The following is a 72,089-nucleotide window of genomic DNA, read 5'->3' as shown; positions in this document are numbered from 1 at the left end:
ATTGGTTTGGGACAGCAATGACCATCTTCTGTTCAGATTTTAGGACACGCTTTGATACAAAACAGATTTGTTCAAATATGTGTGAAATCTTATGGGACTTGACTGCTAAGGTCATCAGTCCGTAAGCTTACACACTACTTAACCTAAATTATCCTGAGGACAAAGGCACACACCCATGCCCGAAGGAGGACTCGAACCTCCGCCGGGACCAGCCGCACAGTCCATGACTGCAGCGCCTGAGACCGCTCGGCTAATCCCCCGCGGCAAAAACAGATTTGATGATGGTCATTGCTGACCGAAACCGGTAGTCGGAGAATTTACAAGTTTGTGACCATAGACGCGAAATAAAAGAAATTTATTTTACATTTTCGGGTCACTGTTCCATTCGCGACCATGTCGCAGCATGTGAAACTTCGATTTTCATCGACATCTACTTCTCTGCTCCACCTCTCGGTATGTGACGGAGGTTACTTTGAGTACCACTGTCATCACCCGCCAACCCCAACCTCGAACATCTTTACGGTTCCAGGTGGGGCGAATGGTGCGAGGGAGGAATAATTCTTGGCAAGTCTCCTTGGGTGCTCGAATGACTCTGCTCTTGTCTTCGTGGCCTTCTCGCGAGGTATATGTTGTAGGTAGCAATTTATTGGTTGACTCTCCTAGAAGCATACGCTCTCGGAATTTTAACAGAAAAACCACATCGTAATGAACGCCTCTCCTGTATCATCTGCCGCGGGACTCGTGTAATCGTCTCCATTACGCTTTCGCGCTTGCTAAACAAATCTGTAACAAAACGCGCTGCTCTTCTTAGGAACTTCTCTACTTCGTATGCTAATCCTGACTGCGAAGGGCACGAGTAGTATTCCAGTACTGGTAGAAATAGGGTTTTATGATATGTGGTACCAACTTTGTGGGTGGGATACACGTCCTGACGACATGGGTCTGCCGTCCCAACAATTAGCTCTAAGAGGTTCTTTCACTTGAAATCGCACCGTACGAATTCTCTGATATTTAATGGATGACATTCCTTCCAGACACTGTTCTGCAACCGTGTACAACCAGTGGAAAGAGTCACATCCATTAAATATCGGTTGAAGACTTCGTTTTACAACACATGTAGAGCACAAATTGGCCGTCTAGCGTGTCAACTAAAACTGCGGCCGCCGACAGGTGAACGTTGCCCAATCGGTCGGTCTAACCCAGTTGGTACGCTTGTTAAAGTGGTTTCCTTATGTGTGAAACAAAAGCATGAAAGTTTTCACACTTGTGGAGGGTTCTGTTAAGATAATTTGTCTATAGAAAACGGAAACTATATCCAATCAAAGCTTGATAATATATATTGGTACAAAAACTGAAAAATACAAACAGTGCAGATATTTGTATAGTTGGCCACTTCACACAACATAGTAATTCAGTAGCTTTTGACCACAGTATCAATAACTTAAGACAGGAAACATAGTAGTAAGTCTTTTTGATGATATGAAACGCAACTATTACATACCCATATTGTGGGTAGAGCAAATGCAACGTTTCTGTTAATTGCTAAGGTACCGAAAACTTTCAGTTTGCAAAAGAAATTGTCCATGAAGACTTCAGGCCATCTGCGTTGCAACACGGCACGATTGGGAAAAATCAATATTGTAGATAGTAGAGGATTTGTAAAATATAAACTGAAGTAGAATGGGCACAAGATTGTCTCGTTCACCGGTGAGTACTGCACAAAGGCTTAAAAATCTGAAACAGTAAAATGTTGAACGAAGCCGATACTCTGCCAAAATTGCTAAAAAATTTCAGTAATCGAGTTTTACGGACGTCCTAGTTACCAAAGTATATTGACGTGTCGTTTATCGTTCACCTTTTCTCATACGCTTGATGCTTTCAACAATGCAAAGACGACTCACGTTTGACGCATGCGCTATTTTACTGAGAAACCTAAGACGCGTAAAGTCGTATGACTTGCTGTTCTTGGTTGGAGATGCGTTCGTTTTTAATTTGATCGCAGCTACACGAGATCTAAGTACTTAGAAAGTACAGGTTTTTAGTGCCTTTTGTTTCGTATTTTTTGCTACGTTTTCTTGAGAAATAAAGAAATCACGCCCAATTTCAAGTAGGACTAGAGGCATTGCTCTATAACACTACACATCTTCGTTCGCTTGTAGCCAATTGTCTATGAAATATTATAAATTTCAAAATTCCTCGGCTGTTACCGACACTGATTTATTGATCTTAAAATCAGAGATTTCATTTAAAGAAACAGTATCATGGAACCTACAAAAGCTGTTGTAGAGTTTATTTATTTACAATTAACTAGTTTCAATCAAATGATCGTGTTCAAGTTATGGACCAACACTACATCACATTAAAGAAGGGCTCCTTGGCGTCGATTACAAATTATTTTTACTTGCAGCGTCTTTCACATACAGTATACATTCACCTATTCAAAGTTATTTTCCTGTAGAAGCTTCTTGCATCTGTCTCATACAATTTTTCATAAGTCACTAAATGCAAAAATCGACATTGTATTGCTGTATCCAGCAAACTGTCTTGCCAAAGTCGTATCATTAACACAATACCGAACACTGCGACTTTCGATTTTTGTGCTTAGTGACGAAAAATGTGTTAAATACATGAATGAAACTTCTACCTGAAAGTGACCGTGAAGATGAAAATATTTTGCTGAAATGATATTTCATACAAGACAAAATGCGACAAAAGGTAATGGTGAAGAAACGTGAACCACTAGCTGGAGTAAACACAACGAGCTCCTTGCTGGCTGAAATTAACGCGACTAATGACGGATGCAACCTACCGCGTGTATTCCATCAGTACTGCGTGTAAACATAGCAAACGCTTGACATGTTTCAGTATATACACACACAACTAGTAAAGTAACACTTACAAGCAATGGAACATATACCCTTAAATGTAGGAAAACGCAAAGATAGCAAGATGCTGAATATTATGCGGATAAATCAGAAAATTTACAGAAAATAAATGACGTAAAAAAGAAAGCACGTCACTACATCGAATCGGTTCATACCTTTGTTATTTAAATTTGGACCCAAAGAAATTGATAGAGCAAGACGAGAGAGATCACTTGAACCAGATAAACTGTTTGTGGCGAGAACGACTTTTAATAGCTATAATATTCAATGTAAATCACTTAAGTGTGCTAGACAGAGTTGCTTTGTTCCATGTCTACGAACTCCACATTGTAATCTAATGGAGCAGTCTATACTAGATACTTGTAAAGGTAGCTTGTACTCATTGACATGCCAGAAAGAGAGTAAAAATTTTAGTAGCTATGTGGCAGGTCAGTTTTGCGGTTTACGGCGAGGAACTAATGTGCTTGGTATCAATAAAAAACTATTTACCAATATTACCAGAAGCTAATTTGCATCGGTATACACTTTGTTTCAGTGGACATTACAATCCTTTATAAGCTTTCCAATGAATATAGAGTTTCATCCACACAGAAACCTTTTGCTCAAGTAAATTACATGGTATTAAACGCGTAAGCACACAATACAAAATTAAAAATATTTCCATTGATGGTATTTACAGAACGTACGTAGAAGGGAACCCTGACGTGCACTACTGGAATTTTCTCATGGATGTGATAGAAGGAACAGAAATTGGAGTCGGTTTGTGATAGTACCTTCGCAATCTTTCATTAGCAATTTCCAGACTACAAATTTTAGTTGCTTCGAAATTTTAAACAGGATCAGATCTGCCAAGTGTTCCGTTTCTTTTGACATCCGTGTATACGGACTTCTACAACGTCCACAATAATAAGTAAATTTAAAGAGAGTTACGGGGTCGAGTTAAGATTATTTGTGCAGTTACGCGACATAAATGGAAAGAAACACAGTTGCTTATCAAATAGCCTATAATTTATGTTAATAAATTCTTGGTTTTTTTGTGAAGAACCATTGTAATTTTCTTGGGAGGCACACAAGAACAACGAATCGTAGTTGTGTTTATTATGTGATTGCATTTACTGTCAGGAGTAGATGGTGCTTAAAAAAAAAAAGCACTAAGAATGTTTACCAAATGATGGTATCAGTGCCCGACTATGATGCAATATTTTTTAAAATATTAGTGTCCCGTTATTAGCAATATTTAATGCAGCGATGTGTCATAGTTGTCCAATAATTTGGATAATTAATTACGGATCCTCTGCGTTTGTCAGCTGATTTTTGAGGGTCTTTTCAGGGTCTTTCGGTGTTAAGAGATTTTAATTCATGCTACAGTCGTATGCGTATTCAGTTTTTGATGTCAGTAGCTCGCTAAAATTATAACTTCTTCAGTGTTTCTGTAGTCTGGTGCCAACTCGACGCCTTTACGAATCTACAGCCACCATATCGAAATACCCTCACAGATTGCGCCCGTCGTTACACAGAAATTCTTCATGTAAATGAGCACATCCTGCTTCAGCTCGTTTGGTATATTATTATATTTGTTACAAACTAACTAAAGTGGTAACCATCGTCGTCCGCAGAAATTTATCCAGGGGTAGGCGGATAAGAGACTAAAATTCCCATTTTTGATACAAATACGTTGTTCAGCTTCGAAGGGTGTCCACGCTTGCCAACCCTTCAGGTTTAGGCGGGAGACATGATTTTCCACCTTCTCTTCCGCCTCCATATTATTTCACTATTTTTTCCGATTTTTACTAATTATCGTCAAACCTAAGACATTTGTTTCGAAAATCCGCCATTTGTCTTTTTTGCGAATGATCTGAATTCTTTTGTGATTAGTTGATTTTAACCGAAATACCTATCGAAGTTTGTAGAGCCAGGAGGCCGTGCATATTATATATGGATAGTTATGTTCTCTTTCTGCTTTTCCATTTATATTTTTATAGACATTAGTTCTGTCGCGTCATAGACAAAGACTCAGACCAGTTATCTTGGGTTTATACAAAAATAGCCCACGGTTTTTTCATCATTCATATCTCCTGGTTATTCCCGATTTTTTTAAAACTGAATCTCCTGCTTCATAGTTTTGAAGGTTGCCAGGTATGTGTGTCACGTCATGGGAACTAAATTTTGTAGGTGATGAAAAAATTACTATCCACCCAAAATATGGTTGAAAAAACTCTGTTCTCCAGATTCCAGGCCGGGGCAGTATCAACCCTTCCTCCCCCCCCCCCACCCTCCCCTCACCACCCCTCCCTCCTCTTCTTTGCGGACATCTAGCGCATCTATGTCCTCCGGTAAGGCCCACGTAAGATATCCGCTCAGCCTCTGCCTACACGCGTGGTCTTCACTGGGGCTTTTTTTTACATCCTGGGTAAGAAGTATGGAAGAACTTGTGGACAATGCTTCAAGTTTTTAGGTGCGTAGCTGGAGCAAACAGTTTTTACATGCTGACAAAATTTCTGGCACACCACAGTTCTTATTCTCGCGACCTCGCTGATGCACTGGACAACGCAAAAAAATGTTCAAATGTGTGTGAAATCTTATGGGACTTAACTGCTAAGGTCATCAGTCCCTAAGCTTACACACTACTTAACCTAAATTATCCTAAGGACAAACACACGCACCCATGCCCGAGGGAGGACTCAGACCTCCGCCGGGATCAGCCGCACAGTCCATGACTGCAGCGCCCAGACCGCTCGGCTAATCCCGCTCGGCTGGACAACGCAGATAATACACTTTGCGCTTGATACTTTAAAAGTATTCCAAGTCAATCGAATACAGGAAATAAACGCAGACAGATCGTATTTTAGTTTATGTACATGTTACCCCTACTCATCCCCAGCTGTATTTCTAGGGATAACGTGGGTATTCTACTACTACAGTACTTTCTATGAATGAGTCTTGCGTAAACCAAATTTAGTTGAAATTGCTTCAGGCGTTCCTGGGTTGTACTTTTGTCACTCCTTTGCACTCCCACTCTCAACCATAGGGATGTGTTACTGACAGCAACTTTTATTTCCTGATGGGACGTGATAAGTGAGCCAAGTTTGGGAGAAACTGCTTCCGGTGTTAGAGAGAGATTCTGATCGTCACTGTTTCTGCACCCTCCACAAACCCCTAGGGGTGCAACATCTTTGGTTCTGTATCAGTGAACGTAGTGGCCACGAGAACTACTAATTCGAAAGTAATGTCTTCTGTTCTCGATTGTCTTTACATTTCACGGTTTCTCAGCCACACCGCTAGGGATGTTAGGAGTATGTTACCGCCACAATTCATTTAGACATAAGTCTTTTACATCAGAAATCTTAGATATACAAGGCATATGGAAAGAACCGATACAAATAAATGAAGGAGTAAGACAAAGCTGCCGGCCGGTGTGGCCGAGCTGATCTAGGCGCTGCAGTCTGGAACCGCGTGACCGCTACGGTCGCAGGTTCGAATCCTGCCTCGGGCGTGGATGTGTGTGATGTCCTTAGGTTAGTTAGGTTTAAGTAGTTCTAAATTCTAGGGGACTGATGACCTCAGATGTGAAGTCCCATATTGCTCAGAGCCATTTGAACCATTTTTTAAGACAAGGCTATAGTTTATCCCATTCAATATTTACATTGACGATGCAGTTTGCAGATGTGAATGGAATTCAGGATGAAGAATGTGGTACACTTAAATAAATCAGGAAAGCTATACTCATTCTTATGTGCTGCTGAACAAACAAGATAAAGACATGATTTACGAAAAAGAATTTCTCAACTAAATAAAATATGTACAAAATAAAATATAGGGTGTGGCTCTTCGATCCGGACAAATGAAACTTTTTAGAAAGCAAAGTTATTAAAACAAAATAAAAATGAAAATCCTTTTACATATAAGCAGTTGTGTCTTTTAAGTGTAACATTGCTCCATATAACCCGCTTCAGCCACAATGACCGCGTCCAATCTTGCCCTGAAGCAATCGCATGCACTCCCTAAAACAGCGCTGTCCATACCCCCGAATGCTGCTTCGAAAGCCGTGCGTAGAGATGCGACATTATGGTGCCTTGTCTTATTGGTAACTCTTTAGACTACGCTGCAAACATAGTAGTCGAAGGGTTTCAAATCCGGGCTATTCGGGGGCCAGAACTCCTTTGATCAGAACATGTCAACATTATTAGAGAGCCAGTTTTGGACTAAATGGCCCGCATGAGCCGGTGCACAGTCTTATTGAAAGGCATATAGTCTCCCAGAGGCTAAAGTTGCCATCCACGGTTTCATGACATTTGTCAAAACTTTGCAGATAAACTTTTGTGACAGTTTGTCCCTTTTCAAAGAAATGTGGCGGCATGATATCACACTCACTGTGCACAACCCCTACGACGAGAACCCCAGACTTCTCCAAAGCACTGTACTTGACAACAATATCGTTAACAATTGATCTCGGATACCCGAAGAATCGAACTATTTCAGTGGGCAAACGCCCAGCGCAAAGATTTTCGACAGTCACGGCTCTTCACTTGTACTCCGCACTTGTTCGTAAGCTCTCGGCCACTTTGAGGTTCTGACTGTTTACTAAATGCCTATGGCTTTCAATAACGACAAAAGCGACCTCTGGCGGAACTACGATATGGCGGGAAATTCAAATTGAAATTTGTCCGAATTTAAGCGCCGCACCCTGTATGAAAATATCATCTAAGAAACGTAGATCGATGGCATTAAATTGAACAAATTAAATATTTTATCTTGGATATAAAATATCACAAGAATACGAAGAAGATATGCAGACTAAGCTGAAAAAATTTGGAAGTATCTGTTGAACAATCAATAGAACTTTAAAGCATGAAACACGGGAAGTAATCTTGGGTATTGAATAAAGGAAAACTAAAACATACATAATGAATAGAAATGAGATTTCTTACAGGATTGAAGGGATGTAAAAGAAAAGACAGTACGAAATGAAGGTATTCGAAAGGGGTTGAAAATTTGGTATTTGGAAAAAAAAAACTGGATGGAAAGAAAAAGAAATGTCATCAACATCTACGAAGAAAGGATCCACACAGACTACCCCGTCAGATAAAGAACTTTAAAGCAAAAGGGCAAATAGATCATCGCACACCGAGAAAAAGCGGGAACGGTAACAGACCACAATTAGTCTAACATGGAAAGTAGAGAAGATGTAGTATATTTTTACAAAAAATGTTGGTTGAATGTGCTCCAGACTTTCCTGAGTTATGCTTCCATGTCACCCCCTTTTCACCAGCACCCCAATTTTAAGGGAGGTGTTAATAAATGTAATAGTTACCAGAACCAAGGTGAATTACATTGCCTTTCTCCCGGCAGACACGAGAAAGTAAAATAAATTATTTCACATGTTTGGTCCTTTTGAAAGGGACCTATACCTTTTCAGATGCTAACTGTTCAACGTTAGCTAGTCGCTCCATTCTACAGGTACCCAAAGTGTGTGGTGGGAACCAACAAATACCTGTTGATAACGGAGTGCAGCAGGTTTGCCAAGACAAGGCGTTCAACAGGTTCCAAGCAATGGGAGGACTATTAAAAAGAAAACGTTACAATGTTTTGAAGCTGGAGGGAGTCGAGGGGTGGAATAACAAGCTGATCGGCATGAACCATGCTTTTGCACGAAAATTCGCCATTTTCCTTGCGTTGAGGACTAAAAAGTCTCACCGTCAAAATGTTTCTGCCGGTTCTAGTAGCGCGAGAGCTTCCGTGCTTTGCTGGCAGTTCCCCCATTCTTAAACCCCGCCGAAGAGGCTGCCGGCACAAAAGTGATCCCAGTTTCGGCAGGCCTTCAATAAACTGCGCCGGGAGAGCACCCCGATTCAAGGAGGCACAAGGGACGTGCCCCCAGCTACCCCCATTGTCAACGCCAGAGGCCTCGTTCGCTCGTTACACCTTTTATGCTGGAAGAAATGGCGAATTCGGGGCTGGTAAATGCAGGGGAGGACGGCGGTGGAACGAGCGGGAACCTGGTGGTGGCCTTAAGACGCGGGTGTCAGATTGCCGACAGCCGGAAGAATGGCGTCAGGGTCAACGTAGGAAGCAAGGGCAGGTTGCCCAAAGCTGTTAGCAGCAGCTAACATCACCAGTGTCGCCCGAAAGTGTTTGTAATTTAACACAGGTAAAATTGTCCTCAGTCTTAAGTTGGTTGGAACATCTTAGTATTTCACTACGCACAGTCGTATTGACGGCGAATGCCCTTATTTTCCTCCTACCTTTGAACTGATTTACCTTGCCAATTATAGGAGCGCTTGAAGGTTAACATGGACACTGAACATGGCACTTTTGTCCCAGTCACAAGGCATTTCGGGAGGCGCCTTTTAGTTGATCAATCAATGTTGAAACACATATGAAATGCACAGAAGCAGAGGCACAACAGCTCCCTGGAAATGATTCCTGGAGTTTGCATTTAGAAGAATTAGATGCATTTGTTGCTTTATTATATGTTCGTGGTGCACTAGGTGCAAGATGTATTGAAGTAGATGAGTTGTGGTCAAAAAAGTGGGGAGCCCCATTATTCACTGACACAATGAGCAGAAACAGGTTTCGAGAAATTTTGAAAGATCTGCGTTTTGATGAAAAAAATACACTGTCGGAACGTTTTAAAAGTGACAAATTTGCACTTACATCAACTACTTGGAACCATTTTATAGAAAACTGTCAGTTGAATTACATACCTGGATCAATTGTCACTGAGGACGAACAACTTTTCCCCAGCAGAATCAGGTGTCCGTATTTGCAATATATGCCGAATAAGCCTGATAAATTCGGAATCAAATTCTGGCTTCTAGCGGATGTAGTAACAAAATATCTTTGTGATGGGTTCCCTTATGTAGGAAAGAACGAACAGAGGGCACGTAATGGGAAACTTCCGGAACAAGTAGTAATGAAGTTGGTAGCTCCATATCGCAATAAGGGGCGAAATGTGACTACTGACAATTTTTTCACTACGGTCACACTTGGGGAGAGACTGGAAAAAGAGAAAACTAGTCTTGTCGGCACTATCAACCGTGCAAGAAAAGAAATCCCGAACACTATAAAAAAATGAAAAATCCTCTTTATACGTCCGTTCTCTTGAAAAGGGCAGGTGGTATTCTGACTGTTTGCCAAGGGAAAAAGAACAAAAATGCTCTTCTTTATAGGACCATGCACACAGATGTTGAAATACAAAATAGTTCGAAACACCTTCCCGAAACAGCGAACTTCTACAATAGCACAAAATTTGCTGTAGATGTCTTGGACCAGATGACGAGGAAATATTCTGCCCGCTCTGGTACTCGTCGATGGCCTGTACACGTATTTCACAGTATCCTTGATTTAGCAGCCATCAACGAATGGATCATTTTCAAGCTAGTGACAGGGATCAAAATAAGTAGGAGGAATTTCATCCTAAATGTAGCAGAAGAATTACGTAGAGCCTATATGGAAACCAGAAATCAGGAAAGGATGCCAAGGGATGGAAAAGAAAAGGAAGAAAAGGACGATGGTGATGAAGAAAGAGAAGCGGAAATTCCTGCATAAGTAAGAAAACTATGCCAAACGAGGAAATGCAGAAACAAGACAAATGAAGTGTGCAGTAAATGCAAGAGATATGTTTGTGGGCCGTGTAAATATAAAGTAATAAAGACAGTAGTTCGTAATGCTTGTAAGAAGGATTAGGTACTATACATGGCCATATTTTATGATTGGTCTTTCTGTTAACATATTCATGGGTACTAGGTTTCTCTAGTAAGATTAAATTCTATTAATTTTAAAATTACTGCAATATGATTAGTATGGTTGCAGATAAATATTGTGAACTATGTTCTTTAATATTAGTAATATTATGTTCCCATTGTAGTTGTAAAATACAATGATACTGTTATTAAACGTAATTAAAGTGATACATTGTTATCAAGGTCATTAATATTTACATTAAACAGCACAGCATGTACATACAGAGAAAGTGGTCAGTTTGACCACATCGGCGGTTCTAAGTATAGTACTATTTCCGGCGGTTCTAGTGTTAAAACACAGGTAAAATTGTCCTCAGTCTTAAGCTGGTTTGAACATCTTAGTATTTCACTAGGCACAGTCGTATTGACAGTGATAGGCCCTTATTTTCCTCCTACCTTTGAACCGATTTACCTCGCCAATTGTAGGAGCGCCTGAAGGTTAGCGTGGACGCTGAACACGGCACTTTTGTCCCAGACGCAAAGCATTTCGGGAAGCGAAAAATGAGGTAAATGCCAGGAAAAGATTGTAAGACTATGTTTCACGTAAAATTAAGTAATTGACATAATAAATACACTTAAATATCGCAACCATCGAAGGCCAACAGCTGCTTATGTGGTAAAACAATGAAACTGCATAATTCACGATATAGATTACTTGCCAGAAAAATATGCAAGCTTGCGGTCTTTAGAGACACGTACAACGTCCTGTGGAGGATCTGAGAAGGATCACAAATATCAAGTATTCACAATTTGCTTTTCGGTGCAGTTCATCAGCAAAAATGAAACTAGTTTTCTGAGTTGCTCACTTTGGTGGTTCACGTTATCTACTTCATGTAGAGTATCACTTAGTGTCAAATGGTTCAAATGGCTCTGAGCACTATGGGACTCAACATCTTAGGTCATAAGTCCCCTAGAACTTAGAACTACTTAAACCTAACTAACCTAAGGACATCACACACACCCATGCCCGAGGCAGGATTCGAACCTGCGACCGTAGCAGTCCTGCGGTTCCGGACTGCAGCGCCAGAACCGCTAGACCACCGCGGCCGGCCACTTAGTGTCAAAGCGGTATTAGTGGGCCAAGTCAGGCACAGACGTATTTTCACTGTACCAGACAAAGTGAAACACGCATTTTGCTTCCTCTTTTGCTGGCGATTGAAGTGTTTCCTTCCCTGAAACAGCATTGCTAAAGTTAAAACCATAAATTGCAGATATGCGATGTGTAATAACACCTAAAGTAGAACCAAATAGACGTTGCTTGGTTATAGTTTTAGGGCGCAAAACTGCTACGGTCATTAGTGCAAATAGACGTTGCATACTGTTACATGTCGTATGTGTTCTTCAATGTGTGTTAAGTGTTACGCTGTCACTTTCAGCAACGCAAAGATATATGTGCCTGAGATGTGACTATATTTACTTCAAGTATGGAGGCAACTGCAATAACGTACATGTGATGAGTAAGATAAGCGTATGCTATCTCAAATAGGATCATTCCTAGTGTTCAACCCAAGCTTCGGGATGAGGATAGCTTAAATTTATTATTACAATATCGATGGATTGAACTCAATGAAAATGTGCAGAAACAGAACAGAGAGTCTACAATGGCTAGAATAAAAAATATTTCATTCAGATGTTAATGAATAGAAACATATTGAAAATTACAAATGTATCAATGACTTATCCAATGTAAAATATCCCAACAGTTTCATCCATCATAAGCGATGTTTTTGTAAAGCATGCAATTGTGTCAATAATGTTTTAAATAACAAAGCACTACGGCACTTACGTTTTTAAATGCGTAGCACGACGTGTGTCAGAAATTTATACTCATTTTCAGGTGCTGTAACAGTTTCTATAAGTATTGGGTGTGACGTCTGTGGGTGTGTGTTTTTTGCTTCACTTTCCCTGCAGTCGTCTTTTTGTCGTATTGTGTTACTGCAGTTTCCTTCAAACTGCAGAAAGTCACGCACATGGAACACAAGATCCACGCTGAGTATTTTCGTTAAATCGTGTTTGGACTGCATCAGAACATACGAATACTGGACCCGGAACTTGCTAGGATGAGAATAGAACGCAGTAATTACAATGCTCCAGGCTTCAATTTTCTGTTACGTATGAAAAACCTTCGTCAAAGCTTTTGAAAATTTGTTGTCTTTGACTGCTCTTACTGAGCATATGTTTTCGCTAAGTTTGTTTCTGTGGATATAAATGTCTACTCTGCATACAGAGAGATCTAGTTTCCTCTATTCAATGTATGTAGTATCCTGAAGTTGCTTTAAACACTGCCAAAATTATGTTGGTTCAAATGGCTCTGAGCACTATGGGACTCAACTGCTGTGGTCATCAGTCCCCTAGAACTGAGAACTACTTAAACCTAACTAACCTAAGGACGTCACACACATCCATGCCCGAGGCAGGATTCGAACCTGCGACCGTAGCAGTCGCGCGGTTCCGGACTGCGCGCCTAGAACCGCTACACCACCGCGGCCGGCCCCAAAATTATGTGCTGCCTATTTTGTGCTGGAGACTGTTGCAGATTTGTGTATCGCGTCGTATTATATTTAACTTCAGGTATGCTTTAGGACGAAAATTTCTTTGTTATTAGAATATGGGCACACTATGTGACGTAATTTTCTTCGTTTGGAATGCAATTCTTACTTTATATCGTTTGGAGATGTACCCTCAATAATACTGTCATCTCTTCGAACTTACATCTGACGCTTAATGTAATGAACGTACATCTAATTTGTAGCGTCTATGTATGCTTTCATTAAATGCTGAAACTTGTTAATGTGAAATCAGGCTATACGTGTCAAAGCGTTAATGTGCCCAGCCTCTGAAAAGAGATGAGGTTGTTCTCAAGAAAGGACATACAGCATTGATAAGTTGAAACATGACTCTTTCGTGGTCGTAGCTTTTATTCGTCAAGCGAAATCTTAGTATCGACTGCAGCTGGAAATTGTGCAATCTCCTCGATATGCGGCGCGCGAGACAAACTTCGCTACGTTTCGTTCTCTTCATTTACTGATAGACACACAGCAATCTCCTGCACTACTACTGCATTAAATCAGTCTAAATAAGAGTAACCAACACAAAAAAATGGTTCAAATGGCTCTGAGCACTATGGGATTTAACTTCTGAGGTCATCAGTCACCTAGAACTTAGAACTACTTAAACCTAACAAACCTAAGGACATCACCCACATCCATACCCGAGGCAGGATTCGAACCTGCGACCGTAGCGGTCGCGCGGTTCAGACTGTAGCTCCTAGAACCGCTCGGTCACTCAGGCCCGCCAGTCACCAACACAACTTTTACCCCTGGGATAGGGTGAAAGTTACAACTACTCCAAAAGTCAATGATAAGTCCTGTCACTTTCTGAATACTCTCAAGATGATTAAGATATAAGACGACTGCAGAGGAATGTGTACACCGCTAACAGTTCGTATGCCGCCTCCAACTAGCTCCTAGCAACTTTCGCCGATAACTTTTACAACAGTAAATCGGTGATAGAGTTCAACGGCAATAGGCTAACAGACGCACATACACATTTCCCAGATAATTTCAGTTAAACCTCGCCAAGTGCGCTTCGCTCAGTGAGTACTAGCTTCTGCTAGATACTTTGTCGTGTCGCTGTGGTGAAGGTTAAACAGGTCTAAACGATTTACCTCTACAATTCTGTAAGTGGCTTCAGAAATGTCTTGGCAAAGATGAGTTAGTTTGGCTGTCAGTTAAAGAGAAACTTTAAACTAAAAGCTGGAATGTTTTTAACTGATTGAACGCGGCCGAAATAGAAGATTCCAGAGGTACAAACCAAGATATAAAACAAGGTTTATGTCATAAATTAAAACACCTGAGGAAATGTTACACTCAAGTCCTTATTCTCTGTAGTCAAACCAGGACTAAAAGTTTTACTCGAGAACGTGAATCTGAACAGTTGCGTGTTAACGCAGAATCTTTGTTGTCCTAAGACAGTAAACCAGATGAGAAGTAAAGTATAACGTCTCACTCTTAAAGAGACCGTGTAGTCTCAACTTATAACAAAATTACGAGCTCTTTACAGAGACCACTAAGTCTCCATACACAAATTTATTATGTGACCAGACACAAAATGCTGTAAATTTTATACGTGTCACATAAGGCTTTAATATCGAAGGTGTGTAGTCGTAGTCGAGGCTGCAGGAGAGGTCTCCGCTGTATTATGAAATCAGTTCGGATGCTAGATGTGAATTGCCCTGAATGCTACTTTGGACTGCTTTTATACAGGAATGAGGGTCTCTTTCCCAGACGTCACCAAACATTTGACGGCTGCAACCGCGTGTTCCGTATAGACATCGAATTGTTACTCCAACTCTTGGACGATTTAGTGCAGGAAGTACGATGTTTACGCCCTGGCGCTTGGCCATGATTAGTGCGACCAGCTAGGTCGACTCACGTCTCCCTGCCGCTGTGGAAACCTAGTTTGCTGCGTGCCTCTATACTTCCATTTTACAGTCTTTTGATTACCAGATAACGATGATTATGTTGCAAAATTATGCATACTAGTTCCAGAAAGCGACAACTTAGTCCCACGACCTATCTTGCAGTCTGTCTCTACCGGATGTCTCCAGGCTCGCGTAGAACACCGAAAGTGACGCTGCAAGAAATCTACGCCCGCCTACTGAATAGCACTTTCAAATTATCTGTTTTCCATGCTTTAAGAAATAACTTGCTAGCTCAAAGTATCATCTGCTCGCAGTGCGGCGTAGCTGCAGGGTCAGAGGTGTCTTGCCACGATTCGCGCGGCTCCCCTCGTCGGAGGTTCGAGTCCTCGGGCATAGGTGTGTTGTCCTTAGCATAAGTTAGTTTAAGTTAGATAAAGTAGTGTGTAAACCTAGGGACCGATGACCTCAGCAGTTTGGTCCCATAGGTGCTTACCAAAAATTCCAATAATCTGCTCCCGAAACAGAAATAAGACGACGTTCACCACAGAGGGTGCCCCACTTGTACACCCCACGAGGGCTGCCGTATTATTCTCAAATTTCACCCTTTCCAATCCGCTCCACTAAATTATGCAACTCTTAGAGATTTCAATCAGCAGGAATCAGGAACAGATGGTAGTCATCCTCGTTGACCACTTCCTGCTCCCGGCAATAGCGTTTCTGTAAGGTCCTGCTTTCCTGCCGTTACCTTCTGTTTTTTAATGGGTATTTGTAAACACTGGCCATTATCAGAACTCTCGCATTTCGACTAGTCCTGCCGGCTTCGCGACCTGTGACGTTAACGTGATGTTTCCGACCACAAACATTTTAGCCGCGGCTTTTCCGAACGCCAAGGGAAAGCGCAAAAGTGGGGGACTGTTCGAACGCAATTTTTTTTCTCATTTTCCGATTGGTCGCGAAATGTAAACCACAGCGGAAATCAAAACTGTTTTATTTGCAACATTTAGCTACAACTTCCAACTACTTCTCTACATAGTCGCCGCTCCGACTTTTCTGTAGCTTCGTCACAGAAGTCAGTCACCTGCCTTTTCACCAATTCCCTACGCTGATATGCAGCTCGGTATCTGTGCGAAAATGCTGTCCTCGTAGTCAGCGGTTCAGTTCATGTAATCGAAGAGATGAAAATCAGGGGAAGCTAAGACCATACTGTGTGCTGAGTGATGAAGCACTTCCCCTCAAAAATGCTACAGGAACGTACTTGCTGCATCTGTAGTGTGTGGCCGAGCATTGTCAGGAAGAAGGAAATGCTCGACAGTTGCGTTATGTGGTTTGCATGAAATCAGGCGGAACCCCTCAGCAAGCACTTCACACTTGGCGGGAGACACTATTGTTCTCAGCGTCTTTACGTGCTTACTGTGCGCTCAGAACTTATAAGTGCGGCGTGACGCGATCGACAGGCATAGTAGAGACGCTATGTAACTCATCAGTGCAAAGCTTCATCGGATTTTCACCGTGGTTTTATTTTCGTGACTTATCAGATGTTAAAGGAAAAAAGAGCTTTCATACAAGGGTGCAAAAGTGGCTGGAGTTAGCTGCGTCTTTTCCGACCTTTTTGAAGTAAGAACATTCCTTCACATTTTCTCCAATTAAAAAACGAATGATTAAATTGCTGTGAGTGAAACGAGCAACTATGGTCTTTGTATTCTCGCTCGTCACAAACATTTGGCTTTTTAATTTTTTTTTCGAGTTTTGTTGCAATTTCCGAGGCTGTGGTTATGCGGGAACCTTAGCATTCTGTCTTCAGGCCAAAGTGGCCCATCGAGACCATCCGACCGCCGTGTCATCTTCAGTTGAGGACGCGGATAGGAGGGGTGTGTGGTCAGCACACCGCTCTCCCGATCGTTTTCTATGACCGGAGCCGCTACTATTCGGTCGAGTAGCTCCTCAATTTGCATCACGACGCTGAGTGCACCCCGAAAAACGGCAACAGCGCACGGTGGCCCGGATGGTCACTCATCCAAGTGGCGCCCACGCCCGACAGCGCTTAACTTCGGACATCTGACGGGAACTGGTGTATCCATTGCGTCAAGGTCGTTGCCAAGAACCTTAGGGCACAGTTTAAATTGTTACGAGAGAAACGAACAGCCACAACTGTCATCACTCTCTTGCCGCATACCGTATCAAAGGACACAGGAGTTCATGGAGGCGCCTAGTAAACCAGTATCCTCTTAGGATGATGAGAAATGTCAGCCAATCATTCCCAGGCTCAACATAACCTCCGTTCCCCACCTACCGGAAAGTGGCCAAGGTGACCACAACAGCGATTCGATGAGCACTCGGACGCGGCCGCGAAATGGTGGTTTTACAAAGTGAATCGACGACGAATTTGTCCACCCCCGGTATCTGAATGGTCAGCGTGACGGATTGTCAATCCTCTAGGCCCGGGTTCGACTACCGCCTGGGTCGGGGAATTTTCTCTGCCCAGAGACTGGGTGTTGCGCTGTCCTCATAATCGTCCTCATCGACTGCAGGTCGCCAAAGTGGCGTCATATTGAAAGACCGGCACCCGGCGAACGGTCTTCCCGAAGGGGGACCTTAGCCTTACGAATAAATAAAAATAAACGACAAATTTCACGCTACCTCGAATTTCCAATAACAACGGGGATATTTATGTTGCAAGTGTGGGAACCACAGACTTGGTCACTAGTTCAATATGGTATTTATTTGCACGATATGTTATGCTAACGGCTTTTACCGTACAACCAAAGATCTGGCGAAATGTCACCTGTTGACGAAACAGCTCTAAAACAAATTCTACACAAGAATAAATCATAAATGTTTGCTGTTTATAGTAAATTCAAAAAAAATATGGCTCTGAGCACTATGGGACTTAACATCTGTGGTCATCAGTCCCCTAGAACTTAGAACTACTTAAACCCAACTAACCTAAGGACATCACACACATCCATGCCCGAGGTAGGATTCGAACCTGCGACCGTAGCAGTCGCGCGGTTCCGGACTGAGCGCCTAGAACCGCTAGACCACCGCCGCCGGCCTTTTAGTAAATTATCCTCGAGTTTTACCAAAGAATAATACTCAGTAATATGTAAAGTAGAGAATATAAATTACTTATAACGGACACTAGACTGTCAGTAGTATTGGGCAACAATATTGTACAATACGCTGACCAGCCAAAACATTATGACCACCGACCTACTATCGATATAAATCCGTCCAGGCGAGAGCTGAGTCACCTGGCGAGGAATGACAGTTCATTACTCGTCCACGGGGCAATTAGTATCGGTGAGTGTGGTGTCCGTGCGTAAAATGGGGATGGCGCGCGATCTACCACAGTTTGACCGAGGGCAGGTTGTGATGGTCCGGAGGCTCGGTACGAACATTTCGGAAACGGCACGACTTGTCAGGTGTTGGAGGAGTGCTGTGGTGAATGTCTTCAACATGTGACGAAACCAAGGTGAAACCACGCCCAGATGTCGTGGGGTTGGGCGGCCACCCCTCATTACAGATATCGGTCGTCGTAGGCTGGACAGACTGGTAACACAGGACAGGCGGCGACCTGTGGCGGAACTAACATCAGTCTTTAAGGCAGTGCAGCGTACAAGTGTCTGAACACACAGTGTACCCATCAGCGTTAACGGTGAGCCCCTGCAGCCGACGACCAATACGTTCGCCAATGTTAGAACCACGAAATCGGCAACTACGACTTAAATGTGCACGTGAACATCTACACTGGACTTTGGCGCATTGGCAGAGAGGTGCATGGTCTGATACCTTCATCATGCCGATGGGAGGACGCGAATCCGCCCTCTTCCGGAGGAACAGCTCCTTGACACGTGTACTATAGGACGGAGAAAAGCTGACGGTCGCTCCATTATTTTCTGGGGAACATTAACGTAGACATTCATGGGTCCAGTGGAGCTCGTACAAGGAGCCATGACGGACAAGGAGTATCGTACACTGGTTGCAAACCACGAACACCCTTACATGACGATCATGTTTTCCTACGGAAGTGGGCTCTTTCAACAAGATAATGCGCCATGTCACAAGGCCACGAAGTGGTTCGAGGAATGCAGTGGCGAGTTGCAAGTGATGTGCTGGCCTCCCAACTCACCAGATCTGTACCCGATCGAAAACATTGGGATGTAATTGAACATGATGTCATAGCCTCCCTCTCTGGAATTTACGGGAAATAGGTGATTTACATGAGCAAATGGGATGCCAACTCCCTCCAGCTACCTACCAAGGCCTCATTGCTTCCGTGTCACGAGTTGCCGTTGTTATCCGTGCCAAAGTCGGGCATGAAGGATATTAGGTAGATGGTCCTAATGTTGTGGTTGATCATTCTATACTGACCGTTGACCCCAGGCAGTGATGTATTGCAGACTTAGTCAAATCTTGCAGGTGCACAAATGCCGGATATGGACCTCAGCTTTCTTTATTCGGCTCTTACTCGCGGAAAGAAAGAGAAACCGTAGGTGTATCAGGGAGTGGTATAAGAAGAGAGGAAGATGGACACATCAAAATTTCTCAAGGGACTGGATGATAAGGGGTCAAAATAATTATCGCAATATTTTGTGGATGGTCGTTCGTTCACTTGATGTACTTGTGCAAATGATCTCTCGTATGACTAAGAAAAGGACCCTCGGTTGCGAGACGCTGTCCGTACAACTCAGCTGCTTTACGTTGTCTGGCTTCGTAAGTGCAATATGACTACCGATAAGCCCAAATGTGATGGAAAAGTTCACAGCTATCGCAGAAAGCTCAAAACATTACATAATGGCAAGGAATTTAATGCTGAGATTATAGCTATATTTGGATTACTTGGGATTTCTTGACCTTGCAAAAAGCTGAATGCCTTAGAAGTGGCAGTAGCTATTCATATCCAGTTCTGACTTTCGTTGCACTTCGCATAATTACCTTTCAATGAATTGAACTTCTTGAGCATTTGCAGCTTATCTGTTTGTTGATATATTTCCCTATTTCGATAACTTGTAGTATTGGTCGATTTCCTCCTGATGATTACTACAGTCGTTTGATTTTACTCACCTCAAGGCTGGCAAACCCTTATAGACTTCCAGTAGTTCTAAAATGAGAGAGACTCCGAAGCCATTTCCACAGTCTGGTTTGCACAACACAACAAATCGACTAAATAAAGTGTTTGGCATGCACCTACACGGGAATGAGCCGAAAAAGACCATACAGTACAAACAGATGGACAACAAAAATCTTCTTTCTTCTTTTAGTGTTCAACCTTGAGGTTGGTTTGCAGCAGATCGCTATTCCTCTCTTCTATCTACCTTCCTCTTCATTTCCACGTATGTGTTACTTCCACTGTCATTCATGATTTGTTGCATGTATGATATCCTTGGTCGCCCCCTCCGATTCCTTCCCTCAATAGCTCCTTCTGCTATTGTTCCAATGATGTTGTTGTGTCATAGGATGTGCCCTGCAAGTTTGTCTTCTTGTTTGGATATGCCTCCACAGAGATTTGGTTTCCTGTACTCTTCTAAGCACCACTTCATTTGTTACTTTGTGTCTCCAGCTGATCATCATCCTTCTATAGCACCATGTCTCCAGGGCCTCTAGAAGTCTTCTCTCTTCTCTTCCAATTGTCCAAGTTTCACATCCATTTAATGCTACACTCCAAACGAAACCTTTGATAAGTTTCCTTATTTTCAGACTGATGTTGCTGATGAGTAAGTTCCTTCTCCGATTATATGCAATTTTGGCCTTTTGTATTCTGCTCGCAATTTCTTTCCGGCTTCTAGTATCCCTTGTGATTTTGCTTCCCAGGTAATTAAATTCCTCTTATCACTTCCAGCTCCTCTCTTTCAATTCTTATTCACAGAGGTTCATATTCTGCTTCTGTACTGCATATCATCGCTTTAGTCTTTTTGTTGTTTATTCTCATTCCATACTGATTGCACAGAATTTTTTCCATTGTTCTGAGACCTTTCTTTAGATCTACTTTGGTCTCCGTGACTATAGCAATATCATCTGCATAACATAGCATGTCTGTCTTCTGCCCATTAATTTTGATCCCCACCTCAGTAGTTTCTCGAACTTGATCTATAGCTTCCTGGATGTAAGCACTGATTATAATAGGAGAGAGAGCACATTCTTGTCTTACCCCTTTTCTAATATTTGCTTCTTGTTCCTGGTGACAGTTCCTAATCACTGCCACCTCATTCTTATAGAAACTGAGTATCACACGGATATCTTTATACTTTATTCCACTTTTTCTCAGTACTCTGAACATCTCTTGCCAGATAATAAAAATCTAATTCCGGTAAATACGTCACTAAATAGAACAATAGCGTGTCTGGCTCTGAGCACTATGGGACTCAACTGCTGAGGTCATTAGTCCCCTAGAACTTAGAACTAGTTAAACCTAACTAACCTAAGGACATCACAAACATCCATGCCCGAGGCAGGATTCGAACCTGCGACCGTAGCGATCTTGCGGTTCCAGACTGCAGCGCCTTTAACCGCACGGCCACTTCGGCCGGCCAATAGCGTGTCTGTAAATTAGTTCTACTAAAGTAACTTTTAATTGTGAACGTAAATAACTTCCAGAAATGGGTGATAGAACACTGAATGCAATGTGTCTTAAAGTTTTATTCCCGCTTAACAGTCTTCGTTCCCGAAATTCCCTCTAGGTGGCATGGAGCCGCATAACAGTGCAGAGCGTGCAGAGTATTGTTTATGGTTTCTTGAATCCAAATCCGCTGCTACAATTCATAGGCTATTCAGAATTAAATATCGCAAGCCAACACCTTAAAGGCAAATAGCTGTTAATTGATACAATCGTTAGAGATTCTTGGGCTGATGGCTTGCGATATTTTGTCCTGAATTGTCTCTGTAGCTGCAGAGTTGAACTCAGGAAAGCATAAGCAACGCTATGCATGATCTGCACCAAAATGCGATTCCTTGACAAGTGTTGGAATAACTCACTCGCGCATGCCCCCTAGCGGGATCGTCAGGAACTAACAGCTTTAGGCGGGAATAAAATTTGTAGATTTACGGCATTCACTGCTGTATCAAACGTTCCTGTAAGTTATTTACCCTTTTCATAAAAAAAGGCTACTTTTTATAACTAATTTATAAACACATCGTATACTGAGCAAACTTTAATTTGATTTATGGGTGGTCAATAATACTGCGCAGTGCGAAATACGTATTGCACAAATACACTACTGGCTACACCAAGAAGAAATGCAGTTGATAAACGGGTATTCATTGGACAAATATATTATACTAAAACTGACATGTGATTACATTTTCACGCAATTTGGGTGCATAGATCCTGAGAAATCAGTACCCAGAACCACCACCTCTGGCCGTAATAACGGCCTTGATACGCCTGGGCATTGAGTCAAACAGAGCTTGGATGCCGTGTACAGGTACAGCTGCCCATGCTGCTTAAACACGATACCAGAGTTCATCAGGAGTAGTGACTGGCGTATTGTTATGAGCTAGTTACTCGGCCACCATTGGCCAGACGTTTTCAGTTGCTGAGAGATCTGGAGAATGTGCTGGCCAGGGCAGCAGTCGAACATTTTCTGTATCCAGAAAGGCCCGTACATGACCTGCAAAATGCGGTCGTGCATTATCCTGCTGAGATGTAGGGTTTCGCAGGGATCGAATGAGGGGTAGAGCCACGGGTCGTAACACATCTGAAATGTAACGTCCATTGTTCAAAGTGCCGTCAATGCGAACAAGTGACCGAGACGTGTAACCAATGGCACCCCATACCATCACGCCGGGTGATACACCAGTATGGCGATGACGAATACACGCTTCCAATGTGCGTTCACCGCGATGTCGCCAAACATGGATGCGACCATCATGATGCTGTAAACAGAACCTGGATTCATCCGAAAAAATGACGTTTTGCCATTCGTGCACCCAGGTTCGTCGTTGAGTACTCCATCGCAGACCCTCCTGTCTGTAATCCAGCGTCAAGGGTAATCGCAGCTATGGTCTCCGAGCTGATGATAGTCCATGCTGCTGCAAACGTTGTCGAACTGTTCGTGCAGATGGTTGTTGTCTTGCAAACGTCCCCATCTGTTGACTCAGGGATCGCAACATGGCTGCACGATCCGTTACAGCCATGCGGATAAGATGCCTGTCATCTCGACTGCTAGTGATACGAGGCCGTTGGGATCCAGCACGGCGTTCCGTATTACCCTCCTGAAACCACCAATTCCATATTCTGCTAACAGTCATTGGATCTCGACCAACGCGAGCAGCAACGTAGCGATACGATAAACCTCAATCGCGATAGGCTACAATCTGACCTTTATTAAAGTCGGAAACGTGATGGTACGCATTTCTCCTCCATACACGAGGCATCACAACAACGTTTCACCAGGCAACGCCGGTCAACTGCTGTTTGTTTATGAAAAATCGGTTGGAAACTTTCCTCATGTCAGCACGTTGTAGGTGTCGCTACCAGCGTCAACCTTGTGTGAATGCTCTGAAAGCTAATCATTTGTATATCACAGCATCTTCTTCCTGTCGGTTAAATTTCGCGTCTGTAGCACGTCATCTTGGTGGTGTAGCAATTTTAATGGCCAGTAGTGTGTTATTGATAGTCTAGGGAATTACAGAATGTTTGATAACGCATTAGCTACTTCCATGAACCATTCATTACACGTCTTCGCAAATGTTCGAACGAGGAAGGCAGGTCAAGAACACAAGCGATTGCAGAAACTGTAGCGCGCGCAGACAAGGCCGATTGAAAAGAACAAGGTGGTTTATTAAGAATTCAGCGAACGAGGTTGCGCCTGCTAAAGCAAACAAGGGAAGACGAGGGGCGGTTTTCGGAGAACTGTCGGGTACAAGGAATGCGTTCCCATTCAAGGCGGGGCTGAGCGGTCTTGTGGGATGGGAAAGGCGGGAGGGGAGAGGTGGCTGGCAGTCACTTGTTACCGGCCCCGGGCCGGGCCAGGTAGACGCCGCGGACGAGGAGAAAGCCAAGCCGCCACTGGTGGAAGATCACACGCCGCCGTGCCGTGCCGTGCAGGGCCAAGCCGCGGGCCGATTGCTAGAAGCGTCTTCACACGAGAGGAGCTACACACAACCGCGGCGAGGTGATCTGCGCCCCGGGCAGAACTGCCGTAAACCTATGAAACTACCTTTCTGCAAATTTTACAGTTTAATCAGACTGGACAGTTTAATAACAATGGGCCATAGCCAGACCGACTGTACATTGAAACTAGGCAGATCAGTTGTTGGGTTAAACATTCAACACATTGCTTTCAAGACTCGCAATGCTTTAGCACACATCAGTTTCATTCACGCTAAAATAAAAAAACAGGTCCCTAATCTGCATCTGCAAGGATCCTTCAGTAAGTACTGAAGAAACATATTCTTTTTTTTCTGGAAGCAAGTTGGTTTTCTTCTACACTCTTGCTCATAAATTAAGGATAACTGTAGAATGTGGTGCCACATAAAGTGGCACTACACAAAACTGGTCCTAATAGCATAGCCACATGGGGAACACACACGACACAATTCTGTAAGTCCACGGTATTGGTGATAAGTTGAGAAAACAGTCTCGACACACATGTGCTACAAAACGCCACTGTTTCCTGCGCATCTACCCCCACATCAATATGGGATATGATCACCATGCACACGTACACAGGCCGCACAACGGGTTGGCGTGCTCTGGATCAGGTGGTCGATCAGCTGCTGGAGTATAGCCTCGCATTCTTGCGCCAGTGCCTGCCGGAGCTCCTGAAGTGTCCTAGGGTTTGAAGACGTGTAGCCGGCCGCGTTGGCCGTGCGGTTCTGACGCTGCAGTCCGGAACCGCGGGACTGCTACGGTCGCAGGTTCGAATCCTGCCTCGGGCATGGGTGTGTGTGATGTCCTTAGGTTAGTTAGGTTTAAGTAGTTCTACGTTCTAGGGGACTTAGGACCTAAGATACTGAGTCCCATAGTGCTCAGAGCCATTTGAACCATTTTTTGAAGACGTGTAGCGATATGTCGACCGAGAGCATCCCAGACGTGCTCGATGGGGTGTAGGTCTGGAGAACGGGCAGGCCACTCCATTCGCCTGGTATCTTCCGTTTCAAGGTACTCACCACGATGGCAGCCCGGTGGGGCTGTGCGTTATCATCCAGCAGGAGGAACGTGGGACCGACCGCACACCTGAAAAGGCGGACATACTGGTGCAAAATGACGTCCTTATACACCTGACATGTTACACTTACTCTGTCAAGGAAGGGGTGTACGTGCACCAATCATAATCCCAACCCACACCATGGTATCAGATTCCTGCTTCACCTCAGATGAAAACCCGGCAAGAAGCACTGTTCAGACTGTACCTGGACTCGTCCGTGAACATAATGTGGGACCACTGTTCCAATGACCATGTACTGTGTTCTTGACACCAGGCTTTACGGGCTCTCCTGTGACCAGGGGTCACTGGTATGCAACTTACAGGTCTCAGGGCGAATAACCCATGTCTCTTCAGTCGTCTGTAGACTGTGTGTCTGGAGAGAACTGTTCTAGTGGCTGCGGTAAGGTCCCGAGCAAGGCTACCTGCAGTACTCCGTGGCAGTCTGCGGTCACTAATGGTGAGATATCGGACTTCTTGTGGTGTTGTACACTGTGGACGTCCCATACTGTAGCCCCTGGACACGTTTCCTGTCTGCTGAAATCGTTGCCATAATCTTGAGATCACACTTTGTGGCAGACGGAGAGCCCGTGCTACGATCTGCTGTGTTTGACCAGCCTCCAGTCGCCCTAGTATTCTACCCCTCATAACGTCATCAATATGTTTTCTTTGAGCCATTTTGAACAGACAGTGACCATTAGCACGTCTGAAAACGTCTGCACACTTACTCACTGCACCGTACTCTGACATGCAGCAGCACACCTCTGCGTATGTGGACTGCTGCCAGCGCCACCGTCCGACGACTGCAGGTCAAATGCACCGCATGGTCATATCCCGAGGTGATTTAAACCCGCAAACCGTTCACCAGAGCGTTGTTTCACTATGTATCAGCATTATCCTTATGACCATGAGTGTAGATTCCAGTACACTATATTATTTCCCAGTATTGTGTCTACAAAAGCCTGTTTTTTGACAATATACGTTCAATGCGACGGTCTTAAGCCATTTTGCTTGGAGAGCCCGTATGTACACCCACCAGCGCAGCTCCGTGAAAACGGCTTCAAGAAGGAGCCGACCCGCGCGCCAGTGGATTGAGCGGGCTGCACCACAGCTTCAGGAAGACAGTTCAGCGTCCCCTACCTATTGCCAGTCGGGCCCCAGTTGGATCGCAGGCTTTGAGAGCATCAGTACTACGTGAAAGAAAGACTATACTTAGCCTGCGGCCTGCGAGCAGTAATAGTGAAAAGCACTTGCACATCAGAGGCTCAACAAGTTAAGCAATGGTTCTGTTCTTTGTATAAATGAAGTGTTATACAGGATGATTCAAAAAGAATACCACAACTTTAGGAATTTAAAATTCTGCAACGACAAAAGGCAGAGCTAAGCACTATCTGTCTGCGAATTAAGGGAGCTATAAAGTTTCATTTAGTTGTAAATTTGTTCGCTTGAGGCGCTGTTGACTAGGCGTCAGCGTCAGTTGATGCTAAGATGGCGACCGCTCAACAGAAAGATTTTTGTGTTATTGAGTACGGCAGAAGTGAGTCGACGACAGTTGTTCAGCGTGCATTTCGAACGAAGTATGGTGTAAAACCTCCTGATATGTGGTGTATTAAACGTTGATATAAACAGTTTACAGAGAATGGGTGTTTGTGCAAAGGGAAAAGTTCTGGACGGCCGAGAACGAGTGATGAAAATGTAGCACGCATCCAGCAAGCATTTGTTCGCAGCCAAGGAAAATCGACTCGCAGAGCTAGCAGAGAGCTGAAAATTCCACAATCAACTGTATGGGGAGTCCTACGAAAAAGGTTAGTTATGAAACCTGAACGTCAACTACCCGAGGCGACGGATCGGCCGCCAGGCAGCCCGTGACAGAGCACTTCATCACTGGCCTCCAAGAAGCCCTGATCTTACCCCCTGCGATTTTTTCTTATGGGGGTATGTTAAGGATATGGTGTTTCGGCCACCTCTCCCAGCCACCATTGATGATTTGAAACGAGAAATAACAGCAGCTATCCAAACTGTTACGCCTGATATGCTACAGAGAGTGTGGAACGAGTTGGAGTATCGGGTTGATATTGCTAGAGTGTCTTGAGGGGGCCATATTGAACATCTCTGAACTTGTTTTTGAGTGAAAAAAACCTTTTTAAATACTCTTTGTAATGATGTATAACAGAAGGTTATATTATGTTTCTTTCATTAAATACACATTTTTAAAGTTGTGGTATTCCTTTTGAATCACCCTGTATTCATCAGCATGTGAGATGTACAAATCATTTTAAATTTCTGATACTGGCCATAGGAAATTCTCTCATCTTTTTCTCGGTGCTGATTCCCACAGTAGACAACATCTGGCAACGAAGTTTACATACCCAACGCTGACTTCGGTCTTCACAGCTCCGTCACAGCGCGTTACTAATATTTCTCTTTTTTCTTTCAGTGCGCATTGATTCTAATTGTCTACTTTGTTGCGGCGCACCTCTCATTAAAATGGCCTCTAACCGCCTCCTGCACCACCTACGCCTAAGCCTCCAGCTGCTGCAGGGTTAGATCTAAAGCAGCTTACTCAGTTTCAGAATTAACAAATGTCGCGGGTGATGACAGTCCAGCAACTCATTAGGGCACAAGCCGCTGCTGCATAAAATCTACCACAACGTCAGTCACATCGACGGCACTGCCTCTGTGCACTCCACCGTTCCGAGTTTTCGATGACCTTTTGAATGGAATGGGTACTGAGCTCAGTTCAACGCACATTGTGTTACACATCAAGTGCAAGGTACTGCGAAACTTCGTTATTTCTTGTCAGTGGCCACACAGGACTTTACTGCCTTGCTACTACATTAACTACATTGAATTGTCCACAAAAAGTCCTGTTCATTTTTTTGTATGGCTATTAGCTAGCGCAAAGCGAGCGAGAGGATCGAAAATCTTGTGCGAACTATTTGAAAGCGTTGTGGGTTGCATAAAAGCCGTATGGTAGGGGCAGCTGAGCAACCTTGTATATTATGAACACACTCCATTTCAGTACGCCTGTAGCTACTTTTATGTACGAAGTTTTCTCTCTGTTGAGATTGGCATGCTTTGTTTGTCTGCTGCCAACCCTTAAAACCATTCACACCGCTGGTCTGATGTTCTATTCACTCTTATTTGGTTCAATAGACGACAGTGCGGAACTGTATCAAAAGCCTTCTCAAAACCTCGCTGTTTGATCCCCTTTTCAGAGTCATACAACCCATCTTCTCTATTTATCTAGCAGACTGTACCAAATGAAACTGGATAGCAATGAAAGTATCCCTGGAGGGGCACATCAGTTACATACATACACCTGTCGTATACGTATACCTTACCTCCTTCACGATCACTTTTCGCTCCAGTCCTTAGCTGACAGATACCAGCAAAAATCAGAAGCCTTTGGTAAAGTAGCGTATTTGCTTCAGTACTCACTCGCCGCCACTTAAGATTCTTCTGCAGCACGGTGACGCAGCAGCAAGACCTCCACTGTTGAAGCTGACCGAACGCACTGTTGCTCCACATGCCACTTTAGCTGTGGTTTCACCGCCAGACACCACACATGCTAGGTGGTAGCCTTTAAATCGGCCGCGGTCCGTTAGTATACGTCGGACCCGCGTGTCGCCACTATCAGTGATTGCACACCGAGCGCCGCCACACGGCAGGTCTAGAGAGACTTCTTACAAGGGAACATCCCCATCGCACCCCCCTCAGATTTAGTTATAAGTTGGCACAGTGGATGGGCCTTGAAAAACTGAACACAGATCAATCGAGAAAACCGGAAGAAGTTGTGTGGAACTGTGAAAAAAAAAGCAAAATATACAAACTGAATAGTCCATGTGCAACATAAACAATACAAGGGCAATGCCAGATAAGGAGTGCCGTGGTCCCGTGGTTAGCGTGAACAGCTGTGGAACGAGAGGTCCTTGGTTCAAGTCTTCTCTCGAGTGAAAATTTTACTTTCTTTATTTTCGCAAAGTTACGATATGTCCGTTCGTTCATTGACGTCTCTGTTCACTGTAACACGTTTAGAGTCTGTGTTTTGCGACCGCACCGCAAAACCGTGCGATTAGTAGACGAAAGGACGTGCCTCTCCAATGGGAACCAAAACATTTGATCGCAAGGTCATAGGTCAACCGATTCCTCCACAAGAAAACACGTCTGATATATTCTATACGACACTGGTGACGGCATGTGCGTCACATGACAGGAATATGTTGTCGACCCACCTAACTTGTACACTTGGCAAATGGGTAAAAATATTCTTCTACCTTTCCCGATTTAGGTTTTCTTGTCGATGTGATAATCACTCCCAAAAAAGTGATCGCATCGGACGGACAGATAATAATTGTCTGAAAACAAAAGGTTAAAACTTTTCGCTCGAGGGAAGACTTGAACCAAGGACCTTTCGTTCCGCAGCTGCTCACGCTAACCACATGACCACGGCGCTCCTGAGCTCACGTTATTCTTAATGTTGCCTATCTTCTTATGGACTACTCAGTTTGTATATTTTGCTTATTTTTTTAATAGTTCCATACAACTTCTTCCTGTTTTCTCAATTGATCTGTGTTCAGTTTTTCAAGGCCTATCCACTGTGCCAACTTATAACTAAATCTGAGGGGGGTGCGATGGGGAGGTTCCCTTGTTAGCACTCGCTCCAGTTGTACAGCCGACTTTGCTAGCGATGGTTCACTGACAAAATACGCTCTCAGTTGCCGAGACGACAGTTTAGCATAGCCTCCAGCTACGTCATTTGCTACGACCAAGCAAGGCGCCATATTAAGTTACTATGAATGTATTCTGAACAGAGAATATTGTGAATCATGTACAGTCAAGAGCGACGTTCATCATTAATGGATTAAAGTTAAGTATCAAAGTAATGTCCGCTTCCTGAATTCTAATTCCTTGTCATGTTCCAGACAGTCGGTAGAGTCCTTCCCTCCTCACGTCAGCCTGCGTGAGCTAAAACGCGTGCCTTTCGGCTTCCTCTCATACCCGGTGCTGGCTCTCCTGCCAACCCACAACATTAGCGATAGATGTCTATTCGAAAGTAGTCTTTACGTTACGATGCTCTTGGACGAAATGACACTGTAGAAATGTTGTGACAACAGCTTGCCTCTACAGTCGCGGTTTGATGGAAAGGCTCTCTTTCGTAAGCAGAAGATAGGAACTCGACGCGTAGGTGTACACTCCAGCATTTTTGGTTAATTCTTAGGCCTCCTTTTGTCAATTATTGTGCGCCATTGTTAGAGGCCTATCTCGCCAACCCCTCGGCACTGTTTTAACATTACATTTCCTAATATCTCTGTGATCTTATACTGTTGTTGGTCCCTCAACGAACTTAGGAGTAACAATGCCCTCATAAACAGGAATGGTGCTTAACAACTAAAGTTTTTACTTGGTACCCGTTTCTGGCCATAGTACACTGCGAAAGCTCCCAGGCGAGAGGCATCCGCACGGAAGGTGTAGTGGATTCTGACTGACCACGCCGGGACTCGAACGTCATCCCACCCCCACCCCCACCGCCCTCTGACAAGGGGAGCGGGCGGCTCGCCGCGATGCAGAACTATATAAGAATAAGCAAGATCGTCGTGCTGGGCATCTCACTGGCGTAGCGAACAATCGTGCGTTTTTCATCAATTGTAGACGTGATCGTGTGCACTTCTGAAAAAGGAAACAAAGCAAAAATGTCGTTCTCGAAGCGAACTGTGCGTGTTTTTGAGCCACACGATCGGACTGCCGGAGTCAGGAATTTGCACCTTGTGAATGTGGATGGTATAGCAAGTCATCAAGGATTCAGATGGCATAGAAATCAACTAGAGATTTGATGATAGTAGCATTAGGGATTTTGGCAGTCTACGAACCGTTGGGATGTTTAGAAGAAAACGTCTGTCCGCTGTAGGTTCCAGCTCCGCCTGGACACCTCCTGCAGTGTTAACTGAGCGGTAACTGGAACTACTATGGATAGACGTCTGGGCGGATGCCGATATCCGCGGTATTTGTTACTTGGCGGATAAAATCGCGACCGGCGCGGATATCCGCTGGTCATCTGCGGATAATGAGCAAGGCATCTGCCCAGTACGTATGTTGCAATGTTAGTTGAAAACTTCAAGTCTATTGACATTCTTGGGCCGGCCGCGGTGGTCTAGCGGTTCTAGGCGCTCAGTCCGGAACCGCGCGACTGCTACGGTCGCAGGTTCGAATCCTGCCTCGGGCATGGATGTGTATGATGTCCTTAGGTTAGTTAGGTTTAAGTAGTTCTAAGTTCTAGGGGACTGATGACCACAGATGTTAAGTCCCATAGTGCTCACAGCCATTTTTGACATTCTTGGAATCTTGCAGGGCCGGGGTAGAGCGGATGTCTATTGTCCTCAGCCTCTGGCTACGACCGACGTAGCTGTACCCAAGAGACCTGCGCCTAATCCGTTTCCGCGACCGTGTCTTTTGTGTGGCCTGTGAAGTGCTCTCTGGGTGGCAAACCTGCTCATTGTCTACCATCAGATAGAGCGTCTGCCATGTAAGCTGGAGATCCCTGGTTCGAGTCCCGATCGGGGCACACGTTTTCATCTGCCCCCGTTGGCGTATGTTAACGCAACGCCTGTAAGCAACTAAGGGTGTTCATTTCATTCTAATTTCATTCTAACGAGCTGCATGGTCACCGATGGTATCTGTTCTTTCGGACATGTCCGAAAGAACAGATACCATCTTAGTGTATATAAAAAGTAGTTAAGCTGTCGCAGAAATGGCAACCTAACAATAACTATGTCATTACATACCATAATTATAAGTACTACTGTCTGTTACTATTAATTACTCATTCAAAACTTAAATATATGCGGATGCGGATAAGGAACTTGCGGATGCGGATTAATTGCTGCGGATGCGGTTGCGGATTAGGACCTTGCGGATGCGGTGCGGATGCGGATTGCACTTTTCTTATCCGCGCAGACCTCTAACTATGGAAATGTCAAATTATGCACCTTCTCTGCATAGGCTTCTAAAAATGGTTCAAATGGCTCTGAGCATTATGGGACTTAACAGCTGAGGTCATCAGTCCCCTAGACTTAAGACTACTTAAACCTAACTAACCTAAGGACAAAAAATGGTTCAAATGGCTCTGAGCACTTTGGGACTCAACTGCTGAGGTCATTAGTCCCCTAGAACTTAGAACTAGTTAAACCTAACTAACCTGAGGACATCACAAACATCCATGCCCGAGGCAGAATTCGAACCTGCGACCGTAGCGGTCTTGCGGTTCCAGACTGCAGCGCCTTTGACCGCACGGCCACTTCGGCCGACTACCTGAGGACATCACACATCCATGCCCGAGGCAGGATTCGAGCCTGCGACCGTAGCAGCAGCGCGGTTCCGGACTGAAACGCCTAGAACCGCTCGGCCACAACGACCGGAACAGCCTTCCAACTCAGCCCTAGCTCTGTCTTAGCTTATAAATATTTTCTTACCCGCACCAAACAACACTAGCAAGGCCGAGAATGGAAATTCCGATGATTTCCACCAAACAGCCCAAAAAATAGCGCACTGGATCTAAATTAATCCCCGACCCCAATCGAAAAAACACGTTTCTAGTAATTACTGCTTAAACATCGGTAGTTAATACCAAAATCCCAGTAATTACTACAAACAATCGGTTTTAATCACTTGCAAGTGAAGTACCAGACGACGAAACGCTTCCTTCCACATCCGCTCTCCAGAAGGCTCGGAAAATGTTGTTCCACTATTAACAGTTTATTAAACAAGGGAATACAGTAAAATTCTTACCACTGTCAAGGGGAAACTCAAGGGTTGTCTAAAAAAAGTCTACGAAGGCAGCTATATGAAATACCAGCCCACAAAAGTGGCAGACTACAGGACAGTCAGGAAAGAGTTCACTTCAGTGAGGCTTGAATACTACTTCCATGAGGTGCAACCACTTCAAAATTGTTGTCAAGGACCTTCCACCAGACGCTCAGCCAAACGAAGAACGGACTGTGCTTATCCTACAAGGTCACAAAGTAGTTAGGATAAAAAGTATGAAAACAAACAAAAACGGCAAACTACACGAACATCCAACGTTCATGGTCGTATTAAACAATTGGCCTGTCACGACACAGGTTTCCCTAGCTCTGTGTGGCGCAATTAGTACGTTAACAATGTGGGTCTAGTTTGCTCTGTTATCAACCTTTATAGCGAAGGTGAGAGGGAGAAAATCTCCGCGGTTGGAGGTGGTTAGATTACAGAAGACGTGTAACTCTCGTTGAATTGGTAGGAACGGTTTGCTGAAGTAGCAAGTTATTACTGTTCCTCTAATGAATTTACAGTTCTAACAAACACATTTACTTTGTGAGGTGTCGGGCCAAGACCCCTTATCAAAAAGTCATATACTGTCAATTACTGGAAAGGATCTCTATGAGAGAAGATTGCTTAACTGTGACTTGGTCGGCTAACTGCAAGCCACTTCTTCAGATTACTCGTCAACACTCTGAACTACTACGCCGGTACTCACAGGTCACTTTGTCTTACATCCGAGAGACAAGTAGCGAACTGTAACTTGTTCGGATTAGCCGAGCGGTCTAAGGCGCTGCAGTCATGGACTGTGCGGCTGCTCCCGGCGAAGGTTCGAGTCCTCCCTCGAGCATGGGCGTGTGTGTTTTTCTTTAGGATAATTTAGGTTAAGTAGTGTGTAAGCTTAGGGACTGATGACCTTAGCTGTTAAGTCCCATAAGATTTCACTCAGACATAACTTGTTCATTTTATCCCCTGAAATTTCGCTATTCTAACTATTTGAGACAAAGTCTCTTCCGCGCTGTTCCAACGAATATTGTGAAACTCTACTTAGCTTGTAGTTACTGTGTGGCCACCAGGGTCTGTCACCGTTCTCTCATAGTTGGAGTGTTCACCGCTCCATCACATGCTGCTGGGGAGCGTCACTGCCTTCTGGATGCTCGTTACTGAAACTGAACATTGACTGCAGGTTATTCTGCATGACTCTCTTATATCGTTCTTAATTGACTCTAGTTGCACACGGCTCTCTGCACTCTTACTGGGACATTCCCTTGGACACTTTTCTCGACAAGTGATCGCCTTAATGTTTGATTACCTCTCTAAATCGTACTGGAGATTCTTACTTTAGTTTCATTGGAAAGTTTCCTACTGTTCCATTGACATCGACACGAGGCGCCATTGGTTCAAATGGCTCTGAGCACTATGGGACTTAACAGCTATGGTCATCAGTCCCTTAGAACTTAGAACTACTTAAACCTAACCAACCTAAGGACATCACACAACACCCAGAAGAAGCAATTAGAAGCGTTATCTGCTCCCCATATCCTATCTGGCTTCGGTTTGTCCAGCACATAGGCCGTCTTCCATATTAAACTCGGCTCGCTTCTCTCGATATGATCTGACACGTAATAGAATTTATTAAACTTTCTAAGGTCATGACACAATACCTCAGAGGCGCAGACCAACTACAAGGTCCAGTAACTTATATTCATGAAGGTAAGGCTGGAATTATATATGTTCAGAACAGGGCCTGTCCCCTATCACTGCTGCCAGTGCTATGAAAACGACAGCAGAAACTACAATTGCAACACACTTTGCGTTAAATGTGCAGGAGGTCACCATGCGGCAGACTACTAGAAAGTTCTGGACGACGCAGTGAAATGCTGCAGCCATGACACACAGCAAACTATAAGAAGTGTCTTGCCTTCACAAAGATAGTGTAGGAAATAAAGAGGTGCCACAAAGAAAACTTCAGAGGCTTTTCAGGTGGAGGACTGGCAATTCCCGCGTCTGCACCGGCAAAGGTCAATGCAACCCTGCCAGCCCAAGCGGTAGCTCCACACTTACTGAAGACACACATGCCCAACACGTGGGCGGTTGCCGACCTGCGAGGCTCTGGGCACAGCGCTCTTCTAATCACCACAAATATTCTTAAGACTGCCAAGTCGAAGGAAATAGTCAGCCAAGACAAGAAACGACGACACAGTTCCAACGGCCAAAGGAGTCGACACAACCTAGAGGCAACAAAGTATTGGTGACCACACAAGAATTAACCATGACGCAATCTCAGGAGTCGTCAGGGACGCAACAAGGCTACAAACATGATGACCTGCTGGCGTACCTCCCAAGACTCGTCCAGACCTTTAAAGCGGCTGTTGTGGGGTCGGGGTGTTGAACCCGGGACTCCAGAGGGCTGAACTGAAGCCGGGGCTCACCGCACCATATTTTGTCAGGAGGCCGAGCAAGGTAAAGAGCGTCAATCAGCAGTGCAGAGTGATACAGCGGTATTCGGTAACATTTGTTCATTCCGATAATTTACAGTATTCGATGGGTGAAGTGTAGTGTCGACATGCCGTCCGCGTGCTGTCCCAAGAGACCAGCCGGCTCAGCAGACTCCCGGTATGCTGACGCCGCTGCTGCCATCACCCAGGCCGCCCGCCAATGGAAGTCAGCTGCGCTCTCCTGGTGGCCGCCCACCGATGCGTTGCGACTTGCGCCACACTGCTGCCTGCGATTCTGGAGACTGCTACAGTCCCTGGTCCTTGCCGCCATCCGTCCCGTTTGGCCTGCTCTGTCCGACTATGGGACGAAGGTGTACTGGTCACCCGCGGTCCTCGTGCCGCTGCTGCTCCCAGCACGGAACCGGACTCGAACCCGCGCTCTCCCGGACGCTGCACCGCAACCTGCCGCTAGTGGTGCTTGCCGGATGGCAACACTTGCCGCAGTCTCTGCCGCTGCTGCACCTCCCGCTGTGTACGCCTCTCCCGGAGCCCGGTACACCAGGTGGGAAGCGAACGTGGCCTGTAGACTCGAGTGGAACCGAGCCCCTCCTGGATCCACTGAAGACCACTGTCACTGCCCTCTTTCAGGCAGACCGCGCGATCTCCAAATTCCAGGCTGCCGTTCCGTCCCGCCCAGGTGTTGTGTCCCTGCAGGCAGAAAATAGCCCGAACAAGTACATAGAAAACAATAAAAGTTTATACAGAATACTTAGAACATTGCTGCCAGACTGGCCCCTATAAGCGAAGACCAGCACAGGTCCGTCCCGACACTCGACTGACCTGGCACACTCTGTTCCAAGCTAAAACTGCCCGTCTATTTATATTGGTTTCTTCCTCGCTTCTGACGTAGTGTCAGAGAGAGACAGAAACTATGGCAGGGATAAATTATCACACGTCAGCCACTTACAAATCGCCACTCTTGGCTCTGGCCTAGTGTTGTAGTTGTTGTGGTCTTCAGTCCTGAGACTGGTATGATGCAGCTCTCCATGCTACTCTATCCTGTGCAAGCCGCTTCATCTCCCAGTACCTACCGCAACCTACATCCTTCTGAATCTGCTTAGTGTATTCGTCTCTCGGTCTCCCTCTACGATTTTTACCCTCCACGCTGCCCTCCAATACTAAATTGATGATCCCTTGATGCCTCAGAACATGTCCTACCAAACGATCCCTTCTTGTAGTCAAGTTGTGCCACAAGCTCCTCTTCTCCCCAATCCTATTAAATACCTCAATGTGATCTACCCATCTAATCTTCAGCATTCTTCTGTAGCCCCACATTTCAAAAGCTTCTATTCTCTTCTTGTCCAAACTATTTATCGTCCATGTTTCACTTCCATACATGGCTACACTCCATACAAATACTTTCAGAAACGACTTCCTGACACTTAAATCTATACTCGATGTTAACAAATTTCTCTTCTTCAGAAACGCTTTCCTTGCCATTGCCAGTCTACATTTTATATCCTCTCTACTTCGACCATCATCAGTTATTTTGCTCCCCAAATAGCAAAACTCCTTTACTATTTTAAGTGTCTCATTTCCTAATCTAATTCCCTCAGCATCACCCGACTTAATTCGGCTACATTCCATTATCCTCGTTTTGCATTTGTTGATGTTCATCTTATATCCTCCCTTCATGACACTGCTCATTCCGATCTACTGCTCTTCCAAGTCCTTTGCTGTCTCTGACAGAATTACAATGTCATCGGCAAACCTCAAAGTTTTTATTTCTTCTCCATGGATTTTAATACCTACTCCGAATTTTTCTTTCGTTTCCTTCACTGCTTGCTCAATATACAGATTGAATAACATCGGGGATAGGCTACAGCCCTGTCTCTCTTCCCAACCACTGCTTCCCTTTCATGCCCCTCGATTCTTATAACTGCCATCTGGTTTCTGTACAAATTGTAAATAGCCTTTCGCTCCCTCTATTATACCCCTGCCACCTTCAGAATTTGAAAGAGAGTATTCCAGTCAACATTGTCAAAAGCTTTCTCTAAGTCTACAAATGCTAGAAACGTATGTTTGCCTTTCCTTAATCTAGCTTCTAAGATGAGTGGTAGGGTCAGAATTCCCTCACGTGTTCAAACATTTCTACGGAATCCAAACTGATCTTCCCCGAGGTCGGCTTCTACTCGTTTTGCCATTCTTCTTCTTTAAAGAATTCGCGTTAGTATTTTGCAGCTGTGACTTATTAAACTGATAATTCGGTAATTTTCACATCTGTCAACACCTGCTTTCTTTGGTGCCCCGCCTTATACATCGCAACAACTTAAAGCAACGCTGCACTTTCCTGCCTCGTTGTTGCTCCACTCAAAACAAATCGTGTATGCAATACCGTTGTCACAGCTTCGCGCCTGCGACTGGCATGTTTTCCTTGCCTGGCCCGCTGGCTGTCGACTGTTACCACACTCTGCCAGCGGCTCCAGATTTCATCGCCCAACCGCGCCTTCATTAAATTTTGATAAAATTTCCCTTTTCCTCGATTAGGAGTGACACTAGCGCAGCACGGCGATGGCACGGGTCAGACCAGCTACAACTGAGAGCCCTACCTCACTGGGATGCCACAGCAGCTATGCTGGCCCAGACACCAGACACAGTGCATGGAGTGCAGTGGGGCCTGTCTTACGTGACATCTGCCTGTATCTGGCAGCTCCACCAGAAGATCTGCCGCCGCGAAATTCTGTCACAGATTTACCGGTCCAGTAGTGCTGCCAGTGGAATGCATGGCAGCTTACGGCCGGTACCACACAAGGATACGATGGAGCTTCCATGCGCTACCCACCACTCATTCACATATACGTTCAAATTCCGCGTGTGCGCTATGGCTCATTCTGACACTGAATATTTTATGTGCGAGATTCAGATGAGGCCAGTAGTCTGGGACACTTTATCTTAGGATTAGTCGGACCAAGTCCTCAAATAATAGTGTTGGCAGTCATGAGTGTTATAAATGAAGCCCAGTTCTAAGAATACGCTCCTCGACATTAAACTTACGTTCAACTTACGTAACGCATTTTCAAGGGGCTGGTTGGAGAAAGTAGAAATTATCGATCCTCAGTTTTCTCGCAGCTCGTTCCTGATGCTCCACTTCATTTAAGAGAACTTTACAACACAGACAATACACATTGCTAACCAGGATGTGGAAGTTTTCCTCAAAATCTATTTGTGGGCCGAATTACGAATAGCACAGCTAAATCTCTCCAGGCCCAAGAAAAAAATTTAATAAGCAGTACTTGTCAGATCAAATGAAAGGAGACTGCGCCTAGAGGCACAAGCCCTGACGCTAGTGGAAGCTTTCAATTATACGTAAGTGGTAACATCGAGTGGAAACCTATAAGAGAAATCAATCATTAAAGTGTTTTCGTGTCGAAGGTGCCAGCTGATGGAAATATCCCGTACGGCTAAGGTCAGCCTCGACTTAGAACGGTATATAAGCAAGAAATTCTGAGAGAGGATACAGGGGGAGAGCAGTAGTAGCCGCTTTGAGGAACCACCATATAGCTACGCCAGGCAGCAGCTGCTGAAGAATGCAGAAGCAATATTCTCTCTGAGAAGTCCGTGATCAGATCTGGTGACACGTACGTAAACTGCAAGATAAGTAATCACTATCTATTCTGGGGAATAGCTTTGAACATAGACGATCTGTTTTTCTCAAGGACTAGATAGCATTTGTAGTTTCGTAATTAACAAGAACAATTTACGGAATAGTAATTGTCTCTTGTAAACTTAGGCGAGTGGCCTATTGACAAGAATAAATTGAGTCTGACATTTATTAAAGAAGGGGTAGGAATTGGCACCTCTTTTATAAGTTATCAAAGAGATAATAAATGAATTACTTAAATACCAACCTCTTCAGCATACCCATCCTGCCATTAATCCTGAAAGATTACCACTGCAACCAATAACCACAGTTCTACTTCGGAGAGCTTTCTCTCTCTCATCTCCGACAACAAAGGTGAACACCCCAACGACCCTCAGATTGTCATCAGCGTTCCTATTGCATTAGAAAACTGTGCTGGGACGCGACACATCCCCTGCTGCAGCAACGATGCTGATTGTTCCGATCCTGTACGTCACATGCGATAGAATTATTTCAGGAAATAACATACGTAAACAAAACGGGCAAGGTTCTTACTTTTTGTCTAAAATATTTGTATACTGGATTTGTTTACAATAAAATGTTTTGGAAAACAGAAAATCACTTCTATGTATACTTTACAGATGTAATTAGAACTATAAATATCACCTGCAAACAACAAATAATTAGCTACTGACCAGATTGATCATGAAAATAGTTTCTTCTGGCGAGAGGACTTTCCCTCAAATAGTGCCCCTTTGTCCAATTCATCTAAGGGACATCCACTAACCTGTAAAATGAACGTACTTATATTCCCACGAAACTCAAATTTAATACTGCAATTTCTTAAATCATTGTACAGTGCGTGAAATATTTTGTTAATGCATTCTCGTTTTGTTTCTTCGTTGCACGCAAACCTACTCTTCTACGCCCATTTCGATACTGATCGCAGACTGAACAAATTCCGCTGGCACCTTCCGGCCATAAGGTGAACATCGGAGCTGTTCCCAAACAACCTCCAGGCCAACAGAGCCAAAGCAGTCCAAAGAAAACTCCACAGTACGTCAAGGATAGTGAAGAAAGAAGCCAAATATGAACCTCTCGCTCGGTTAGCAACAAATATTGAATTAAGTGAAGTAAACTTCTGGATAATTCCCATCGCTGAAATGAGCAGACTTAGCAAGCTTTCAAACAGCCCGCTCGCCTTCATGAGAGAAGGAAATGAAAAGCGAAAAAACTGTTCGAAGAGAGAGAGAAAGAAAGAAAGAAAGAGAGAGAGAGAGAGAGAGAGAGAGAGAGAGAGAGAGAGAGACTGAGAACGCTTCATTGCTTTATCAGAGTGTTCTGTGTCCCTGTTCCACACCTCACGCCCCAGTCATTGCCTACTCTAGTAACTTGCAACGCTGGGGTGAGTGCAACCCACGGTCACTATTTCTGTTTCTAACTGTCCCAAATATAATTCATGGAAATCAGTACCAAATATTCTAAGCTTATCTACATGCAAGCGCACGCAAACAGTAAATTGCCAAAAAGGAATATCCAAACCCTGTTTACACCTTGATTAGGATGATAGTCGCCAGAGACGTAAATGGCAAACATGGACCATCCGGTTATAGGGCCGCAAACACAAGCCATCGTGCACATCTGCGCTTCACAAATGTCGACCAAAGCATAAATATCTTGGCACCTGCAGAGTCTATACACATCCACCATATGGGGACTTTAAGTCCAGACGTTCGGGACATACACAGAGGTGACAAAGGCTATGGGATAGCAATGAGCACATGGTGTTAGTATGGCACACACAAAGTGTGAAACTGCAGTGCATTGGCAGAGCTGACAGCTGTACTCAGGTGATTCGGGTGAAAAGGTTTCCGATGTCATTGTGGACGCATGACGGAAATTAACAAACTTTGAACGCGGAATGGCAGTTGGCGCTAGATTCGTGGGACGTTCCATTTTGGAAATCGGTAGGGAATTCAATATTCCGAGATCCACCGTGTCAAGAATATGACGAGAATACCAAATTTCGGACATTACCTCTCACTACGGACAATGTGGCAATCTGCCTTCGCTTAACGACCGAGAGCAGCGGCATTTCGGTAGAGTTACTAGTGCTAACAGACAAGCAACGCTGCGCGAAGTAACCACAGAAATCCTTGTGGGACGTACGAGGGACATATACATTAGGAGAATACGGCGAAATCTGGCTGTGGCAGCAGACGGCCGACGTGAGTGCCTTTCCTAACAGTACGACACCGCCTGCAGCGCCTATCCCAGATGTACGTGCAACAAGATGTGAAGGAAACCAAGGAGAAATCTGGAAACAGAATTTAAAGTTCAGGGAGACGAAATAAAATATTTGAAATTTGTTGATGGCACCATAATTCTGTAGAGACGGCAAGATACTTGGAAGAGCAGTAGGACGAAATAAGTAATTGCTGAAAACAAATTATAAAGTGAATATCAACAATAGCAAAACAAGAGTGATGGGATGTAGTGGAATTAAATCAGGCGATGCTGAGAGTATTAGATCAAGATATAAGACACTAAGAGATAGTGGCTGAATTTTGCTATTTTGGTAGCAAAATAACCGATAATGGTCGATGCAGTGAGGGTATAAAACGCAGACTGGCGGTAACAAGAGAGATATTTCTGAAAAAGAAATATCTGTTAACATCGAATATAAATTTAAATGTTAAGAAGCTTGGAGTGCAACTTACACAGAAGTGAACTGTGGACGATGAACATTTCACAAAATAAAACAGAGGCTGGGGAAACGTTTTGTTACAGAATGATGCTGATAAGATGCGCCGTCCTCTGGTACTGGCCATTGAAGAGCCCGTTTACGTCCTCAAACTACGTGTACTGTCAGTGGTCTTCCTACGGACCCTGGCACACGTCCGAATCCCGCGAAATGAATTTGCCGACAGGCTAGCCAAAGAGGCTACTGGTAAACCGAGTGTGAAGATCGGCATACTGGAATCTGATCTTCAAAATGGCTCTAAGCGCTATGGGACTCAACATCTAAGGTCATCAGTCCCCTAGACTTAGAACTATTTAAACCTAATTAACCTAAGGATATCACACACATCCATGCCCGAGGCAGGATTCGAACCTGCGACCGTAGTAACAGTGCGGCTCCAGACTGAAGCGCCTAGAACCGCTCGGCCACAGCGGCCGGCGAATTTGATCTTAGATTGGTATTACGCTGCGGGGTTTTCGCGATCTGGAATACAGAATGGCGCTCCCTGACATTGCCAAATAAGTTAGGTATGGTAAAGAAGACGGTGAATGTGTGGAGGTCCTCCATGCGAACCACTCGCAGGAACTCCATTGTCCTTCGTCGGCTCCGTATCGGCCATACTTGGCTGACTCGTAGTCCTCTCCTACGTCGCGAGGACCCATCCCAGTGTCGCTGCTGCTCTCGATTGTCACTAGTTCACATCTTGTTGGACTGTCCAAATCTAGCCGCCCTCAGGCGGACCTTTAACGTTCTGACGCGCTGTCTGTGGTGTTAGGTGACAATGCCCCAATGGCTGATCTAGTTCTAAGTTTTATTGGAGAGGGGAGTTTTTATAACTCAATCTAAGGGTGGGCAACCGGCCTTACCTCCCAGATTCTTACCCTCACTGTACTGTAACTTTTCCGCGCTCCCTCCAGTGGTGTATGTTCGACTTGGTGTTAGTCTTTTCACCATCCGTGTGTCTCAATAGTGGCTCTGAGCACTATGGGACTTAACATCTGAGGTCATCAGTCCCCTAGAGTTTAGACCTACTTAAAACCTAACGAACCTAAGGACATCACACATATCCATTCCCGAGGAAGGATTCGAACCTGCGACCATAGCAGTCGCCCGGTTCCGGACTGAAGCGCATAGAACCGTTGGGCCACCGCGGCCCGCCCGTGTGTCTCACGCCTTGTATTTTTACACTGGAGATTTTAGCGTCTTGCGAAGTGGCTGGCTTATTCCTTCTATATCCCGTCTGATACATTGTTTTAACAGCTTCTACCTCCTTTTTCCTTTTAGTTAATGTTTTCACTATTGGCATGCTACTTTCGTTTACTACTTCAGTGTGGTTACCCACATAGTTGTACGCATTTTGTTCCTTCCCCGGTTTTCAGGCGTTAGGATTCTTTTGGGGTATGGTTTTAATCAGAAACCAGTGTGACTTAGGAAAAAGGGATTGATAACCTTGTAGTTTAGTCCCTTTAATCTCCAGCAGCCAATCAACCAACCTGATAAGTTCAGTAGACCGGTTAATGGGACACATACTGAGGCATCAAGGAATTGTCAGTAATGGAGGGAAGTATTGTAGGAATCAGAGGTTGAAATGGATGTGCTCTATAATTCTTACTTGGAGATAAAGAATCTTGCTCAGAATAGACTAGCACGGAGAGCTACATCAGACTAATCTTCGGACTAAACGCCACAACAACAACAAGAATAACATTGGTGCATTACTCTTTTAATTAACATACCTTGTACATTTTACGCAACTTCCACGATCAACGAAGGAAGATCAAAGAAATTTTATGTGGTAAGATACTAAGTTAGTCTTGGAAATATCCGGGTTTCCTTATTTGCTCTTTTCTTTTGCGTTTGGTGAACATACCACAATATCACGTTAAGTGGCAAATCTGATAAATAAAAAAATGATAATATCAAACGGTGCACATAGTAGTTGATATCCGATAACTACATATCATGGCTACATTTCTTTTTGTTTATTGAGGAAATGATAAAAGGTAAAGATAATGACGTCATCACTCTGTTCTGAAGAGCTTGCTACATAATATCCTGTTTGTCTGATGATTTCCTTACGGCACAGACTAAGCAATACGTAGATCCTGCACTACCGCTTGCCATATGGTGCGTGGGTAAGTGGAGGGGCCCTCGGTGGGAATAGACAGTTTGTACGCACAGGTTACTACATCGTAAAAAGTTAATTATAATTGTTTAAAAATTCAGTCCCTTGTGTGAGGCCGGCCGAAGTGGCCAAGCGGTTCTAGGCGCTACAGTCTGGAACCGCGCGACCGCTACGATCGCAGATTCGAATCCTGCCTCGGGCATGGATGTGTGTGATGTCCTTAGGTTAATTCGGTTTAAGTAGTTCTAAGGTCTAGGGGACTGACGACCTCAGATGTTGAGTCCCATAGTGCTCAGAGCCATTTGAACCTTGTGTGAGGCAGACCGGAGTGGCCAAGCGGTTCTAGGCGCTACAGTCTGGAACCGCGCGACCGCTACGGTCGCAGGTTCGAATCCTGCCTCGGGCATGGATGTGTGTGATGTCCTTAGGTTAGTTAGGTTTAAGTAGTTCTAAGTTCTAGCGGACTGATGACCTTCGAAGTTAAGTCCAGTAGTGCTGAGAGCCATTTGAACCATTTTTGAACCTTGTGTGAGCACGGTGGTGATTTATTGGTTTGGGTTGGATGTATTGGCAACACACTGTTCTTATTCACCTGCACAAAGCGATATCCTTGGCGCGATACCACTCAGTCCTATGATGTTGAATCGCATGAGAAAGCATGGGAGACTCTAATAAATTTCGCCTAGAAGTCATTTGAAAAATTTTGATGGAAGCAGACTGTTATTCTGATCGTCAATGTACTGAACTGCGCAGTAGCCGTGACAAAAATCCTCCTGCAACTGGCTGTTTGCTTGGATTAGATTCGGAGCGTGGAAAAATCTGTAAGGTTACGAAACTAGTCAGGAATATTACTGGGCATCCCTAAGATACCACAATAACTTAATTTCTGCGTACTTCACCAATTTGTTACGGAGTCCATACGGTAGCGGTATCATCTGCAGAAGAGGCGGGATAATAGCATTAGTAATGTGAACACAAAGCGAACACATTTCTTAATAAAAAGTGAACGCAAGTTTCCAGTTAGGCTACGAAAGCGCTTGGCGTTATAATGGCGGGAAAGCGGCTGATTTCCTACGTAGAATCCCCACGTGGCTGAGGGCGCGGCAGGGTGGGTGTAGTCTGCTGGAATCTCGTCCTGGTGCAGCCGCTTGGCGCCAGATGGTGCTGGTGTCGTTGCCGGTCCTCGGGGGCGCTTCCTAGCTACCGAATGACAATTTTCTGAAATAAGTTGCTCCGCTCAACTGCAACAGAAATAAATTGTTGGTGCACCACATCATTTAGCAGACTACCGTGTGTAGTGGGCTTTAATTGACCGATCATTGGTATATTTCTACACAAAATCAAAAAAATTCTGTAAGAAGAGAAAATCTTCGTGAGTTGTGAGAAATTGCGAAAGGCGTCCCATAGGGTTCAATTTTTGATCCAGTACGTTTCCTTATACAACATAATTATATGAATTTCATTCTACTAACTCACATAAAGTGAAGTAAGTACTTTTTTGTAGCAGTACAAACGAAACACTATATTCAGTCATGTTAGCGAGGGACAAACAGAAGAAATTGTTAACAACGTTTTATAAAGAATTATTTATGGGTTCTCTGTAAATGGACTCAACCTGACTTAGAAAAGAAACACGAAGTGTTTTGAGTAATCAATTGAGTAATACCTACAGTCAATGGTAGCACATGAACAGAAGTGATTAAATAGAGTAGGATGTTCCAAATTTTTGGGTATGTATATTATTAAAAACTTAATTTGGAAGTAAAATATTACTGAGCTGCTCCAACAACTAAGTTCAGCTACTTATGCCCTTTGTACAAGAGCTTGTTTTAGAGACTAATCTGTATGTCAAGATGTTTCGTATATTTCCATTCAGTAATATCTTTGGCGTAATTTTCTGAGTAACTCATTTCTTACAATGAAAGAATTCACTGTACAACAGCGAGCAGTTGGGATCATTACCTACACCCACAAAAATTTTGTCGTGACACTCTATGGACTTCTAACCGATCTTTCTCCATATCAATACCCGCTGATGAAATTCATCATAAATAATCCATCAAAATCTAAGGAGAACGATGACGTTCTCCTCTGTAGCACTACAAGAAAAAACGGCCATCATTACTCATTACCTGGTAGTAAAATTATATGCGCTAAAAATCAGTTAGATCTGCTTGCATTTACGTTGTGAAAATGTTATATCTATAACGGAAATATTCACTTTGTATTATTAATTCCAGCAATTTCAGTCGCTTCTCCTTGCTAATGGTGGTATCATTTATTTCCGGAACAGACGCCAAAGGAAGTCATATCCCTTCCAGTAGTTTGATTTCTAGTGACAGGTCACGGATCTGTGATTCGAATATTTCTTCAGAGTTGCTGCTTCACCACATGAGTAAATTGGATTCTGGATATATGACTTCAGGGCTGACAAAACTCTGTGTAAGACAAAATTGAAACTTCATACCAACAGTTTCATTAACTGCTAATTAAGAGCCCTTTCTGCTGCTTTGATTATTCGGTTCAGCAGCACGATGGACTGCCATACAAAGTAACATCCAAAGTGTTCTAAAACCGCAAGACATAGCGCGTTTTCAAGACTCAAATATGTGGCCACATTTGACATACTGATCTCTTTCCATAAACGATAAATCTTTCAGAAAAAACACTCCAAGCGCGTGACAGACTGGCGGAATATGAACTTCATTTGATTATAAGAAAATACATATTTAAAACCTAATACATGAAACATGCCCTCATAATGAATCCACTCTCTGATCATTATAAGTGATATCAATGGTTCGGAAAAGATTTCAATATTCAGGCAAGAAAATCATTGACCATCTTCTCAATAACATAAAATGTCTGACAGGTGGTAAAACAATTTTTAAATCTGCCCGAAACTCACTCCTCGTGGATGACTCCTTGTAAACCCTGGGTACGTTTATAATTAAACATTGGAAGCAAGCGTAACTTTGATAAAAGTAAACTGAAATTTAATTCTATCACCAGACGAAGGACGTGAAAGTGCAATAGTAGTTGAGAAGGAATCGAGGTACCCCAAATGATATGTACACTGAGCAAGCATTAAAAGAAACCAAGAAGAAAACTGAAAAGGAATTAATGTTCATGGAAAAGAAATGAAGATTGAGGTTTGCCGATGTTACTGTACGTCTTTCAGAGACAGCAAAGGCCTTGGAAAATTAGTTGAATGGGATGAATAGTATCTTCGAAAGCTGTTATAAGACGAATATCAACAAAAGTAAAACATGGGAAATGGTTTAGTCGAATCATATCAGGTGATGTTTAGGGAAGTATGTTAGGCAATAATGTGTTTCTGTTAGGGCAGCAAAATAACTGATGATGGCCGAAGTAGAGCACATAAGATGCAGTCTAGCAGTTGCAAGAATAGTGTGTCTGAAAAAGTGAAATATCGAATACAAATAGAAATGTTTGAAAGGTTTTTTGTCTAGAGTACAGCCTTGTGCGGAATTCGGATATAAACGACTAATCAGATATGAAGGGAATTGTAACTTTTGAAATATGGTGCTACAGGAGAATGCTGAAGGTTGGATAGTTACAGGGTTATTAATGAGGTGGTACAGAATCTAATTGTGGAAAAAAAAGTGGAGGGATCGGTTAGATCACATGCTGAGATATCGAGGAATACTTAAATCGCGAATGAAGGGAGCGTGCGTGGGTAAAAACTGCAGAGGGAAACAGTAACCAGGTTCAGAAAGTTGCAGATAACGGTAGTTACGCGGAAATGAAGAGACTTGCACAGGATAGTCTAGCAATTAGAGCCCGAACTGGAAACCATAAGAAAGAAAGCCAGTTCTTGAAGTTTTTACGCAAGTTATCTCGAGATGAGCTGCATCTCTCCGTGAGTCTGCCAGTTAAGGTTTTTTCACATTTGTTACTCTCTCACCAGCACAAAACTGCGCCTGTTCGTGAGAGTGCGTGTGAGGGCATAATAAACCCACCAAGCAGAGATAGATGAGATAAAACAGCCTGGAAAACCAGCAACTCGTTACTTTCGTTCACTCAGAAAGATTAATTGTTTTATGTCACCAGCGACTTGTCTAACGTTTGTTAGGCAGGTAGCAGAGCTATTAGGTGCAGCCTATAATTCAGGTGTCTGTGTCACGAACTGCAAATCCAACGAATAGCCCTATCGGTGTGCAGATGGCTCGCAGCGGAATACCAAACCGTGTCCTATGCTATTCTGAAGTTTTAAAACGTTTACGAAATTATGTAGAATTTACACCCGCTGCTTCATAAGTGGCCTTCGCTATTAATCAGTATTTATCCAATAAGAGAGGCGCATATTCGGAAAATACCCAGATAAACTAACGTGAATGGTATAAGTTGACCTGAGAATCATCTTTCAAAATTCTCCGCGAGCTATTCAACTGATGTACTTTAATATTCATTACAAATTCATGAAAAAAGGGAGGGGTGTTGAAGGCTTTAATTTATTCCTGTCAGATCCAAGAGTTATGAGCACTTTTTCATCTTCGCTACTTTGAAACATAACTCTTCTAATGAACAAATGCTCGTAACTTTTAAGGTATGCATTTGAGAGCACATGTTTACTGGACATTTTTTCTTGCTTTGGTCCATACTGCCATTAAAAAAATGGAAAGCCAAGAGTTTGCAGTAGCAGAGATTTGTTTCACCATTTTCGACCTTATGATTACTGAGACTTTTTGGTTCTAGTATCGCGTACTTTCAACTGTATGGGTTTTCGCCATTAATTGTGAAACACCCTGTATTGGAAAGAATGTTTGGCAGAGATGAGACTAACTTCCAAATTGCCACAATGAAGCGTAACAGGACTTTTAATGTCTTTAATATAAACGAACAATTTTGATAGGATCCCCAACATAAGATTCTTCGCTGAGAGTGCGGTTGTCCCGAGGGAAGGAGCCGCAGAAAGACTTGGACCAGATTTCTAATTGGTGTAATGAATTGCAGTTCTCTGTTAATGTGAACAGTTTAAGATAATGTCTATAACGAAGAGGAAGAACGTTACAGGATATCATTTCAAGATTAGTGACTAACATCTTCAGCACATCACATCGTAGAGGACACGTTTTAGAGGTAATAGTAACAAGCAGTTCTAGAACTACAATAAAGTAAAATCGGTGATATGGAAGACTTGAATTTGTTGGATGGCTTTTGGGAAAGTGCAGTGCTTCTCTAAAGCGAAACAGAAGATAGATGATAGTATCACAAATTGCCCCAGAAATGTTGCGGCAAACTTAGAGGGATTGTAGAAAGTGTCTTGAGGAACAAATTGGGCCGGCTGCTGTGGCCGAGAAGTTCTAGGGGCTTCAGTTCGCAATCGCGCTTTTGCTACGGTCGCAGGTCCGAATCCTGCTTCGTACATGGATGTGTGTGATGTCCTTAAGTTAGTTACGTTTAAGTAGTTCTAAGTCTAGGGGACTGATGACCTCAGAGGTTAAGTCCCATAGTGACTAGAGCCATTTGAACCATTTTGAACAAATTGGGGACAGGAACCCGTACTCGGAAACGTATTCCAACAACACCAAAGGCGCCGGCGCCTGTTATTAGGCCACCCCATCAGCAGCAAATGTGACTGCGTACGCTGACGGATTGTAGGCAGAACGTCTCACAGTGTTGCTTCTTATTCAGTGATGGCACTGCTTGCCCCGATCGCCAGTAAAGGAGATGGAGCTAGCTGATGTGTAGACAGGCCTTGTCTCCCATTAATGCAGTGCTCTGTTACTTCGGTGGGTGACGTTTTTGGACATGGATTTTCATCGGCAGTTAATTTTTCTCCTTTTTGTAGGGAAACACTGGAGATTTTGGAGGGCTCCAGGAGAAAAATAAGCTGAAGATAGAAACCCGCTTCCAATATCGTCATCCAGCGAGGCAACAGGACATCTCATTCCTAGGACACAATGTCTGTCTAAACCGCAGCTACATCAGTAGATAAGAACATCTGCCTCGCCTCCCATTCGTTAGGTACTTTATAAGACCAACTCTCTGATCTCCTACCCTACATACTTAATTTAAAATTTTAAGCTTTTGTGATCACATTACCTGGTAAAAGCCACATATTATGTGTGACATTTCTTCCTTCTTTTCAGACTCCAATTCTATATCGTTCCAGTTAATTATTTCCCTCACCGGGTCCCACATTCACCTCATCGGCTTTATTTCAATGTCAGGAGCTTTTGCATCTTCATTTCAGTTAGTATCAGCTTTCTATACCACAGGGGAAACGAGAGCGTATAACGGCATTGTAGGTCTTCCTTTTCGGAAAATTTGACATATCTTTAGATTAGAACGTGTCTCTCAAGGTATAAAGGCATCTGGAGTTAGTATAATTCTTTCATTTACATCAGTGAGTATTTCATAACAACTGCCCCAACCTCCCAGATACTTGAACTGATCAATAGACTTGAACTTGAATTCGTCAACTGTGAAGTGCTATCCTGCCTACTTGCATATGTTCTGTTTTTTATTTATTGGTGCATAGTCCCACTTGGAACTATTGCGACTTGTTTGTACATCTATCCAAGGACTCTCTAACACTATGCCGTCAGTGTAAGCAAATACCTGAAATCTATCACACTCTGCTCATAGCCAATAAGACTGTTCCGCTTCACTCTCTCTCACGACTTCCTCCAGGATGATACAAAACAGTACACATGACGGTGCATCTCCCTGCCCTAATCCAGTTAAGGCGAAAGGTTCTTCCTCCAGGTCGTACTATGGCTCTTGATTCACCCACGTACTCACTCTCATCATTTCAATGTGTTTTCTTTGGATCCGGAAATCTCTCAGTGTTTTATAGAAGCTATCTCGATGAATACTGTTGTATAAATTCTTGAAAATCTAAGAACAGAACCTGGACTTTCTAATTCTTTCCCAGTATTTCTCAAGAATTAGCCAAAGGGCAAACTCATTGTCAGCAGTTAGATGGTTTGGACGCAGTCTAGTCTGACCGTCACCAATTATATTTTCTGCATATGGTTTTAGGTTTTCTAAAAATATTGTAGAAGGGAAGGAAGTTGATTCGTCGGTAGTTCCAGGAGTCTTGCTTCCTTGAACAACTGAAAGGTGTCTTCCAGCTGTCTGGTAACGACTCGGTCTTCCAGGCGAACAGAATGAATATGCACAGCTGATTTAGTTCTGTAATTAATAACTCGTGATAGGAAGACAAACTGGCAGGGAACACCAGTGAGCATATTACTTCTCAGTAGTGGAAAGTTTATTCCAGATTACGCTCACGTTAGTTGTTTAATGAGTATACTACATGGTCCAATCACATTAATGTGACAATCGCCTATGTTCGAAATCAACGTGCAATTATCCCTCACAGACGGCAGGTCGCAGCGTTAACAGTGGTGGGTATGTGAAGCGTGACTGACAGCAGCCACGGTGGTGGGGTGGGGAGACGGGTCGTAATACAGAGCAGTCGTTGTCGCTGTTCGGAAACAAAGCGATTTACATTGTGCCTAAAAGGGCACGATCTTGGCTTTCAGGCCAAAGGTGAAAGCATTGCTAAAACGGCTAATCATTTCGCTGTAATTAAAGTGCACACTGGATGGCAATATGGCGTTTTACAAAACCGGAACAGAGGCAACTGTTGTGCACCACGGGCCATAGATGACAGCGATCGACTATGGCTGTGGCGCTGAGTATAGGCGAATAGACCCGTAACTGTTGAGCAACTGACCATTCAAATGAACCGAGGGGCTGTCAACGGTGTCTCCCCAACGACCGTTCAGCGAACGTTGCTGAGTATGAGCCTTTGCTGCAGGCGCCTGATTCATGCACCCATGCTGACTGCTGTTCACCGGCGACAAAGACTGGAATTTGCACGCTAATGCCGCAAACAGACTGACGGCAGGTGGTCCTTTCGGATGAATCACGTTTAATGCTCCATCAAACAGATAGTCGTTGGTGTGTACGGCTAGAAACGTATGAGAGGAAACATCCTGCAGCAACCGTCAAAAGCCGGCCGTTTTGGCCGAGCGGTTCTAGGCGCTTCAGTCCGGAACCGCGCTGCTGCTGCGGTCGCAGGTTCGAATCCTGCCTTCGGCATGATTGTGTGTGATGTCCTTAGGTTAGTTAGGTTCTAAGTCTAGGGGACTGGTGATCTCAGATGTTAAGTCCGATAGTGCTTAGAGCCATTTGAACCAATCGTCAGAAGGACCGTAGAGGGGAACGTTATGGCCTGGGGAACTTTTTCGTGGCATTCGTGGATGATCTAGTCATTCTGTAATTAGTAGCTGATCAACACAAGTATGAAGCTATTAAACTTCCTGGCAGATTAAAACTGTGTGCCCGACCGAGACTCGAACTCGGGACCTTTGCTTTTCGCGGGCAAGTGCTCTACCATCTGAGCTACCGAAGCACGACTCACGCCCGGTTTTGGAAGGTAGGAGACGAGGTACTGGCAGAAGTAAAGCTGTGAGTACCGGGCGTGAGTCGTGCTTCGGTACCTCAGATGGAAGAGCACTTGCCCGCGAAAGGCAAAGGTCCCGAGTTCGAGTCTCGGTCGGCCACACAGTTTTAATCTGCCAGGAAGTTTCATATCAGCGCACACTCCGCTGCAGAGTGAAAATCTCATTCTATGTAGCTATTCTTGAGGACCATGTCCATCCCTAAATGCAGCGTGTGTTTCATCGGCACGATGGCATCTACCAGCAGGACAATGCAATGTGTGGACGTGCGTGGCTCGAAGAACAGCGGGATGAGTTTATCGTACTCCCGTGGTCTCAAAACTCGCCGGATTTAAACTCAATCGAGAATCTATGGGACTGCCTTGAGCGGGCTCTTCTCACCACCAATCCTCAGCCGAGAAACAGTTGACATGGCTCCACATCCTTGTCGGTACCATCCAGGAGCTCACTGACTCTTCCTGCACGCCTCACATACGTCAGCGGTGTAGAAGGTAGTTACTCAGGTTTTTGACAGATGGTCGCGTTAATATGACTGGACAGTGTAGTTTCGACTTATTAGCCCTTATCAACAGCCCATAAATATTTCGCGGTCGACAACAGCTTCAAAACACGCTAGGGGTCAACAGTTCCAGGAGGCCCCTTGTAGTGCAGACGTGTTTACGGACTGTTGATAACGGCCAGTCAGTATATCGGCATATCCATTTACGTTTGCTTGAGCATTGATTGAAATAAACTCGAAATTCTCTTAACATAAAAACAGAAAACTGTAAATATTCCCTCGATATTTTTAATGTAGCTTTGTATTCACTACCCGCTGTTGGTGTCACACACATAAATGTGGCAGCAATAGAACCCCTACCACCAAAAGTATTTCGTGTAATTAGGTGACTTGCTTGCACGCAGCAACTATACGGCCTTTTCACAGGGACAAATATGGTTAGCCAACACTATGACAAAAATGATGGCAACACAGATTAGCAACAATTCAAAACAATCTACTAATGTTAACTTATTACACAGTCTGAGCTAAAAGTAGACCACTCAGGAGGGAAGGAGGAAATTCCATGAAACTACACTGTTTAAGAGGGATGTGATATTATTTCTGTGATTATAAAATAGACTCAAATTTACGAAGAACTTTGCAGCGTGAGCCCAATCATCAGTACGACATCGCACCCTCTCTGGCTCGGATGAACACACTGATTCGGTTGGGAAGGCTACCATAAAGCCTTTGTGTCTTCTCCTGAGGTAAGTTGGCCCACAAATGCATAATTAGTCCTTGATGTCCTGGTTACTGGAACTACGACTGAGTTGACGTGCGACGTGGACCCACACATGTTCTGCCATGGACAGATCTGACAGGAGTACCTCAGCATCACACAGAGGATTCGCAGAGACACGTGCCATGTGTGGACGAGAATTGTCCTATTGAGAAATGATACCACGATGCTGCAATATGACAGGTAACACTTGACGAAGCAGGATGTTCATGATGTCCCCAAGTCAGAGTTCCCTCAGTCACTACCAGCCGTGGCGTGTAATCACGCCTGATGGCTCTCCACACCCCGACACACGGAGTAACACAGCCATGCCTCTACAGTGTGTTGGAAGAATAGGATCTCTACCCAACTCGCCCCCATAATCGTTGATGATGATCATCCGAAGTGGTCACTAAACAAAGTGCGATGCCAACTATCAGCAGCCCGTGCGTCCTGGCCAAGGCACCAATCCAAACGCAGTCGCTTGTGTGGCGACATTAACGTAAGTCTATGCATGGGACATTAGTTCCTTAGAATGGCTGCTGCTAGCTACCGACTAACTGTGCGGCAGGACACAATATATTGGAGAGAATCCGTTACTTGTTCTCAAATGTAAGGCTCATATTTGAAGGAGTTGCAATGTGTTTAGTGTACAATACGATGATCTTTCCTTCTGGTGGTCAGACATAGTCGACTGGAACCTTGACGACGAGTCTGCCTCCCCTCACGTTTCGTTCAGTCCAACATCGGGCCACTCTCACGTCTGAAGGCCTCAAAAATCTCGATATTGCACGATTCGACCAGCAGGGTTAACGGAGACCCTCAATGTGAGTCCCCTTTCAGACCCTGTCAGGTGCTGGTAACTCTTACCTCCCACGAGTACTTGACATATCTCTGTCTTTCAGTGGAGTTTCAACATTTGACCTTGTTTAGTCCCCTTAAGTACCACAATGGCTTGGCAAAAACACTAAACAGAAATAATGCACCCTGGAGCCATTCTATGTCTTCGAGAACTGCAGTTCTAATAATTTACATACTCGCCGATGCTGTATGTTGTCATCTGATCACGTTTTCTGAGTGCTTCACTTTTGTCAGTCAACGTGTACAGCCTTGCCACAGGGATAGATAGGTTTAGCATGAACACTATAATAAAGCAAACATCCAAGAGAACAGTTTAAGCCAAAAAAATTGTTTTTTGAAATTTATATGGAGGACTACGCCCTTAACTCAAATGGTTCAAATGGCTCTGAGCACTATGGGACTAACATCTGAGGTCAGCAGTCCCCTAGAACTAAGAACTACTTAAACCTAACTAACCTAAGGACATCACACACATCCGTGCCCGAGGCAGGATTCGAACCTGCGACCATAGCGGTCGCGCGGTTCCAGACTGAAGCGCCTAGAACCGCTCGGCCACACCGTCCGGCTTTCCTCACTGTAGTGTGTTTCCGCGGGCGACCACTATAAGAGGGCTGCGACCAGGCAGCACAACACGTTGCTGTCCCCTCCTGTTGTCGATGCAGCAACACTTTAACCCTGTAGCACTTTTCTTCTAGGTAGCTCGGCGCTCTTCTATGCATGACGGTGATCCATCTCTAGCAAAGGACACAGCACGTTGTAAAGGCATTTCCGCTTCTACCACTAATCTCAGTCAAGAACTCACTGTCAGTGCCGATGCCATGCTGCATAGTGAAAGAAGGAAGGAATGAAGATGATCACTGTTCAACGCCTCATCGACGAGGATGTCATTGGCGACTGAGAACAGGCTCGGATTGGGGAAAAGAGAGGTTGCAAAAGGAACTATCTTGGTATTTGCGTTAAGCGATGTAAGGAAATAGCAGAAAACTAAAATGCGAATGGCCGGACAGGGATTTGAAGCTCCCTATTCCAGAATGCAGGTTTAGTGTCTCGCCATAGCGCCACCTCTATCATTCCAGGTAGTCGGGGAATACCATTTGAAAGGAATACGACACCAGCAAATGGTACCAATATCGTACATACGGACTGTAGTGGCGTGGCAAGACAGCCAAGCCACTCGGAGGTAGCCGAAAGGCACGCGTTAAGCTCACGCAGATTGGCGTGAGGTCTGGAACAAGGTAAAGTAATTATCCTATAAAGAAAAGAACGTAGTTCTTGGAATACTTAACTTCAATCCACAATTGTAGAACATCGCTCTTGATGATACATGCTTCACATAATAAATTATCAAATGCTATGGCGCCTTGCTAGGTCGTAGCAAATGACGTAGCTGAAGGCTATGCTAACTATCGTCTCGGCAAATGAGAGCGTATTGGTCAGTGTAGCATCGCTAGCAAAGTCGGTTGTACAACTGGGGCGAGTGCTAGGAAGTCTCTCTAGACCTGCCGTGTGGTGGCGCTCGGTCACTGACAGTGGCGACACGCGGGTCCGACGTATACTACCGGACCGCGGCCGATTTAAAGGCTACCACCTAGCAAGTGTGGTGTCTGGCGGTGACACCACACGGACATTTTAAATGTGAGGAAAATCTGAACAGATGTGGTGCGATAAAACGCACAGGAGGGTTGATTAAGCAGTTACTGGACTGATAGCACAGAAGAATACTTCGAAATGATACTATTTTCTTGTTGTTTCCATCTACTGCACTTGATGTAGTGGCGTGTTAGTTACCAAGAGCCTCGCGGAAGTAGAAACACCACCTGGTTTTAGGCTTGTCTCTGTCACTTACCTCTGATAATGCTCTACACTACCTGACAGGAAATGTCACGCGGCTATTAACATGGAGTGTTCCACCCTTCGCCTTTTTCACGACTTGATCTCTGCTAGGGACACTTTCAGTGAAGCGTCTGTATTTCTGTGGAGGAATGGCAAACCATACTTCCTCAAGAGTCGAAACAGGGAAAGTAGTTAGACGTTGGGATCTGGAGCTAAGACGAATTTCTAGCTCATTCCAAAGATTTTCCATTGGATCAGGTCGGAAGTATGGACAGGGTAGTCCATTTCAGGAATGTTAAGAGGGCTATTCGGAAAGTAAGATCCGGTCGATCGCGAAATGGTAACGCCACGTAGCACTCTGGATGAAAATCACTGACTGCGCTGTGTGCAGTCTGCGGCTGGTTGGCATTGTTGGAATATTCACTATTGTAGTGTTGGGCAGTTAGATGTGAACAGCGCGTAGCGTTGTGCAGTTGGAGTCGAGCCGCCAGCAGTGGTGGATGTAGGGAGACAGATGGCAGAGTTTTGAGAGCGGACGATCTGGACGCGTGTCCGTCAGAAAAAGGAAATTTGTAAGACTGGATGTCATGAACTGATATACGGGGTGCTACAAAAAGGTACGGCCAAACTTTCAGGAAACATTCCTCACACACAAATAAAGAAAAGATGTTATGTGGACATGTGTCCGGAAACGCTTAATTTCCATGTTAGAGCTCATTTTAGTTTCTTCCACCTACGCTCAATTGAGCACGTTATCATGATTTCATACGGGATACTGTACCTGTGCTGCTAGAACATGTGCCTTTACATGTACGACACAACATGTGGTTCATGCACGATGGAGCTTCTGCACATTTCAGGCGAAGTTTTCGTACGCTTCTCAACAACAGATTCGGTGACCGATGGATTGGTAGAGGCGGACCAATTCCATGGCCTCCACGCTCTCCTGACCTCAACCCTCTTGACTTTCATTTATGGGGGCATTTAAAAGCTCTTGTCTACGCAACCCCGGTACCAAATGTAGAGACTCTTCGTGCTCGTATTATGGACGGCTGTGATACAATACGCCATTCTCCAGGGCTGCATCAGCGCATCAGGGATTCCATGCGACGGAGGGTGGATGCATGTATCCTCGCTAACGGACATTTTGAACATTTCCTGTAACAAAGTGTTTGAAGTCACGCTGGTACGTTCTGTCGCTGTGTGTTTCCATTCCATTATTAATGTGATATGAAGAGAAGTAATAAAATGAGGTCTAACATGGAAAGTAAGCGTTTCCGGACACATGTCCACATAACATATTTTCTTTCTTTGTGTGTGAGGAATGTTTCCTGAAAGTTTGGCCGTACCTTTTTGTAACACCCTGTATATGACTTTTGAACACTATTAACGTAAATACATTATTTGTTCTCCATCAAAATCTTTCATTTGCTAACTATGCCTGTCGGTAAGTTAGTACCTTCAGTAATCAGAATCTTTTATTTAGCTGGCAGTATTGGCCCTCGCTGTATTGCAGTAGTTCGAGTAACGAAGATTTTTGTTAGGCAAGTGATTCGTGAAAGGTATAGGTTATTGTTAGTCAGGGCCATTATTTTGTAGGGATTATTGAAAGTCATATTGCGTTGCGCTAAAAGAAAAAAAAAATGTGTGTCAGTTTAGTGTTGATCAGAATAAGTAAAGAGAGAAATTTCTGAGTACGTTCAGTTTTGCTCAGCTTTTTGAAAATCAAATAACGTAGAGGTTTACTAGCACAGTCATTTATAAATTTTCTCAGGGGATGTTTCACTCTTATCGGCCCGATCCTTTCAATCTTCTGACCGTGTTACTCTCACATAGCCGACACGTGTTTCACGCTTTTAAAGTGTATCTTCTGGTTGTTTCATTTGTCTGTCGGACGCTTTAGAAGATAATTTAGTTGTTGCCACAAAAATTTTCAACTGAGCTCCAAGCAGTTCTGTTGTTATCATATCTGATATCGGTTGGCGATAAAATGGAGGAACATGTTCACTTCCGGTCGCCGGAACAACTTGATTAAATTAATAGCCGTTCATTGCACGATTGGTAGTGTTTAACGTTTAGTTGCAGTTAATTGTTTCCTCTCACGCGCTCTCGGGGGGGAAGTGTGGGGGTAAAGGTGTGCGCGGAATGATCAGATAACCGCCTACCCTATTGCTGTGTCAGTTTCTTAAACGAAAATAAAGACGGAGAGGAAGATATCTCGTAAGTATGACAGGTGTAGGCCAAACTATACTTAGTGGGGTGGATCTTACAGTACCAAGGCTTATCTGGATACCATAAACCTGCTCAACTACAAAGCTAAGAAAGTCACGCCAAGAAGAATTGTAATTTCAACTGATTTAATGAACAAAAAACGAACGTAAGGAATATGAGACCAGATGTGTTACTGGATTGAAGCGTTTCTAGCAAATAGAACACAACATTTCGGTCTCAACTGAGAGAAATGTTCAGGCGTAACAGTAACTTCGGGCGTAGTCAAAGGGAGTCTAATAGGATCCTTGCTTTTCACAGTATACGAGGGCTATTCAGAAAGTACGGAACGTTTTAGCATGAAAGAAAAACTAAGAACAAGTAATACATTTATTATATACATCTGAAGAAGCGACTGACGTACTACTTTTCCACATAGTCACCAAACACATTGAGGCACTTATCGTAGCGGTGGACAAGCTTTGAAAGACCTTCGTCGTAGAGTTCTGCCGCCTGGGACATCAGCCAGTGAGTCACGCCCGCCTGGAGTTTCGCGTCGTCATCAACGCGTTGCATTGCAAACCAGTTCCTCATCTTGGGAAACAAGTAGAAGTCGCTTGGTGCAAGATCGGGGCTGCAGGGCGGATCACGGAAAAATGAATTAAGGAGTTCTTTAGTATGGTTTGCCGTGTGAGGTCGGGCATTGTCATGCAAAAATAAAATTTTGGACTCAGCTTTTCTTGGTGTTTGTTTTTAACTGATCTTCTAAGGCTGTGCAAAGTTTGACAGTACTGGGCAGAATTTATGGTTGCTCCACGTTCGAGGAAACCAATAAAAGGAACACCTTACCTATCCCAAAACACTGTCGCCATCAGCTTCCTTGCTGACAAGGTTTGCAAACATTTTCTTGGATTATGGGGGGACCTTGTAATTTTGTCTCGCAAGTGACATGTTTCACTCAAGTCAGGTCACCCGTTACGATTCGATCCAGTAATGAATCACCATGTTTGTGGTAGGTCTCCAGAAATGTCAACGATGCCCCCATTCGCTGTTCTTTATGGTGCTCTGTAAGCATCTTGGGCACCCATCGTGCACAAAATTTGTGGTAGCCTGGCTTTTGAGCGACAATTTCAAACAACAAAGTCCGTGAAACTTGTGGAAAGGAAAACGATAGCTCCGTCTTTGTGAAGCGACGGTTATCACGAATCGTTTCATCAACTTTAGAGACAAGATCGTCAGTCAGAATGCTCGGGCGTCCACTCTTCTCTTCGTCATGAACGTTGGTTCGGCCATTTTTAAACCGAATGTACCATTTCCGAACGAAACATTCACTCATTACGTTGTTTCCGTATACTTCGCACAGTTCAGGTTTATGATTTTTTGCCAACAAAAACCGTATCACAGATCGCACCCCACAACTGGCGGGATTTTCAATTGCAGCGCACATTTCAAATTCGAATATCAAATACCAGACTCCCAGAGACGTTCCTACTGTCACGGATGGATGCCGACTGAGCTACCGACCACGCGCATACGAAAATACACGCGATCAGCGCGCGCCTAGCAGCATCAGACGGAAACGTTCCCTACTTTCTGAATAGCCCTCGTATTTAGTGACTGAGTGGAAAATGTTGGCTATTCCATGAGTCTTTCCGCGGATCATACTGTTCTATACAGAGAACTGGAAATTGTGCAAAAATGCTCAGAGGCATGCATATGATGAATATTTCGCGTAGGGACTGGCTATTGACCCTCAACGTAAAGAAATGTAACGTATTGCGCACAGTTAGGCAAAAAGACCCGTTACTGCATTATTAAAGCAATCAGTGGGAGCATCCACATCCAGAAGGTAACTAGAATTATGCGTAGCTATTTAAAGTGGAACTACCATATAAAACTAACAGAAGATAAGGCAGTTGCCAGATTGAGACTGATTGGAAGAATCCTCGAGAAACGATGTAGCTTACAAAACGCTCGTTCGACCAATACTTGAATTTTACTCATCAGTCTGGATACATTACCAGATAAGAGTTACACAGGAAATATAGAATATTTGAAGCCATATTGACTACTAATCTACCGTGTCTGTTTCAAAAATATGACAAGGTTTCCAGATACCGCTACCAGTCACAAATTTGTAGACTACTAAATTATTTATTTACTGACTTGTTTCGAAGTGATATGTCATCATCAAGCTATATTAACATTACAAAAACCTTTAACGGAAGCGTATACAGATATCAAAGTTTCTTCACATGACTGTTGTGATCATCCTGTGGAGAGAGAGGGGAAAGGGTAACGTAGTATAAGGCGATGTCACTTCGTACATTTGCCTGTTGCTCAAATGAAAATTTTTATAAAAGAGTCATTCGCTTTGTTCTTGTGACATGGCATTTTTCCTGTGATGTGTTGAGGTGTCGCTGTTTCCATGGCTCTCTTGGATTTCTTCACCATTGTTCACAAACTTCACAAGCGTGACTTTATAACACGAAAACACAAATCAGTAGTGCAGGAAGCAAGATGACAGGTGCTGTTGGTATACCTCGACTGGGACAGTTGAAAATGTGCCCCGACCGGGACTCGAACCCGGGATGTCCTGCTTATATGGCAGACGCTGTATCCGTCCGAGCCACCGAGGACACAGATGAATAGCGCAGCTACAAGGACTTATCCCTTGCACGCTTCCCGTGAGACCTACATTCCCAACTGTCCACGATCTATATATGTTTTGTTCCTAATAGATATTTGCCCATCCACTCATTACTCTCGCCAACTAAGGTGACGATTCCCGTACGAGTTCGGGTAACCTGTGCACAGACGAAGGTCAATGGCCGGGTAGCCTCTAACTATATGTGAAGATAGTAACTGAGGGTTTCAATTAATTATTATTTATTCTAGAGAAGCTGCATGGTCATCAATGGTATCTGTTCTTTCGGGAACAGTTACTACCTTCTTATATAAAAATAAGGTTAGTTTAGATTTGACTGTCGATGTGTCGATCCTGGTACTGTCAGTAGTAATGAACAGAGAAGATCCAAAGAAGAGCAGCGCGCTTTGTTACAAATTCATTTAGTGAGAGCGAAAGCGTCACGGAAACATTCAGCCAACTCCAGTGGCAGACGGTGCGACGGAGACTTTCTGTATCACGGTACGGATTACTGTTAATGCTCCGAGAACGTACGCTCCTAGAAGACTCAACCAATATACTGCTCCCTCCTACGTATATTTCGCGAGAAGACCATGAACGTGAAACGGGTGATTCCAGTTCACACGGAGGCTACCCAGCAATCCTTCTTCCCGCTAACCCTTAGCGACTGGAACAGGAAAAGGGGGAAATGACAGGGGTACACGAAGGACCTTCCGCCACGAACAATAAGGTGGATTACAGAACATAGATGTAGATGCAATACATGTAAATCTCAGCTTAATGTGGTATTATAACTATTGCTTCAGTATGAGTCTCAAGAAAGCCAGAACTTGTAATGGATGTTGACTGTCGTAAAGTCGCATCTATGGTCCGTGGTGCACCAGAGTCGCCTCAGTGCCAATTTTGGATGGCGCCTTTTTGCCATGCAGATTATACTATAACCACGATAACACACAACAGTTTATAGACAGTTAGCCGTTTCAGAAATGCTGCCACCTCTGGCAGAGAGTCCACCGTCGTGTCTTTGGTGTGCGGACATTTGCCACGATTTTACCTGCTCCGAAGGGTTGGGTCCCTTGTCTCCCCCTCCTCCTCCTCCTCATCGTTGTCGCGCAGTAAAGGTACGTACTGAGCCTTTCGTCTGGTTTACTTAACATAGGACCAGGACTCTTTGGATTTTCTGCCACATTTCTAGAGAGACCTTCGTTGTGGAAACTATTAAATGCATCTCGCATTGAAATCCGCACCAAATTTCGAGCCTCAGTAAAACTTCGCCAATCTTGGAGATTTTGCGTTCGGCTAAATTATACGTGCCTTTTTCAGTGATTCTGCAGCATCTTTCTGTCGTGTTTTGTATACCATGGAGGATCAATTCCGTCTCTTATTAATTTATTTGGTATGAATCTCTCGAGTGCTGTTAATACTATTTCTTTGAACTTAAGCCACATATGGTCTTCACTTACATAGTTTGGAAGGATTGGAGACCGTCTCTTAGAAAGACGTCAACCGAATTTTTAGATGCATTTATAAACAGTTATATTTCGCGTTTAGGTTTGGTGAATTTCTTTGTTACGGAATTGAGCCTCGCTATGACTGTAATCCCAGTATCCGCCGTGATGCTCAGGATTATTTGTGGCTAAGAAGTCAAGTGTGTTTTCGTAACTATTTACAATTTGAATGGCCTCGTGAACTAACTGTTCAAAATAATTTTAAAAAAAGCATTTAGAACAATTACGGAAGTTGTTTTCTATCTACGATAGGGTCTGAAAATGTAGTTTTTTCAACATAGGGAAGGTAGATTGAAGTCACTACCAACTATAATTGTTTGAGTAGTGTACCTATTTGTGATGAGACTCAAGTTTTCTTTGAACTCTTCAGCAACTGTTTCATCTGAGACCGGGAGTCGGTAAAAGGAGTCAGTTATTAATTTATTCCGGTTGTCGAAAATAACCTCTGCCCATACTAAGTCACAGGAACTATCTACTACAATGTCGTCTGTGAGCTGGAACACACATTACATTACATTATTTTTCCTTAAGTTGTGCTTCTTGTTTCTGTTGTAGTGCAGATAATTACAATTACGGCTTTTCCCTCCAAAACCTAGGATGCTGTGACCCTGTAAATACCAGAGCTAAACAATGTAGAACAACAACGTACGTTACAAGCATAGCATTCTGTATTACTTAATTTCCTTCTGTCTAGCATTTTAAAATTGTACCTCGACTTTAGATGATATGTCAATCATAGATGTTCTTATCTCTATTTAGTGAACGTATTTTCAGTCATGTTTTGAACATTGTCCCGCTACACTTTACTAACTAATGTTTCGCCGCAAGGGATATCGGATTTTAGAGAGTAAATTAATATGGAGTATGTCGTTCTTCTTTTCAAACATTCACGTTCCCATTTCTTCTTTCTTTATTGTCTTTTGGGCATGCAGTTGTAATAATTAAAGTAGGCACAAATGCAATGATCGAAAAGAAATTATTAGCGTACATTCGCATTCTCTTTACATCGTTCCTTTCTTGTTGCTCCCATGCCGATGGACTGTTTCTATCGCAGTCAGTAAGCTGGAAAGGAAGCTACCCTACAGACAGAGGTATCTATATTTATACTTGGCAGAACTAATTACATACTGACATAAGCGCCGGTATTGCTTTCGTTTCCCAAAAGTTATAAATATTTCGATTTCGGAAAAGAAGCTCTGTATTTCGCCAAGCTGTCGAAGAAGAAGCTCCCTTACGTACTGGTTGTATCAAGTAAGATGTGGAGAAGGCGGTTTGAAAGCGGACAGAAGCAGTACAAGGAAGGGCTACTCAAGCTACCTGGCGAAGGGCCAAGTGTGGCAAGTGTCCGGCGTGGAAAATGTCCAGCATTCGTGTCTTTTCGGACGTCATATGAATCGCTCCGTTCCCGCATTGCGACAACGACTGCACTGTTTTCCGCGTCCCTCCGACACCCTTTATATACCCTCAGCTTCTGGTACTGCCACCTGCCGCTATGAGTGGTTATTCTACATTGACATCGAACTTTGGAGGTAGTCACATAATGTGAGTGGACTGTGTAACTTGGACAGGACGAAAGAACAAATCTGTCAAGGCCGTCGTTAGTTGGTAACCTTCGTCAGCAACTCCCGTGCGATGCAGACGTGACAGGCAGAATCATAAAGAGGGCGGAAAGCCACACCGGCCACTGCATGAAAGCGAGTACGGTCCGGCCTGCCTGCTGTTTACACGTGTGAAGAATTCTGCCCCTCTCGGCCGCCCTCTTCAGCGTGCCCTACTGCCAGACCTCTCCCTCCCTCCCTCTCTCCAGGCACGGCCCTCGTTTTTTACGGCGCCTCCTCCCATCTCGTTGATATTTATGACATTTTAGCAGGTATCGCCGACTGGGTGACCTACAGCACCCTACCACCATAACCAGCACAGGCCGCCACCGCTGCTTGCCCACCGTTCGATCCTCCGCATTATATCCTCCCCTAACGTCCCGTTATTCATTTTTTTACGCTGTGGGAACCAGCAGGATGTACAATGGCGGGAAATGCCGTGATGATAGAGCGTCACATTCGCCGACTTCTGGGGCTGGCGATATGAGAGGATAATGATCGAGCACAGGTTTCATTATGTGCAGCACACTTGTTGCGTGGCACGGCGCACGGCGTATCCTCAGTCCAGTGACCACTTCCCTTGTCTCTTCATTCTTGTCAACTGGATTCTCATGCTGTTACTTTCAAGCCATCATTCATTTAATTGATTTCTCTCTTTCCTTCCCTTACGCAAATCACTCCAACCTCGTGTAACACGACATCCACACACTATCGTCTACAACACGGGTGGTCAGACTGCGGGTTGCGATCCACATGCGGTCGGAATTGAATATTCGTACGGTCCACGGGTCTCACCCGTATATTACAATAGAACGCATTGCGCAACTAACAGTCGAATCCAAAAACGTTGAGAGCTTCGTAAAAGAGTATTTTTCTCGCTCAGTGACAAACAAAAATACTTACATACAATAAGTCAACCCAGGTCATTTGACACCAGATACAAAGAATATGTAAGAGCATGTAAGCGTAGCACAAATGATTCAACTTTAATAGAACACTTACACGAACACCAACATAAAATTACAGCCATATACTCAGACATGGAAATCATACTGATAAACAAAAACAAAAAGCACCTTCTCGCCTTACAAGAAAACTAATACATCAAAAAAACCATAATAGAAAAGAAACAACTCATAAATGATCAGACCAACTTGGAAAACCACACACTCTTTAAACTGACCACTTAATATAGCGTTAAATATACACACAGAACCAAAGGCTCCACTTACCACTATCATCTCCTCCTGGATTCTGTCCTATATCGCCGTCCAGGCCCAATCCCGTTCATCCCCCTCCTAAAAAAAAAATAAAAAAAAAAAAAAAACAGAAAAATAAAAAAACTGTCAACCCACCCCCACTCCTACGTCTCTACCTAGAATTCAAAGTAATTTAACTAATTTTTACTGAAACACGCACACACACGCACGCAAGTAGTTCTATGGTTTGGCAAAACTCGCAACATGAACGAAAACAACCAAACAGACATATACACTTACTGTGTGGAATGAGAAACAGTTTAAAAAAGTGAAGTGAAAATAATGCAGCGCAAGAAATACTGCAGAATGGCAAAAACAGCCAAGAGCAAATGCGAATCGAAGTCTTTCGAAACCAAATTCTGCTATCAAGGAGATAAGTAGCAGAATATGTAAACAAACGCCGTAAGTAACTTGCACACCAACTATTTAAACAAAATGCCGTTTTTAACTTAAAACAACCAAAAACGTACAAACGTGTGTATCCGATATGCAGAATAACCACGGAAGATGCTTTATAAGTAAAAGCGAAACGCATCTGGTGTAATTCTTTTCAATAAAATTGCAGTCAGCTGAAGGCCGGTAACCAATAGTAAAAGAATAATACTTTAAGAAGAGCTTAATTTTACTTGACGTTGGTGAGTTCGGCTATGGGGTAAGTAAAGTTTGCCGCTTACGTCAGGGGCAGAGTGGTATATAGCGCGCCCACTGCAGGGTTTATAGAAGTGAGGCGGAATAGTTCATTGCTTCTCTTCCAATGCTGACAACTGCTGGAATTTTCCAGTTAATAGTAAGATCGGTAGGGTAAGGTATGGCAGAGTGACGAAGTGGCCACCGCCTGTTTTTTGGCCTGCTCAGCGTGGCTGCCTGCCGAGAAGTGGTCACACTAGTTCTAATACACATCGCTATTGTTCTCACTGACATTAACAGAGGAATCTTGTTATATTATTTTTAGAAAATATTCGTTTTCGTTTCTGAGTCGTCTTACGTAAGACAAGTCATTTTATTACTCTTGTCACCTCACTTCTATGGATAATAATAAGTTTACCATACCAATGTTTAAACAACTTTTCTTTTGTGCCACCGGTGTAGTTTATTTGCTTCAGTTCGATAGGTTTTTCTGTACATTACTAATGGCGACTTGGCGTCGTCAGGAAAAGTAGCCAAAGTGTTAACTCCAGTAGGAGTTAGATAAAACTGACTTCTAAACCCTTTCACATACAGAGCCCCTCTGTTCCTTTGTGACAACGATCTGCAGACCAGCGTACGGAAGAGGCGGAGAGCGTAGGAGGCTGCATTCCGTGCCGAGGGCATTGGAAGTACAACGTTAGGACGAATCTGTAACTCGGAGTGGCGGTTATGTAGAAAAGTAGCTGGAAGATGCAGCAAACTGTCGTAAATAAAACATTTTTGATTTTCACTGCGGTTTCCATTTCGCGACCGATCGGATTTTACTTTCCGAATAGCCTTCGTCTCACTTCATTTCGTACTTTACCTGTCCACATAATTCTTAACATTCGTCAGTAGCACTACATTTCAAAAGTAGCCATACTTCCGATGAACAGAATTTTATTTTTACACAATACTGTGACGTACAATTTCAGAAACTTGTTCCTTACCAACTCTGGATTCAAAAAATTTTCTTTGCCTGCGCCTATCTGCCTCTGGTATCTTTACTTTTACCGCCATGTTGTATAATCTTGCTACATTTTTCACCTCTTCCGTTACTGTGTCGTTCGCTATTTTCATGTTAAACAATATCACTCTAACTGCACCCCCCCTTCCCCCCCCCCCCCACCCACACACACACACACACACACACACACACACACACACACACACACATTACAGAGCCTTCACCAGCTTACACTGGACTCGCATTCGGGAGGACGACGGTTCAATCCCGTCTCCGGCCATCCTGATTTAGGTTTTCCGTGATTTCCCTAAATCGTTTCAGGCGAATGCCGAGATGGTTCCTTTGAAAGGGCACGGCCGATTTCCTTCCCAATCCTTCCCTAACCCGAGCTTGCGCTCCGTCTCTAATGACCTCGTTGTCGACGGGACGTTAAACACTAAACACCACCACCACCACCTTCACCAGCTTGAACAGTCCCCTGCTGACATGCAGGATCCATGGATTTGTGAGCTTGTCTCCATTCCCGTACATGTCCATCTACTCGACACAGTAGCAAAAGACTCGTCCGACTAGGCAACATCTTTCCAATCATCAACAGTCCAATGTTGATGTTGACGGACCCAATCGAGGCAGGAATGTGTCGTACAGTCATCAAGAGTACACGAGTGGGCCTTCGGCTCCGAAATCATATATCGATGATATTTCGTTGAATAGTTCGCATGCTGAAACTTGTTGATGGCCCAACATTTAAATCTGCTGCAGTTTGCAGAAGGGTTGCACTTCTGTCAAGCTGAACGATTTTCTTCAGTCTTCGTTGGTCCCGTTCTTGCAGTATCTTCTTCTGGCCGCAATGATGTCAGAGATTTGAATTTTTACCGGATTCCTGATATTCACCGTACACTCGTGAAATGGTCGTACCGGAAAACCCCCACTTCGATACCCCAGAGATGCTATGCCCCATCGCCCGTGCGCCGACTGTAACACCACGTTCCAACTGACTTAGATCGTGACAACCTGTCGTTGCAGCAGCAGTAACCGATCTAACAACTGCGCCAGCCACTTATATAGGCGCTGCCGACCACAAAGCAGCATTCTGCCTGTTTACGTATCTCTGTAGTTGAATGCCAATGCCTATAGCAGTTTCTTTGACGCTTCAGTGTATAATTAGAATGTAAAGTCTTCTGTGGCCTTTTTGTCTGTGTCTGAAGGCTAATCCCAGGAACTACTACATAGGGTTTCGTACAGTTTTCACTAATGGACTGACTCACAAGGAATGTTGTGTATATAATCTATAATTATAGCACCTAAGAGTGTCTATTGTCATGTGTTCCACATTTAATGGGCGTTAGAAGAGACATCTCGTGGCATTCAGGGGCTCTACGAGCATTCACCTACGGAGGAAACAATGTCTGGCGGGGAAAGCAGTAAAGTGAACGGCCTCAACTCCAGAGAGCAGCGAAGTTTGTCTAGAATCTTAACATCTATACACATTTTTGTAGTATGTATAAAATTTGTTTCCGCCGTTTTGCAACAGATGGCAGTTGCGGCAAGTGGCGGTGCAGGTGATAGGTCGTAAGTATCATACAATATGCTGAGACATCTGTGTACATATCATCAAAATACCGGTCCATTTGCGATTGCATCACAAATGTATTCTCGATTGAACATGTCAACTTTGTATTCTCTCATCAACGTTGCCTTTCAAAATAATTTTAAATTGATAAGGCATATGTCTCCTGGTTTTTTTAGTATCTAAGTTAGAGACAAGCTCTAATGGCTAAGAGCGGGTTGCTTGTTCCTCTACGAGTCCGCCAGCCGTCCCTCACCCCCCTCCACCCCCCCCCCACCCCCGCCCTCCCCTCAATTTGCTACGTGGTAGGAGTAGTGATGAAGTAACAAAAGGAAAACAAAAGAAGAAAATGTCAACTTACGAGCCCAAATCTCATCATTTGCGGGAAGTTTTAACTTTCTGCTTTAACATGAAGAAATGCGGCACATAAAATGCTGTGTAAGACCTATAATCAGGGACCTATTAGTGGAATAACCTGCAGAGAATGCTAAAACGCTTCAAGAACGGTGATTTTGACGTCGAAGACCTGCGTAGCAGTCGAAGACAGAAGGTTTTCGAAACTACTGAAACCGACGGAACAATCACGGGAGATCGTTATCGAAAGCAGCTGGTGCGTTTGAGCTGAGCACTGCAAGACAGACGGCCACAATACAGCGATAGACATGGTACGGCGATTTTGTAGCATGACAGTGCTCGACACCGTCTCGCAAAACACGTCAGTATATAGAATGAGATTTTCACTCTGCAGCGGAGTGTGCGCTGATATGAAACTTCCTGGCAGATTAAAACTGCGTGCCCGACCGAGACTCGAACTCGGGACCTTTGCGTTTCGCGGGCAAGTGCTCTACCATCTGAGCTGCCGAAGCACGACTCACGCCCGGTCCACACAGCTTTACTTCTGCCAGTATCTCGTCTCCTGCCTTCCAAACTTTACAGAAGCTCTCCTGTGGTCGGGCACACAGTTTTAATCTGCCAGGAAGTTTCATATCAGCGCACACTCCGCTGCAGAGTGAAAATATCATTCTGGAAACATCCCCCAGGCTGTGGCTAAGCCATGTCTCCGCAGTATCCTTTCTTTCAGGAGTGCTAGTTCTGCGTGGTTCGCAGGACAGCTTCTGTAAAGTTTGGAAGGCAGGAGACGAGATACTGGCAGAAGTAAAGCTGTGAGGACCGGGCGTGAGTCGTGCTTCGGTAGCTGAGATGGTAGAGCACTTGCCCGCGAAAGGCAAAGGTCCCGAGTTCGAGTCTCGGTCGGGCACAGTTTTAATCTGCCAGAAAGTTTCACGTCAGTATATAGTTCCAAACATTTAAATGGGAAGTCCTACTACCCCTCCCACCACATTCTCCAGGCTTTGCTCCCTCTATCACCTTCTTCGATCGATGATACACGGCCTGGCTGACCACTTCCGGTCATATGAAAAAGTGCTAAATTGGATAGATTCACTGATCCTCTCAAAAGACGCTCAATTCTCCTTCCGCGGGATTCGTACACTGCCCGAAAGATGGAAGAAAGTATTGGCCAGCGATGGTGAATAGTTTGAATCGTAAATTTTTATCAGTTTTTCTCAGTGAAGCCCGAACTTAGAGAATAAACGGTGGAGGCAATGTTGTAAACATAATGCATACAATAAATTAAAATTTTCCACGCTGTGTGCCTGTGTGAAGGCTAATCTCTGGAAGCGCTGTAGATATTTTGATATGGTTTTCACTAATAGATTGGTTCGCGATGAATATTTGTGTATATAAATTGGTTCAAATGGCTCTAAGCACTATAGGACTGAGCATGTGAGGTCATCCGTCCCCTAGAACTTAGAACTACTTAAACCTAACTAACCTAAGGACATCACACACATCCATGCCCGAGGCAGGATTCGAACCTGCGACCGTAGCAGCAGCGCGGTTCCGTTTGTGTATATAATTTACTACCGCTACGACAGACAAGTCATCCGGCCGTAGATATCTAGTGCTAACCGTGAGAAACTGACAGTTTGATTGTTCCTAAGTACGTTTTCCATACTTCCAGCCAGAAGGGCTTTATCATCTGTAAACTTCAGCATTGTCAGATATTTCCTTCCACTTGTATTCCTCTGTCAGAGCTGCTTCAACGTAAAAGTGGAAGGACAGTGGCGATGAACTGTTAACACTGCCTTACGCAGTTCTTAATACTAACTTGTTACGAGAATGAATCTGTCTGTAATGGAGTCTGCGCTGTTTTGAAACTTGCTGTCAGATTAAAACTGTGTGCCGGGCCAGAACTCGAACCTCTGACCTTTGCCTTTCGAGGACAAGTGCTCTATCGATTGAGTTATTCAAGCGCGACTCACGACCCGCCCTCACAGCCGCATTCCCGCCAGTGCCTCTTCTCCTACATCTCAAACTTCATAGAACTTCTGTACACACTGCAGGACTAGCATTCCTGTCCAGTATACATTGCGGGATGAGCACTCGTGCAAGAAAAGGTATTGCTGAGAAGTGCGGAAGACACAGCCTAGAGTGAATTTTCACTTTGCAGCGGAGCGTGCGCTGATTCTAAACTTCCTGGCTCGTTAAAAGTATCGGACCGGGAGTGAAACTTGGCTGACAGATTCGAGACCCTGTCCGACGCGCCGTTTTAATCTGCCAGGAAGTTACTCGAAATCGTCTTTCTTATACCTCCAGTGGCCTTGCCGCAGTGGTAATACCGGTTCCCGTAATATCACTGGATTTAAGCACTATCGGGTTTGACTTGCACTTGGATGGTTGACCGCCTGGGTCTGCCTAGCGCTGTTGGCAAGCGGAGTACACTCAGCACTTCTGAGGCCAATTGAGGAACTACTTGATTGGGAAGTTGTGGTTCCGCTCACGAAAACTGACGACAGCCGGAAGAGCGGTTTGCTTACCACATTGCTCCAGCACATCCACATCAAATGAGGCCTATGGAGTGAGGATGAAACGGCGGTCGGTAAGTACCGCTGAGCCTTAAAGACCTGTGCGGAAGCAGTTTGTTCGATGCCCTTACTCTCACTGTCAGCTTTACTATAAAAACTACAACTATAAGGCATGTGCTAACCTGTCTCTCGTTCTCGTAAGAACCATTCTTAGTAATCTGCCTTCAGTATCCACAGTCAGAGAATTAATCAAGTGAGACAAATGAAAAAGGATAATATTTCACTCATCATCCGAAAGAAACTTCCATCTGGATATTGCTCCTCTGAATAGTCCACCAAGAGAGAAGTCACTAGGGGAAAGACCTGGTTACCCCCCCCCCCCTCCCCCCATTTCTCCTTCTCGCCGTCCACCTCTCCGCTATAATACTCACTTGACAGACAGAAAATTTGAGGGCGTATTATCCAAAAAGATA

Source organism: Schistocerca serialis, chromosome 9 (assembly GCF_023864345.2).
Source record: "Schistocerca serialis cubense isolate TAMUIC-IGC-003099 chromosome 9, iqSchSeri2.2, whole genome shotgun sequence".
Taxonomy (NCBI): Eukaryota; Metazoa; Arthropoda; class Insecta; order Orthoptera; family Acrididae; genus Schistocerca; species Schistocerca serialis.
The sequence above is the reverse complement of the archived record's forward strand: the minus strand, read 5'-3'. Positions refer to the sequence as shown.